The following is a 72089-nucleotide window of genomic DNA, read 5'->3' on the forward strand; positions in this document are numbered from 1 at the left end:
ATGAGTGTTTAAGCATTGTGGGGTTGAGGGATGCTTTCTGAGGTGGGTAATCTGGGGTCCAAAAAGAAGGGGGTATGCAGTAATGAGGGGAGTAAGAATGGGGGTGGATAAAAGCGAAACTTGAGGAACAGGAGAAAGAGGAAGAAAGTAAAAGGAAGAAGGAGAGGGCGGAGGGGGGGACCAGGTTGACAGCTGTCCACTGTCCACCAGCTGGAGTGATGCGGGGGGGGGAAGGGGTAATTGACAGAAGTGATAATTGTAATTGTGATTGTAATTGTAATTGTAATAATGGAGGAGGGGAGGATTTTTTTTTTCCATTATGATCCTGTCAGAAAAGGGCTCCAGACTTTCGTAAACAGGGCCGCCTGATCCTGCAGGTGGTAGATTACTCGTTCATGGGTAGCAGTTTGGATAATAGCGGTCATCCACCCTACCAGAGTTGGAGCAGTGCTAGATCTTCAGTGCCGGAGTATGCAGATTGTGGCTGTGGCGATTGCCGTATGTAGCAGTCGTTTCTGTGATTGTGACGGGGGGAATATGGGAGCAAGTCATGAAGGATGAGTGACGGCAGGATCGGGTGTGGTATCTGAAGGGAGTCCGCCAAGGTATGGCACACAGCATCCAATAAGGGTTGTATCGTTGGGCAGTGGCACAGAATGTGTAGTAGGTCGCAATGGGGATCTGTGCATCGCCAGCATTTCGCTTGTGTTATCAGCCCCGCCCTGAAGAGTTTCATGGGGGTCCAGTTGCAATCCTGGAGGACTTTAAATAGGCAGAACTTCAGTCGGGCATCGCAGATGCCTTTATCGAGAGCCTCTAGTATGTCCGACCAGTCCTCCTTGGTATAGGTAGTCTTGAGCTGATCCTGCCACTTGAGTAGCAACCTTTCAAAAAGGGGTTGCGAGTAAAGGTGGTTTATTAGCACTCTGTATAAGCCGGTGTAAGGAAATGCCTCCTTGGCATGGTTGCCCCCTGACTTTTTGCCTTTGCTGATGCTATGTTTACAATTGAAAGTGTGCTGAGGCCTGCTAACCAGGCCCCAGCACCAGTGCTCTTTCCCTAACCTGTACTTTTGTATCCACAATTGGCAGACCCTGGCATCCAGATAAGTCCCTTGTAACTGGTACTTCTAGTACCAAGGGCCCTGATGCCAAGGAAGGTCTCTAAGGGCTGCAGCATGTCTTATGCCACCCTGGAGACCTCTCACTCAGCACAGACACTCTGCTTGCCAGCTTGTGTGTGCTAGTGAGGACAAAACGAGTAAGTCGACATGGCACTCCCCTCAGGGTGCCATGCCAGCCTCTCACTGCCTATGCAGTATAGGTAAGACACCCCTCTAGCAGGCCTTACAGCCCTAAGGCAGGGTGCACTATACCATAGGTGAGGGTACCAGTGCATGAGCATGGTACCCCTACAGTGTCTAAACAAAACCTTAGACATTGTAAGTGCAGGGTAGCCATAAGAGTATATGGTCTGGGAGTCTGTCAAACACGAACTCCACAGCACCATAATGGCTACACTGAAAACTGGGAAGTTTGGTATCAAACTTCTCAGCACAATAAATGCACACTGATGCCAGTGTACATTTTATTGCAAAATACACCCCAGAGGGCACCTTAGAGGTGCCCCCTGAAACTTAACCGACTGTCTGTGTAGGCTGACTAGTTCCAGCAGCCTGCCACACTAGAGACATGTTGCTGGCCCCATGGGGAGAGTGCCTTTGTCACTCTGAGGCCAGTAACAAAGCCTGCACTGGGTGGAGATGCTAACACCTCCCCCAGGCAGGAGCTGTGACACCTGGCGGTGAGCCTCAAAGGCTCACCCCTTTGTCACAGCCCAGCAGGGCACTCCAGCTTAGTGGAGTTGCCCGCCCCCTCCGGCCACGGCCCCCACTTTTGGCGGCAAGGCTGGAGGGAACAAAGAAAGCAACAAGGAGGAGTCACTGGCCAGTCAGGACAGCCCCTAAGGTGTCCTGAGCTGAGGTGACTCTAACTTTTAGAAATCCTCCATCTTGCAGATGGAGGATTCCCCCAATAGGGTTAGGATTGTGTCCCCCTCCCCTTGGGAGGAGGCACAAAGAGGGTGTTCCCACCCTCAGGGCTAGTAGCCATTGGCTACTAACCCCCCAGACCTAAACACGCCCTTAAATTTAGTATTTAAGGGCTACCCTGAACCCTAGAAAATTAGATTCCTGCAACAACAACAAGAAGGACTGCCTAGCTGAAAACCCCTGCAGAGGAAGACCAGAAGACAACAACTGCCTTGGCTCCAGAAACTCACCGGCCTGTCTCCTGCCTTCCAAAGAACTCTGCTCCAGCGACGCCTTCCAAAGGGACCAGCGACCTCTGAATCCTCTGAGGACTGCCCTGCTTCGACGACGACAAGAAACTCCAGAGGACAGCGGACCTGCTCCAAAAAGACTGCAACTTTGTTTCAAGAAGCAGCTTTAAAGAACCCTGCAACTCCCCGCAAGAAGCGTGAGACTTGCAACACTGCACCCGGCGACCCCGACTCGGCTGGTGGAGAACCAACACCTCAGGGAGGACCCCCAGACTACTCTGATACTGTGAGTACCAAAACCTGTCCCCCCTGAGCCCCCACAGCGCCGCCTGCAGAGGGAATCCCGAGGCTTCCCCTGACCGCGACTCTCTGAAACCTAAGTCCCGACGCCTGGAAAAGACCCTGCACCCGCAGCCCCCAGGACCTGAAAGACCGGACTTTCACTGCAGAAGTGACCCCCAGGAGTCCCTCTCCCTTGCCCAAGTGGAGGTTTCCCCGAGGAAGCCCCCCCTTGCCTGCCTGCAGCGCTGAAGAGATCCCGTGATCTCTCATAGACTAACATTGAAAACCCGACTCTTGTTTCTACACTGCACCCGGCCGCCCCCACGCTGCTGAGGGTGAAATTTCTGTGTGGGCTTGTGTCCCCCCCGGTGCCCTACAAAACCCCCCTGGTCTGCCCTCCGAAGACGCGGGTACTTACCTGCAAGCAGACCGGAACCGGGGCACCCCCTTCTCTCCATTCTAGCCTATGCGTTTTGGGCACCACTTTGAACTCTGCACCTGACCGGCCCTGAGCTGCTGGTGTGGTGACTTTGGGGTTGCTCTGAACCCCCAACGGTGGGCTACCTTGGACCAAGAACTGAACCCTGTAAGTGTCTTACTTACCTGGTAAAACTAACAAAAACTTACCTCCCCCAGGAACTGTGAAAATTGCACTGTGTCCACTTTTAAAACAGCTATTTGTGAATAACTTGAAAAGTATACATACAATTGAAATGATTCAAAGTTCCTAATGTACTTACCTGCAATACCTTTCCAACAAGATATTACATGTTAAATTTGAACCTGTGGTTCTTAAAATAAACTAAGAAAAGATATTTTTCTATAACAAAACCTATTGGCTGGATTTGTCTCTGAGTGTGTGTACCTCATTTATTGTCTATGTGTATGTACAACAAATGCTTAACACTACTCCTTGGATAAGCCTACTGCTCGACCACACTACCACAAAATAGAGCATTAGTATTATCTCTTTTTACCACTATTTTACCTCTAAGGGGAACCCTTGGACTCTGTGCATGCTATTCCTTACTTTGAAATAGCACATACAGAGCCAACTTCCTACATTGGTGGATCAGCGGTGGGGTACAAGACTTTGCATTTGCTGGACTACTCAGCCAATACCTGATCACACGACAAATTCCAAAATTGTCATTAGAAATTGATTTTTGCAATTTGAAAAGTTTTCTAAATTCTTAAAAGACCTGCTAGGGCCTTGTGTTAGATCCTGTTTAGCATTTCTTTTAGAGTTTAAAAGTTTGTAAAAGTTTGAATTAGAACCTAGAACTAGTGGTAGATTCTTAAAAAGTATTCCAACTTTTAGAAGCAAAATGTCTAGCACAGATGTGACTGTGGTGGAACTCGACACCACACCTTACCTCCATCTACAGATGAGAGAGCTAAGGTCACTCTGTAAACTAAAGAAAATAACAATGGGCCCCAAACCTACCAAAATACAGCTCCAGGAGCTTTTGGCAGAGTTTGAAAAGGCCAACCCCTCTGAGGGTGGCAACTCAGAGGAAGAGGATAGTGAATTGGAGGAAGATTCCCCCCTACCAGTCCTATCTAGGGAGGACAGGGCCTTTCAAGCCCTGACTCCAAAAACACTAGTCAGAGATGCTGGCTCCCTCACAGGAGGGACCAGCACCTCTGAAATCACTGAGGATAACTCCAGTGAAGAGGACATCCAGTTAGCCAGGATGGCCAAAAGATTGGCTTTGGAAAGACAGATCCTAGCCATAGAGAGGGAAAGACAAGAGATGGGCCTAGGACCCATCAATGGTGGCAGCAACATAAATAGGGTCAGAGATTCTCCTGACATGTTGAAAATCCCTAAAGGGATTGTAACTAAATATGAAGATGGTGATGACATCACCAAATGGTTCACAGCTTTTGAGAGGGCTTGTGTAACCAGAAAAGTGAACAGATCTCACTGGGGTGCTCTCCTTTGGGAAATGTTCACAGGAAAGTGTAGGGATAGACTCCTCACACTCTCTGGACAAGATGCAGAATCTTATGACCTCATGAAGGGTACCCTGATTGAGGGCTTTGGATTCTCCACTGAGGAGTATAGGATTAGATTCAGGGGGGCTCAAAAATCCTCGAGCCAGACCTGGGTTGACTTTGTAGACTACTCAGTAAAAACACTAGATGGTTGGATTCAAGGCAGTGGTGTAAGTAATTATGATGGGCTGTACAATTTATTTGTGAAAGAACACCTGTTAAGTAATTGTTTCAATGATAAACTGCATCAGCATCTGGTAGACCTAGGACCAATTTCTCCCCAAGAATTGGGAAAGAAGGCGGACCATTGGGTCAAGACTAGGGTGTCCAAAACTTCCACAGGGCTTGACCAAAAGAAAGGGGTCACAAAACCTCCCCAGGGGAAAGGTGGTGAGACAGCCAAAAATAAAAATAGTAAAGAGTCTTCTACAGGCCCCCAAAAACCTGCACAGGAGGGTGGGCCCAGAGCCTCTTCACAAAACAATCCTGGGTACAAGGGTAAAAACTTTGATCCCAAAAAGGCCTGGTGTCGAAACTGTAGTCAGTCTGGACACCAAACTGGAGACAAGGCCTGTCCCAAGAAAAGTCCCACTCCAAACTCCAATCCAGATAACACTGGAATGGCTAGTCTCCAAGTGGGATCAACAGTGTGCCCAGAGCAAATCAGGGTCCACACTGAAGCTACTCTAGTCTCTGAGGGTGGGGTGGATTTAGCCACACTAGCTGCCTGGCCTCCTAACATGCAAAAATACAGGCAGCAGCTCTTTATTAATGGGACAAGTGTAGAGGGCCTGAGGGATACAGGTGCCAGTGTCACCATGGTGACAGAGAAACTGGTTTCCCCTGGCCAATACCTGACTGGAAAAACTTATACAGTCACCAATGCTGACAATCAAACTAAAGCACATCCCATGGCAATGGTAACTTTAGAATGGGGAGGGGTCAATGGCCTGAAACAGGTGGTGGTCTCCTCAAACATCCCAGTAGACTGTCTGCTTGGAAATGACCTGGAGTCCTCAGCATGGGCTGAGGTAGAACTAAAAACCCATGCAGCCATGCTGGGTATCCCTGAACTGGTGTGTGTAAAAACAAGAGCACAGTGCAAGGCACAGGGTGAAAAAGTAGAGCTGGAGTCTGGAAAAATGGCCCAGCCTACCAAGAGAAAAGGAAAGTCAGTTGGGAAACCAACTGCAACACAGTCAGAAAAAGAGAACCTCTCTTCTCAGGAAGAAGTTCTGCCCTCTGAGGGAACTGAGCCTTTGGAGCTTGAACCTTATCAGGTTGAGCTCTTAGGCCCAGGGGGACCCTCAAGGGAAGAGCTGTGTAAGGGACAAGAAACCTGTCCCTCTCTTGAAGGCCTTAGGCAGCAAGCTGCTGAAGAGTCCAAGGGCAAGAAAAATGGAACACATAGGGTCTATTGGGAAGATGGACTCCTGTACACTGAGGCCAGAGACCCCAAACCTGGTGCCACTAGGAGAGTGGTAGTGCCTCAGTCGTTCAGAGAGTTTATTCTGACCTTAGCCCATGATATTCCCCTTGCTGGGCATTTGGGACAAACCAAGACGTGGGAGAGGTTAGTCAACCACTTCTACTGGCCCAATATGTCCCAGAAGGTTAAGGAGTTTTGCCTCTCCTGCCCCACCTGTCAATCCAGTGGTAAGACAGGTGGGCACCCAAAGGCCCCCCTCATTCCACTTCCAGTGGTGGGGGTCCCCTTTGAAAGAGTGGGTGTGGACATAGTTGGTCCACTGGAACCTCCCACAGCCTCAGGAAATATGTACATCCTAGTAGTAGTGGATCATGCTACTAGGTATCCTGAAGCTATTCACCTTAGGTCGACTACTGCCCCTGCAGTAGCCAAGGCCCTCATTGGTATCTTTACCAGAGTGGGTTTCCCTAAGGAGGTGGTGTCTGACAGAGGTACCAACTTCATGTCAGCATACCTAAAACACATGTGGAATGAGTGTGGAGTGACTTACAAATTCACTACACCATACCATCCACAAACTAATGGCTTAGTTGAGAGATTCAACAAGACATTAAAAGGCATGATCATGGGGCTCCCAGAAAAACTCAAAAGGAGATGGGATGTCCTCTTGCCATGTCTGCTTTTTGCTTACAGAGAGGTGCCACAGAAGGGAGTAGGATTCTCACCCTTTGAACTTCTGTTTGGCCACCCTGTAAGGGGACCACTTGCTCTTGTTAAAGAAGGCTGGGAGAGACCTCTTCATGAGCCTAAACAAGACATAGTGGACTATGTACTTGGCCTTCGCTCTAGAATGGCAGAGTACATGGAAAAGGCAACCAAAAACCTTGAGGCCAGCCAACAGCTCCAGAAGTTTTGGTATGACCAAAAGGCTGCAATGGTTGAGTTCCAACCAGGGCAGAAAGTCTGGGTTCTGGAGCCTGTGGCTCCCAGGGCACTCCAGGACAAATGGAGTGGCCCTTACCCAGTGCTAGAAAGGAAGAGTCAGGTCACCTACCTGGTGGACCTGGGCACAAGCAGGAGCCCCAAGAGGGTGATCCATGTGAACCGCCTTAAGCTCTTCCATGACAGGGCTGATGTAAATCTGTTGATGGTAACAGATGAGGATCAGGAGGCAGAGAGTGAACCTCTCCCTGATCTTCTGTCATCAGACCCAAAAGATGGCTCAGTAGATGGAGTGATCTACTCAGACACCCTCTCTGGCCAACAGCAAGCTGATTGTAGGAGAGTCCTACAACAGTTTCCTGAACTCTTCTCCTTAACCCCTGGTCAGACACACCTGTGTACCCATGATGTGGACACAGGAGACAGCATGCCTGTCAAGAACAAAATATTTAGACAGTCTGACCATGTTAAGGAAAGCATCAAGGTGGAAGTCCACAAGATGCTGGAATTGGGAGTAATTGAGCGCTCTGACAGCCCCTGGGCTAGCCCAGTGGTCTTAGTCCCCAAACCTCACACCAAAGATGGAAAGAAAGAGATGAGGTTTTGTGTGGACTACAGAGGGCTCAACTCTGTCACCAAGACAGATGCTCATCCAATTCCTAGAGCTGATGAGCTCATAGATAAATTAGGTGCTGCCAAATTCTTAAGTACCTTTGACTTGACAGCAGGGTACTGGCAAATAAAAATGGCACCTGGAGCAAAAGAGAAAACAGCATTCTCAACACCTGATGGGCATTATCAGTTTACTGTTATGCCCTTTGGTTTAAAGAATGCCCCTGCCACCTTCCAAAGGTTGGTGAATCAAGTCCTTGCTGGCTTGGAGTCCTTTAGCACAGCTTATCTTGATGATATTGCTGTCTTTAGCTCCACCTGGCAGGATCACCTGGTCCACCTGAAGAAGGTTTTGAAGGCTCTGCAATCTGCAGGCCTCTCTATCAAGGCATCCAAATGCCAGATAGGGCAGGGAACTGTGGTTTACTTGGGCCACCTTGTAGGTGGAGGCCAAGTTCAGCCACTCCAACCCAAGATCCAGACTATTCTGGACTGGGTAGCTCCAAAAACCCAGACTCAAGTCAGGGCATTCCTTGGCTTGACTGGGTATTACAGGAGGTTTGTGAAGGGATATGGATCCATTGTGACAGCCCTCACTGAACTCACCTCCAAGAAAATGCCCAAGAAAGTGAACTGGACTGTGGAATGCCAACAGGCCTTTGACACCCTGAAACAAGCAATGTGCTCAGCACCAGTTCTAAAAGCTCCAGATTATTCTAAGCAGTTCATTGTGCAGACAGATGCCTCTGAACATGGGATAGGGGCAGTTTTGTCCCAAACAAATGATGATGCCTTGACCAGCCTGTTGCTTTCATTAGCAGGAGGTTACTCCCCAGGGAGCAGCGTTGGAGTGCCATTGAGAGGGAGGCCTTTGCTGTGGTTTGGTCCCTGAAGAAGCTGAGACCATACCTCTTTGGGACTCACTTCCTAGTTCAAACTGACCACAGACCTCTCAAATGGCTGATGCAAATGAAAGGTGAAAATCCTAAACTGTTGAGGTGGTCCATCTCCCTACAGGGAATGGACTTTATAGTGGAACACAGACCTGGGACTGCCCATGCCAATGCAGATGGCCTTTCCAAGTTCTTACACTTAGAAAATGAAGACTCTCTTGGGAAAGGTTAGTCTCATCCTCTTTCGTTTGGGGGGGGTTGTGTAAGGAAATGCCTCCTTGGCATGGTTGCCCCCTGACTTTTTGCCTTTGCTGATGCTATGTTTACAATTGAAAGTGTGCTGAGGCCTGCTAACCAGGCCCCAGCACCAGTGTTCTTTCCCTAACCTGTACTTTTGTATCCACAATTGGCAGACCCTGGCATCCAGATAAGTCCCTTGTAACTGGTACTTCTAGTACCAAGGGCCCTGATGCCAAGGAAGGTCTCTAAGGGCTGCAGCATGTCTTATGCCACCCTGGAGACCTCTCACTCAGCACAGACACTCTGCTTGCCAGCTTGTGTGTGCTAGTGAGGACAAAACGAGTAAGTCGACATGGCACTCCCCTCAGGGTGCCATGCCAGCCTCTCACTGCCTATGCAGTATAGGTAAGACACCCCTCTAGCAGGCCTTACAGCCCTAAGGCAGGGTGCACTATACCATAGGTGAGGGTACCAGTGCATGAGCATGGTACCCCTACAGTGTCTAAACAAAACCTTAGACATTGTAAGTGCAGGGTAGCCATAAGAGTATATGGTCTGGGAGTCTGTCAAACACGAACTCCACAGCACCATAATGGCTACACTGAAAACTGGGAAGTTTGGTATCAAACTTCTCAGCACAATAAATGCACACTGATGCCAGTGTACATTTTATTGCAAAATACACCCCAGAGGGCACCTTAGAGGTGCCCCCTGAAACTTAGCCGACTGTCTGTGTAGGCTGACTAGTTCCAGCAGCCTGCCACACTAGAGACATGTTGCTGGCCCCATGGGGAGAGTGCCTTTGTCACTCTGAGGCCAGTAACAAAGCCTGCACTGGGTGGAGATGCTAACACCTCCCCCAGGCAGGAGCTGTGACACCTGGCGGTGAGCCTCAAAGGCTCACCCCTTTGTCACAGCCCAGCAGGGCACTCCAGCTTAGTGGAGTTGCCCGCCCCCTCCGGCCACGGCCCCCACTTTTGGCGGCAAGGCTGGAGGGAACAAAGAAAGCAACAAGGAGGAGTCACTGGCCAGTCAGGACAGCCCCTAAGGTGTCCTGAGCTGAGGTGACTCTAACTTTTAGAAATCCTCCATCTTGCAGATGGAGGATTCCCCCAATAGGGTTAGGATTGTGTCCCCCTCCCCTTGGGAGGAGGCACAAAGAGGGTGTACCCACCCTCAGGGCTAGTAGCCATTGGCTACTAACCCCCCAGACCTAAACACGCCCTTAAATTTTGTATTTAAGGGCTACCCTGAACCCTAGAAAATTAGATTCCTGCAACAACAAGAAGAAGGACTGCCTAGCTGAAAACCCCTGCAGAGGAAGACCAGAAGACAACAACTGCCTTGGCTCCAGAAACTCACCGGCCTGTCTCCTGCCTTCCAAAGTACTCTGCTCCAGCGACGCCTTCCAAAGGGACCAGCGACCTCTGAATCCTCTGAGGACTGCCCTGCTTCGACGACGACAAGAAACTCCCGAGGACAGCGGACCTGCTCCAAAAAGACTGCAACTTTGTTTCAAGAAGCAGCTTTAAAGAACCCTGCAACTCCCCGCAAGAAGCGTGAGACTTGCAACACTGCACCCGGCGACCCCGACTCGGCTGGTGGAGAACCAACACCTCAGGGAGGACCCCCGGACTACTCTACGACTGTGAGTACCAAAACCTGTCCCCCCTGAGCCCCCACAGCGCCGCCTGCAGAGGGAATCCCGAGGCTTCCCCTGACCGCGACTCTCTGAAACCTAAGTCCCGACGCCTGGAAAAGACCCTGCACCCGCAGCCCCCAGGACCTGAAGGACCGGACTTTCACTGCAGAAGTGACCCCCAGGAGTCCCTCTCCCTTGCCCAAGTGGAGGTTTCCCCGAGGAAGCCCCCCCTTGCCTGCCTGCAGCGCTGAAGAGATCCCGTGATCTCTCATAGGCTAACATTGAAAACCCGACGCTTGTTTCTACACTGCACCCGGCCGCCCCCGCGCTGCTGAGGGTGAAATTTCTGTGTGGGCTTGTGTCCCCCCCGGTGCCCTACAAAACCCCCCTGGTCTGCCCTCCGAAGACGCGGGTACTTACCTGCAAGCAGACCGGAACCGGGGCACCCCCTTCTCTCCATTCTAGCCTATGCGTTTTGGGCACCACTTTGAACTCTGCACCTGACCGGCCCTGAGCTGCTGGTGTGGTGACTTTGGGGTTGCTCTGAACCCCCAACGGTGGGCTACCTTGGACCAAGAACTGAACCCTGTAAGTGTCTTACTTACCTGGTAAAACTAACAAAAACTTACCTCCCCCAGGAACTGTGAAAATTGCACTGTGTCCACTTTTAAAACAGCTATTTGTGAATAACTTGAAAAGTATACATGCAATTGAAATGATTCAAAGTTCCTAATGTACTTACCTGCAATACCTTTCCAACAAGATATTACATGTTAAATTTGAACCTGTGGTTCTTAAAATAAACTAAGAAAAGATATTTTTCTATAACAAAACCTATTGGCTGGATTTGTCTCTGAGTGTGTGTACCTCATTTATTGTCTATGTGTATGTACAACAAATGCTTAACACTACTCCTTGGATAAGCCTACTGCTCGACCACACTACCACAAAATAGAGCATTAGTATTATCTCTTTTTACCACTATTTTACCTCTAAGGGGAACCCTTGGACTCTGTGCATGCTATTCCTTACTTTGAAATAGCACATACAGAGCCAACTTCCTACAGCCGGCCATTACACCTCTATGGCGGACCCATGTCTGTAGGTAGGCGACAATTGGCGAGGCCTTGACAATTGGCGAGGCCTTGACCACCCATGGGCGGGGTTCCCAGTACTTTATGCAGGCAATGCTTAAGCTGTAGGTATCGCCACTCATGGATGTCAAACTCTTCCCTTAAAGTGTCAAACGGTCGGGGTCGATCGCCATCTATGATTTGGGCTATGCTGCGGATACCTACATTGTTCCATTGGGGCCATCTTAGGGTATCTTCCCCTATTTTAATGCTTTTGTTTCCCTCTATAGGGGCTTGGGTGTGTAAGAAGGGATGTATTCCCAGTACATGGTGAGCCCTGCGCCATGCCGCGTTTGTTGCCATGAGGGCAGGATTGGGCAATTGAGGACAATCAGTGTATATCCCTCCTAGCCCTTCGCGCTGGTCCCGTAAGAGTTTCTCTGTGGCTACCCACTGTGGGGGATCCAGAGTTCTGGGAAGTATGTATGCTAGTTGCGATAGCTGTAGGGCTAGTGAGTATTGTTCCACTGAGGGGAGCCCTAAACCTCTGCAGGATCGTCGTGCCAGTATTGTTGCCTGCTTCAGTCTCGGGCGTGTAAAGCCCCAAACAAAAGTTCTTATTGAGGTGCCAATCATCCAGAGCGAAGAAAGAGGCACTTGCAGGGGGAGCATGCCCAGTATGTACGTGAAGCGCGGGAGGATAACCATCCTGACGGCCTGCATCCTGCCCCACATGGAAAGGCCCAATAGTGACCACTTAGCGAAGTCCTGTTTCATCCTGTTTCATCCGGGATATAAGAGGGTCTAGGTTATCTCTAACTATGTGCTCCAGGCCCCGGTTGACAAGTGTTCCCACATATTTGAGGCGTGTCAGGGTCCATTTGAATGGGAGGCCATGGATTGCAGCTCTCGTTGTTACGCGGGAGAGAAGTAGTGATTCGCTCTTGTCCCAGTTTACCCGGTATCCGGATAGGGATGCGAAGCCCTCTATGACTGAGAGCAGCTATGGTAGGGATCTTTCTAGCTCAGACAGGGTTAACAGGATGTCATCAGCATAAAGATAGATTTTGGAAGTGCCACCTGTTAAAGGGATACCTTGTATCTGTTGTGAGTTTTTGTATGGTAGCTGCCAGAGGTTCCATTGCTAACAGGAACACGAGTGGTGACAAGGGGCAACCCTGTCTCGTTCCTCTTCCAATGGGGAACGGGTCCGATAGGTAGCCCCTGCAGTTAACTTGCGCCGTAGGGTGGTCGTACAGTAAGCGGACTTTGGAGATAAATTGTTCTCCGAGGCCGAGGTGTTTCATGGTAGGGAACAGATAGGACCATTCAATGCGGTCGAATGCTTTCTCCACATCGAAGGACAGGGCCAGGGCTTTCTCTGGCAAGTTTAGTGATTTGTATAGAGTATGACAGAGAGTGCGCATATGGTTTCTGGAGGTGCGGCCCGGTACGAATCCTACCTGGGTGTTATGGATCAAGGACGGTATCACTTTACGCAAATGCACCGCCAGGATGCTGGCTAAGAGTTTGACGTCTCTGTTCAGGAGGGAGATAGGACAGTAGCTGCCGCAGAGTAAGGGGTCCCTGACCGGTTTGGGTAGGACGACAATCGTGGCCTTATTGGACAGAGCGCCCCTAGGAGCCCTCTTGGCATGCCTCTCTGAGTACCTCATGCACAGCAGTGACTGCCTCTTCCCCTGCCCATCTATAAAATTCAGCAGGAAAGCCATCCTCACCCAGTGATTTGCGGTAGGGGAAGTTTGTGATGACTTGTGTTATTTCTTCACTGCTTATGTCGCACTCTAGGAGAGCCCGGCCTGCCTCCGAAAGACGGGGTAGGTTGGGAGTGGCGAGAAAGGCCTCAATTTGGGCGTTGCTGGCCATTGTTTCAGGGGAATAAAGATGTTGGTAGAAGGCTGCAAATTTGTTTACGATATCTTGTGGGCGGGTTAGCACTGCTCCTGAGGGGGACATTCTGGGCGGAATGGCGGAGGCAGTTTCTCTCTGCCGGAGTTGAGCCGCTAGGTGGTGTCCCGCTTTCTCACCTTGTTCATAGTGGCGGCTGTGTAGTCTTTGCAGTGCGTATTCTGCTTGTGAGGTGTAGAGCTCATTGTGTGCCATTCCAGCCTGTTCAAGGGAGTGACGTATTGCGAGAGACGGCTGGGCAGTGTATTGTCTGGTGAGGCTCTGAATAGTGTCTTCGAGGGTTTGTTGGCGAGCCGCCCTGTTCCTATTAGTTAGTGCTGCGTCGCGCGTCATATTCCCTCTTAGATTTGCCTTCCCCCATAGAACCCGTTTGGAGGCCACAGTACCAGTGTTATCGGACATATATGTGGATACATGAGTCCTCAGTTGTTATTTCCCTTGGGGGAGTGGTATCTATCAACCGCGAAGCGCAATGGTTTGCGACCAGGGGAAGCATGGCCCATTTGGATCAGGAGTAGAATTGGGGAGTGATCTGAAAGTCCGCTATCCAGTATACTGGTGTCTTGGAGTTGGGGGATTACGGTGTGTGACACGAAGAAATAGTCCAAGTGAGATTGGGTGCCATGGACAGGTGATAAAAAGGTATATTCCGTGTCCCTTGGGTGTACCAGTCTCCAGTAATCGACTAAGCCTGCATCGGTGATTAAGTCTGTCAGCAGCGCCCTGTTGTGATTGTTACCCGTATCAATGGGGCCCGTCCTGTCTAGTATGGCATCCTGGGCGAGGTTCCAGTCTCTCCCAATGATGTAGCGAGTGGTCCCAATTTCGGTCAGGAGGCGGTTTAGCTCCAGGAAAAAGGATCGCTTAGTGCCGGTTGGTGCATAAACTGAGCCCACGCATAGAAAAGTGTCTCCTATCTTCAGTTTTGCGAATGCATATCTCCCCTCCGTATCGTTCCATGTTTTAATGATTGTAACCGGAAGAGATTTACATAGTAGTATCGCTACTCCACATTTGCGAGGAGTGCCTCCGCCACGCTCCTGAGCTGCTGGGCAGCAGCTAAAAGAAACACTTCCCACCCAGTCCCGCTGAAGCCTGCTGGTCTCTGTACTATCAAGAAGTGTCTCCTGAATCAGGGCTATGTCCGCTCTTTTAGATTGAAGATAGGACAACACCTTTTTTCGTTTGATGTAATTCGTCGTGCTGTGCACGTTCCAGGAGAGGATTCGTAATGGGTGTGTTACGCGAAGGGCAGTTGCTGGAATGCTGGATATCAGGGTAAGGTCTCAGCAATTCCGGAAATAGTAGAGGGGACTACCTCTATCATTGGAGTAGGGACAATATCTGTGACAACGTGATGGTTTGGGAGGGGTATAGCTGGTGGACGTCAGGTGGTCCTTCAGAAGAGAGAGAGAAGGGAGGTAGATAAGGTTGAAAGAGAGAAGGGAGAAGGGGGGAGGGTAGAAAAGAAGATGGGGAGGAAGGAAGTAGTTAGCGTTGGGATGTAGGATAAAGAGGGGGGGAGATATATGTAATCAAGAAGAGAGAGGGAGAGAAGAGGGAGGGGAGAAGAGGAGTAAAAGAGTTAGGGGAAGAGAGCTAAGAGCTAAGCTGGGGAAAGCTAGGGGAACAGTGTCCCCTGGGGACAGATCTGTAGACAGTGGGTCCGATTCGTTTAGGAGCTTTCAGCGCCTCCCACCGGGTCCCGGCCTGGGAGGCGAGGGGGGAGAGGGGCCGGCCGCCGTCGTCATTTGTCAAAAGGTCTCTCTGACTCCAGAGGGAGGAGGAATGTTACGAGCATGTCGCAGGGAAAACTTAAGAGAAAGTAGTGGTAAAGGGATTTATTATCCTGAATGAGGGAAGGGGGGGGGATGTTGGAGCGGTGGGGAGGGCTTAGCTCATAGAGTATCTGTGGCTTACTGGCTGGGTAACATCCTATTGTTATGATGATAGAAGGAAGGCGCGTGTTCATGTGTGAGGGGAGGTCATTCTGTTGACAAGCGAGGGCAGCATTGTTTATGTTCTCCCAATGGTGAGGCAAAGGATCGCTTTGTTTGGTTGTCGTTGTCATATGGGATCCTGTATCTTAGGAACAGTTTGGTAGGGAAAGGGGGGAGAGAAGGGGTAGACATAGGTAGAGGAGGAGGGGGGTAGTGGTTGGGGAGGGAGGGGAGGGCAGGGGACGGAGAGGAAGAGGGGGAGGAGGGGCGGGGTGCAGGACAGTTTTGGGCCAAGAGGAGGCTTTAGAGTGTACATAAATATATATGCTTACATACTACCAGTCATAGATAATATCTCTGTGACATAATATCATACCATACTATTATACTATTGCATGTAGGGCTTTGAATCATAAGGCATATCCTTGGCCTTAAAGTAAATAGTGAGAGTTAACAGGTTCTAGTCTAAATACAGGCAGTGTAAACTCAGTAATAGGCTAGAAATAACTTGTGTTGCATTGTTGCATCATAGTACTTTGCATTAAAGGGGTAGTAACTTGTTAACTAAACATTGGCAACATCAACATAGGGCATGACCCTGTCCTATGTGTAAACAGTGGGTGTCAGCAAGGTCTAGTCTGAGTGCAGATATGTATGCTCAATATTGAGCTAGAGATAGATTACATTACGTTATTGCATTATATAACATTGCATTGTAGGAGTATGAACATGTTAGCTGCTTATTGACAATATCATCGTCAACAGTAAAGAAAATGCAACTGCAAAGTCCGGGCAAGTACTCATCCGTCTGTCGTGTTGACGACGATCGTGCTCCGAGGCTCTTGTCATTATCTCGTATGGGCACTGTATCAGATCACAGGGGGGTATAGATACTGGTTTTAGGGGTAAGCGGGATTTGTCCCTCTCTGATAGCTGGGTGTGGAGTGCCACGGCGTGTAGGACCTGACCCCTGTTGTCGTGTGAACTAGCTAGTCTCTCCAGGTCCCTGCCTCTAGGGCAGTTGTCAGGGTCATATCGTTCCATGCCTCCCCTCTCCGGTTCTGGGGGAGGGATGCCACTGTCGTCTCCCGAGGTGTCTTGTGGTCGGGTCGAGGTGGCGGAATCCATAGGTTGATGCTGGAAGGAGTCCAAAAAGAGTCTCAGTACTTCAGGGTTATAGAAGTCCTTGGATACCCCGTTCTTGGTGACCCACATTCTCGCAAGATCGAAGAGGCCGTATTTCATCTCCAGCTGGCAAAGTCGGGGTCTTAAAGCCAGAAAGGCCTTCCTACGTTCGTTGGTGTCTTTGGAGTAATCGGACATTATATGGATTTCATATTTGTCTATCCGGAAGGGTCCGTGGTTTCGTGCTGCTTGGAGGTGTTGACGGGTCTAGGTATGGCGTAGTAGGCATGCAGTGATCGGGAGAGGTCTTGAGGCCCCATCGGGGCGTTTCGGGCCTACTCTATGTGCTCGCTGGAATTCCAGCGGCGGGTCGAAGGTCAGCGAGGTCAGCTTAGGGAAGATAGAGCCAAGGAAGGCCAGTACATCTGATCCCTCTTCATTTTCCGGGATTAAGAAAAGGCGGATATTATCTCTTTGGCTTATATCTTCCAAGTCCGTTATTTTGCTCCGGAGATAAAGAAGGTCCTGATCTCTGTCCTGAATCGTGGCCACATGAGTTTCTAGGGTCCCCATGCAATGTTCCAATCCTGCCACCCTAGATTGGAAGCCTGCAATGTCTGATCACATGGATTTAGTCTCCAGGGTCAGGGAGGATATGGAAGCATCCATCCCCTCTATCTGACGGCTGACGGCAGTGATCTCCTCTAGTATCAAGGATATGTGAGGTCCCACTGTTGTAGAAGTAGAGCGTTTATGTTGAAGCGCCTCGGAAAATAGCAGTTATTGCGCTGGTTTGCCAGTGGACTTGTGACCTGTTTGCCACTGGGCATCGCAGTGCCACCCAGTAGGAAGAGCCCTTTGAAGTCCAGGATCCTTTTTTTCCCTCCTCGGGGTCTGGTGAGGGTGGTAGTGTGTGGGTCAGTCGGCACTCAACTCTCCCCCTTTTTTTTTCCCCTTGCTTGTGCGGCGTTTGTGACCACTGTAGCGTATAATGGTTGTCTAGTGTCACCGGGTAGGAGATTTACGATGAGGGCGTAGAGATGGTTAAGTGAGCGTGGGGCCGGCAATAGTATGCAAGCCGGGTGTTGAGATGGTGTTATCGGGTGATTATTATGTGCCTTTGAAGGTCATGAGGTGTTAGTGGGGCAGGACCCACTGCTTACTTGTGCTGTTAAACCTAGCGCGCCGCTGTGGGGCTGCCTGCCTTTTGGGGTGCTGAAGGTTGGTAGAGAGGGGGCGGGTGGTTTCGTCCCAGTGTCGCCCCTCTAAATGCTGCCTCCGGGCTGTCATGGCCAGAGGTGTATTCACCTGGGGGTCTCTTTCCAAACTTGGGGCCCTGTTGATTCTGGGGCCCTTGCAGCTGCTATGGTAGTTGGGTAACCGAAAATGGGCAGGCGGCGCTGGTCTGTGCCTGTGTCCCGTCACCCCTTGTTCACTTGTTTCTCTTGGGAGGGCGGGGTGCCTGTTCCTCCCAGGTCGCTGGCTTCTGCACTCAGGGGAAGGAGAGGGGGGTGGGGAGGCAGGACGTCCAGGTGGATAGCTCAGCGCCACTTTCCGATGGTGGGGCGCGTGAGCCATCGTCTCTGTACCTGACGGGCCGATAGAGCAGATCTGCTCCGGTCTCAGGAGACGCGACTCCGCCCTCCGGAAAGGCCTCACTGCTGAGGCACGTAGCGGTCTTCCGGGCTTATTTGAATGAGTCTCCTCTACGGGGATCGATGTGTTGAGAAGGCCTCCGGAGCTGGTTATAATTATTTTTGGGCGGCCGCTGAGCCCCCACCGCCTCCCCGAGACCGCAGCGGCGCAGAGCACCCAATTTAGGAGCCCATCTTTCGGCGTGGCCCGACCACGCCCCGCTCCTAGCCAATCCTCATGGTGCTTTGAGGAGCATCAGGATTGGCAGGAGGGCAGGCTGGGAGTCTGTGCCTGCAGCAACGTTGGAAAAGAGAGTGGCGCGGCACGGGTTGGCAGATCAGGTACGATTTTTAATATAATTTAATGTACCCCCCACTCCCACCTTCTCCCCTTCCCCCGTGCCTCACCCACCCCACCCCTTTTTAATGCTGTGAGCCACGAATGATTGCAATTGACATTCCTGGGGGAGCCTTTGAAGCAATGTGAAGTCGCCTATTCTGTTATGATATACCAACACTTTTACAATATGGACAAGCAAAAAATTTCCAGTTTAATATGTACACGTGACTCTGGGACAAAACAAATTAGGTGGCAGGGTGTGGGACAAGCAGTAGGAGGATGAGGCACTGTCTCACTGGCAAACATTTTGTTCCTTAGAAAGACATAGGATGGCAAAAATATTTGCTTACTTATACCGTATCTCAGACGTACAAAACATTTGTTCATGTCCCACACAACAGTGTGCATAAAAAAATACAAACTTCCAATGACCTTCTACTGGCTCAGGCCCTCATTGCGAGCTTGCAGTTCGGTGCGTGGCAGCAGGTGGCCGGAATCCCTTATTCTAGCTGATATTTACACACTGTTATGAGTTTTATCCTAAGAATTGCGAAAAAAACATAAAGACCTCTAAATACACAACGCTTTTTGTTAGCGTATCACCGTCTTCCTAGAGAATGGAATGGCACATGTTACTTGACGATAGTTTTGCCAAAGATTTATCAGCTTGAAAACCGGAATAAGATACCTAATCTCACTTAATTACATCATGTTAGACAAAAGCAAGAATCATATTCTGGCATATTTGGAGCAGTGATTCCTTCAGTGGGAGTTATTCTGAATTCTTTGAAAATTCAAACGTTGTCTACTAATGTGGACAACATGCTGACAAATCTTTCAGGAACCATGATCCTAATGGACACAGAAATGGCTACGGTAAGATCTATGACTCTTCAGACCTGCCTTGTGTTAGACAACCTTTTAGCAAAGGAGGGCAGAGTAAAATGCTGAACTTGCAATTTTGTTGCTCATATCTACCTAACAATAGTAAAGAAATTAGAAGCCTTATTAACAACTTCACTAATGATAGCGCTGATTTGAAAGAGCTGAAGGAACCAGGAGTTTGGGAAAATGTTGGCAAAGGTTTTGCTTTTGTGGCAAATTGGCTTGGCAACCTAGGGAAAGGGATAATATTGAAAATAATAAAGATAATATTGATTATTGTGTTTTTTATAATTGGAGCATGGGGAATATTTAAATTGTTTCATGTGATTAAAATGAGGAAATTGAAAAATGATCAGAAGAGAGAAGAAATTATGATGGTAAGATTATTAAGGGAAAATTTGAAAAGGGATAGGAGGAATAAAACTTATAGGGAGAGCTAATTTTAGGTGAACAACAATTTGGAAGATATAAAGTGTGATGACATAGTTAGTCATCAGAGGAGGGACTGTGAATGCTGAATTTATTGCAAATAATTTTCATTTATTTTGGTATAAGGATTTGCATAGAATTCGACTAATATAGAAAATAATGTACGATATGAAATGTGCCCACTTGAGTGGACACCATTAATCACAAAGTGTCTTTATTAAATGAATAGTAATATTAATTGAAGTGCCTATGTTTAGATTACTGCGGTAGTATGTTATGGTAATGATTTTATTAATTATAGGCCTTAAGTTGGCAAGTTTTCAGCCTAGTCAGCACAGCCTCATGATAAGCTGCACTGTTTAATAAAATCATGGGAACACATGTCCAGCAAAATTAATACATGTATTGTTCACACCATGTTGACCATACATTAGCAGATGTCTTTAACTTTCTCATGAGAACTGCTTGCTAGAATGTCTTGTAGTAGAAATTGTTATATTGTATAGTTTGATGCATGAGACAGCAATGTTCCCAGGACCTAACAATGGATGCACTGACTGGAGTACGGATGGATGCAAAAATGTTACCTGACAAGCCTGACGACAGGAACAGGAGAAGAGGAGCCAATCATCGACATCTGAAAGATGGTTTAGTTATAGCTTAGATTTTTAGATTTGGGGTTGAATCCTTATTGAACTAATGGTAAACATACAATTTCCTGATCAATAACAATGTGGGAAGTTCTTTAGATGATTTAAACTTAGCCCAACTGCACAGAGGGCGAGCGCGCCTTTCCTACTTTAATTTCCTCCATAGAGGCTCATTAGATTTTTTTGGAGTACTGAACAGCTCCTGATGATTTATTTCTATCTTTAACTTTATTGCTCAAACTTTAATGCTGAATGATGATCCCTTAAATATTGTTTCTTAAATGGTTTGTATAGCTTAGAGTCCCTGTTTCTGAACCATTCCCTTTCACTATCTGTTGCTGATGCTGACCGAACTGATGTCTAACTGATGAAGATATCCGCAGCTTGCTGATCCATAAGAGGAGAGGTATTACAAACGCTATTGTTCATGTTATAAGTTTGTTCTTTGTTTCTAGGTACCAACTGCTCTTTTGACAGAGCCAACTTAGCTTTGACTAAATTGTTTTGCAGGAAGCCCAAACATGCTATTCTATTATGAAGGTTAGTTGAGGAGACCCAGAAATGCTAATAAAAGGTATTACAAAGAGTTGATGTTGCTCATTTGCTGAACTTAAATGTATGTTATTTCTATTGCACTGTTATTCTTGCTATTAATTTGTACTGACTCTTGAATGCTTAGTAGTCAGTGCGTTAGCTAAATTGAGATTCTTTAGTCGTTTTGGTCAACTGGTGTTGTTTATGTATGTTTACCAGATGGTTTTGAGACTAATTTACATGATATTAGCATTGTTAATATAGGGAAATAAACTTTCTAACTTTTACATAAAGGTGTGGTTATTCATGACCAAATGGGTCATGGTGTGTGAAGATTTCTGACTCCAAAGGTATTTGATGTTGTTTACTGATTATGATGATGTATTTGCATTGAAAGCTGATGTATTTGCATTGAAATCTGAGACTAATGGTGGAATCACTCTAAGCGTAGTCAAAAGGTCCATAGAACCTCTAATGTATCTCCTTATAAATTAACAATAAAAGTCCAAATAAGGACAGAGGTGCTCACAATACCAAGAGATACATGAATCAGGAAAATGCCACTTCCATAAGTAATGAGACCTACCTGTAACAATCTGCTACCTATGCCGTTCAGCAACTTCACTGTGGATCTGGACCACAAAGCTGATGTGATTGTTTTACCTCAGTAGAAAGTGAACTAATAACTTAAATCACTGATAAAAAAGCATCTGATTCTATGATTTCACCTACCAATAATCCTGAAACTTCCTTTATTCTAATGGGGAGTATTGATTTGCCCATCTCTTCAGGGGATCTCAATACTTGCATCATTTAACAAATGTCATGTACTTGCTATGACTGTCTTTAGGTAGCATTTTTATTGTGGTACAATACCATGGTAACCAATGTCTTGAATGACATACTAATGTTGATGATTCTATGCTCTTATAAACGTGATGCCATGGAAACAGTGGCGGCCCCTCTGCTATGGCGGGGGAGCATCATCCTCCCCGCCAGCATTGAGCACTGCAAATCCTTTAACAATGAAAGGATAATAAACTAGGTGTATTATCCTTTCATTGTTAAAGGGGCAGGGCATTGGGGATGATGAGCTCTGAGGGGAGTGGACTGTGCATTCCCCTCTGAGCGAATGTATGTTTGGCCGGCTGTCTCGGGCCAGAGAAACACACATGCTCAGTGTGCTCTATCCAGCCCGACACTGTGTTGCCTGGCTGGATAGAGCAGGCACAGGCTCCCAGTCTGCCTGGGAGCATCCTGGCTGGGTGCTCCCTGCCAATCCTGATGCTGCTGGGATCCTGTGCCTGCAGCCTGAGGAGATGGAGGAGCAGTGGCGTGGGAGCGGAGGTAAGTTTAAAATAAGAATAAATGTATTTTATTTTATTAATCTTGCCCCCTCACCCCACACACGGTCCAACCCCTCTAGCCCCCGTGAGCCGTGACTGCATGTAAATTATAGGTGATCTGTAATGTGTGACAAAGCATTACATAGCATAACAAAACATAATGTAACATGATGAAAGAGAGACCGAAACATGAAATGTGAAGAACAATAAACAGCACTGCACCAGCATCGACCATTCGTTCTCCCAAAGCACATTCATAGTACGTGCATGGAATATCCAACCCATAACTGAGTTCCTGCTTGTAAGACTGACACTTTTACCCTTCTTTTGAACGAGTTGCAGCAGCCGCTGATGTTACAACTATTTCACCAAGTCCCATCACGTGTCCTCCTTGAAAAACCTTTCAAAGCAACATCTGATTTAATACATTTTCCTCTATCATGGATTAGTTTTTAGCCTGTTGAATCGTCTGTGGTTTTTTATGTTTATATTTCTGGAACTTTTTTGTGACTGTTTTGCCATGCAGCCATGGCACATTTGAATTGATGTTGAAGTAAAACGAGATATCCATGTATGCATTTACAGAAATTCCCATCCCATGCTCTATGCATTATCCTACATGTTTTCATTAAAGCAATCTGCTTTGGATAGCAAGTCATCCCTACCAAAATTCCCTTTTAAATACATCTTGCTAACTATCTTGGCAAGATCTTTACCCCTGCCAATCACATAATATAGTATTGTCCTACCTGACGTTATTAGTTTACACAATTACATAGCTGCTGTATATGGCACATGTGCTGAGGTAAGTAGATGTCACTAAATACCGAGATAAATTTGAGTAATGAATGCACTCTGCACTACATCTACCAAGATGTATTTAGGGAGAACGGTTGCAGGCATGCCAATAAATCTGCTGATGTTTGATATGCACTTCTGCAGTCAGCAGTTGAGCACTGCTGTGTATTTCACTGTAGGAACTGAATCAGCTAGTTATGCACACCCACAGGCACTGCTTTCTTCTGAAGTGTACCAAAAGTATCAAAACACATAGGCAAGTGGATAGCAAGCACTGATTGTGCTTGAACCTATCAGTGAATACTGTGAATAATATGAGTAAACTGACTACATCTACCATGATGCATTTGGAGATGACTTTTGCAGGTTCGTCAATCAGTTTTGACCCATCTGTGAAACATGGTATGTGTTCCTTTTCACTTCAAGACTTGGGAGAGGTCGATGGCCATTAGTTTGCACCAGAGTCTTGTTTGAGATGTGACCTCACGAATCAAAGCAGCAATTCTGCAACCCAGCCCCTCACCTCCTCCCCACAGAGACTTCTTCCTTCTGACCAGCAATAACAGAATGAAAAATAATAGCAAACTTCATGGAAGGCTTTTCAATCCGTGTTCGACCCATTTGCTTAAATTTGGTTAGATTAGTTTTTGCCAAAATTCCTTCCATCGCCTGCCACTCCATCAGTCTTCCAGAGAAGTACTGATTCCCATTCTAACAATATCTAATTAAGACTCTAAAGCGCCAACTAATCAACACTTAAGCCCTCATTACAACCCTGGAGGTAAATCCTGCTTACCGCCATGCTGACGGCTGTCAAGATACCATTGCCGCAGCGGAAATCCGCTACAGGTATTACTACCCACATCTCGTAATCTGGCACAAAACAGACACCCACACAAGTCTGCTACACCAAAGGTCAGTAATAAAGTGGCGACACCAAAACCTACACCATCGCGCCAACAGAACTAAGCCCACACTATCACGACCCACGAATCAACACGGCGGTCATTCAACCGCCATAATCCATTGGCGGTACACACTGCCACGCTCACAACACACACACTCACATAACACAACCACATTGGACAATTCAAAATACACACACCTGACACACATACACACACCACACCCACACACCCAATCCAATATAAAACACACACCCACGTTACCCACAACCCCTTACAACTACCTGTTTGAAAGAAGCCCAGAGAGAGAGAATAGCAAACACAACACCAGCATCCACAGGCACACAACACCATCACTCATACAACATCCACGCACCTCAAACAATACACCCCAACACATCCCCCCACACATCACAACAGACAGCACCTCACACATCACCCACAACACATCATAGCACCTTAAAGACACCCACGTTTTCTGAGGAGGAGCTCAGGGTCATGGTGGAGGAAATCATCCGGGTAGAGCTGCAGCTATTCGGATCACAGGTGCAGCAGGCATCCATTGCAAGGAAGATGGAGCTATGGCAAATAATTGTCAACAGGGTCAATGCAGTGGGACAGCATCCAAGAACACAGGATGACATCAGGAAGAGGTGGAACGACCTACGGGGGAAGGTGCGTTCAGTGGCATACAGACACCAGGTAGCAGTGCAGAGGACTAGGGGTGGACCCTGACCTCCTCCCCCACAACTAACAACATGGGAGGAGCAAGTCTTGGCAATCATCCATCCTGAGGGCCTGGCAGGAGTAGCAGGAGGGCTGGACTCTGGTAAGTCATATCTTTACTACTATATCCCCCCACCCTACCTGCATGCCATCACAAACTCCTACCCCTAACTTCACACCCATCACTCCAACCCACATCCCAATCCCAATGCATGGACACCCATCACCAAAGCATGTCCAGTACAGATACTCACCGAGGCCCCAAAATTAACAATCACACAAGGCCAAAGACAATAAGCCAACCACAGAGGGTAACTCACACATTGGACAAGAGGGCACACACAGATACAATAACTATACATTTACACCCCCGTCACTGGACAGGAGGTGCCAGCCATATCCAGTCCCCCCACAGAAGAGGCCCACAGTGATGACAGCAGCTCTGCACACATGGATCAAGATGACCAGCCCGGCTCATCAGGGACCTCGGGACAGTCGGTTCCCCTGCCACTGTCACAAACAACCACAGAACCTCCTCCCTCAGGAAACACCCCCACAGCACCCACCCAGTGGGCCCAGGACACGTCAATCAGCAGTGTGTCCACCACTACAGGGACCCCAGGCAAACCCACTAACCCAAGACAATCAGGGACCTGGGGTCAGTGGCAGTGGGCACACAGTTCAGGGGACAGAGGCACAGGATAACAGGGAAGCTGGGAGGACTGCTGTGCGACAGGGGAAGGACAGGCCCAGGGAACTCACTCTCCAAGAGGCACTCTCAAACATCATGGGAGCATACCATCATTCCCAGGAGACCATGGACACAGTACTGGCCAAGTTTCAGGAGACCCAGCGACTGCAGGAGGAACACTACCTGGGGATCAGGGAGGACTTGAAGTCCAGTAACAACATCCTGGTCACCATTGCAGGGGTGCTGGCAGACATGGCCAACACCAAGAGGGACACAGTGGCACACCAACGGGCCCCTGACACTAGCCTGAACGATGAACAGCCCTCCACCTCCGCCGGCGCTAGTGGAAGGAAGGTCCCACCACAGGACTAACAGGCCACCAGCACCCCACCCCCTGCAGAAGGAGAACCACCCTGCAAATGTCCCTGAGATCCAGGCACAGGACAGAGAACATTGCCAAGACCCCTGCCAGGAAATAGGACTCTCCTGATAGTCACCCTGTCCACCTTCAACTGCCATTACTCCACTTCTTATGCCCCCTTGGACAATGCACCTGTGATGCCAATAGACTGGACTCCACCATGGACATTCCTCCACCATCACCCCAGCCCATTGCACAGCCGCCTCCACTTATTAGCACAGAAATAAACACCCTTGAATCACAAATCAATCTGGAGTCAGTCTGTACTTTCACAAATGTGTTATTGCAAACTTTCAGAAAAATAGCAATGCCAATGTTCATTTTCACATACCAATGTTAGACAGTTGTTGGGCAGCAGTAAACATAGCAGAAGCAGAAAGTGGTACACAGATCTGTAAATGGAAAGCCAAAGTGAACTGTCAGGGTCCATACACAGAGGCAAAAAGGCAGAATCATGCAATGTCTTACAGTAGTCTGATATGAGAGGAGCAGTGCCAGTCTCTTACCTGTGTCTCACTGGAAGTATTGCATGATGATGTTGTTTCGGTTTTCAATATCTTCTTCTTCTGCCTCCTCTTCTTTACTGTCCACAGGCTCCACAACTGCCACAAGACCAGCATCAGGCCCATCCTCCTGCAGAAAAGGCACCTGGCATCGCAAAGCCAGGTTTTGCAACATACTGCATGTCACGATTATCTGGCACACCTTCTTCGGTGAGTAATATCGGGAGTCACCTGTCAGATAGAGGCACCGGAACCTGGCCTTCAGGAGGTCGAAAGTACGCTCAATTATCCTCCTAGTCCGCCCATGTGCCTCATTGTAGCGTTCCTCTGACCTTGTCCTGGGATTCCTCACTGGGGTCAGTAGCCAAGACAGGTTGGGGTAACCAGAGTCACCTGCAAATATCGAGGCACATCTTTGAGACATACACCAACCATTAGGGACTCTACCATAGCCAGACACCTATGTAATCTGTGTTGGGACCAGGGGCTCACAGTGCCTCTGGAGTTGCCCCATCACATAAGGGATGCTGCTATTCCTCAAAATGTAAGCGTCATGCACTGGGCCAGGATACTTGGCATTCACATGGGAGATGTACTGGTCTGCCAAACACACCATCTGCACATTCATAGAATGGTAGCTTTTGCGGTTTCTGCAGACCGGTTCATTTCTGCGGGGGGGGTACAAATGCCACATGTGGTACCATCAATGGCACCAATGATGTTGGGTAGAAGTCACACTTTCACTGTGGGCAATCCTCCATCTGGGGGAATACGATGTAGCTGCGCATGTACTTCAGCAGGGCAGACAACACTCTGGACAACACGTTAGAGAACATTGGCTATGGCCATTGTTGTTTGAAAGGACCCACTGGCCAGGAAATGGAGTACTGACAGGACCTGCACTAGGGAGGGGATTTCTGTGGGATGGCAGATAGCTGACATCAGGTCTGGCTCCAACTGGGCACAGAGTTCATGGATTGTGGCATGGTCAAGTCTGTAGGTGATGATGATGTGTCTGTCTTCCATTGTCGACAGGTCCACCAGGGGTCTGTATACCGGAGAATGATACCATCTCATCATCTGCCCCAGCAGACGTGGCCTATGGAGGAGAAGGATGAGCAGAGGGTCATACACCACATAGGTTTCATAAGGGTGTTTAGAACAAATGTGATGTAATCTGTGTTTATCGCTGTATGTCCTTATTCCTGCACAAAACCGCTGTGACGCAGTTAGTTGGCCTGCCATGAGGCCACCTGAAATGGCGGCCGCCTGACCTGTAAGGAGGGACAAGGGGAAATGAGGTAACTGCGCTGGCGTTGTACACCGTCGCGGTAGGCGGACGAAGACCACTGCGCAATTCAGCATTGGATATCATTGGGTCCTATGGGTTCCAGGAGCCAATGACGATCAACGCCAGCGGTGACGGTATGCACCACCGTGGACGTGACCAACATTTTCTAGCTGTTCACTCACTTGATACCAGACCTTCAACAGGAGAGGACCTACACTGCAAGTGCTGCTGTGACCTGAGTCTGGAAGCGACAATGGCTACAGTGTCTGGAAAAAGGGCCCCTGTCTTCACTGCGGAGGAGTTGGACAAACTGCTGGATGGGGTCCTCCCCCAGTACATGCAACTCTACGGTCCACCAGCCAAACAGGTGAGTACACTGTGAGCATGATGGATGGGACATGAATGTATGGAGTGGCATCGATGGAAGATACAGGTGGGGGGTGGGCATAGGCGAGCACGTGAGGATGGTCAGTGTATGTGTTTTTGGTCAGGGTGGGTGGCTGTGGCCAATGAGTAAGAATAACCAGATGGGGAGTCAAATACATTCCTACTTTACATTTCCTCTAGGTCACTGCCCACCATAAGAAGGGTATTTGGTGGGCCATCGCCATGGAAGTGCAGACCCTGGGGGTCTACCATAGACGGAGCACCCACTGCCACAAAAGATGGGAGGACCTGCGGCGCTGGACCAAGAAGACGATGGAGGCCCAGCTGGGGCTGGCCTCCCAACGTGGAAGGGGTGACCGTCACACCATGACCCCCCCCTGATGTACCGGATTCTGGTGGTGGCATATCTGGAGTTGGATGGGCACTTGAGGGCATCACAGCAGCCACAAGGGGGTGAGTACAGTCTCATGCAGCTGACTCTGCGTGTTTTATGAGGTTTCTGGGTGTGGGAAGAGGGCTGTGGGTTCCCCTAGGGCAGGGCAAGCGTGCCAGGGTAAATCCATTGTTAGGCAGGCTCAGTGCCAGTCCAACCCCAAAAGTGGTAGTGGCCCTCTACAGCTAGTCAGGCTCCTGTGGGTTCCAGGTGTGCATCAAATGTGTATAGGCACAGTCCACCATGGGCATGTGATTTTCCCCTGAACTGTTAGTGCATGGCCTAGTGCATAGGGCTGCTCCCTGTGTGTTGTGTCCGACAACGGTGGTGTTGTTGCAGGCATTGACCATGTCTCTCTTCTGTCTTTCCCCCCCTTTTTCTTTTGTCACCCCGTCCTTGTGTGCATTAGCATCATCTGGCGGAGGAGCAGTTGCACCGGGGCAGGAGGGAGTTACAACCCACATGGTCCTGGAGGATGAATGTATGGAGTCTGAAGGCACCAGTGGGATGGAGGGCGAGGGGAGCTCCATGACGGGGACAGGAGGAGACACCAGCGACTGATGGGAGCTCCCTTGTCGTGGCGGGCACCTCTGTGCCCACCCCAACAACAGGTACAGCCGTCACCCCCCTGTATCAGCACCACCCACCCAGCAGCCCCTCATTGAGTTTCCTGTGCCCGCTCACCCAGTAGGGTGGGCATCTCCTTCGCCCCAGGCACCTCAGGCCCTGCCCCAGTCAGCCCTGCTGCCCTCAGTGAGGAGGCTATTGACCTCCTGAGATCCCTCACTGTTGGGCAATCAACTATTTTGAATGCCATCCAGGGTGTTGAGAGGCATTTGCAGCAAACAAATGCATACCTGGAGGGCATTCATTCTGGCGTGGCAGCCCAACAGAGAGCATTTCAGTCTCTGGCCTCAGCACTGATGGCAGCCATTGTCCCTGTGTCCAGCCTCCCCCCTCCAACTTCCACTACCCAGACCCAATCCCCTGTACCTCAGCCTATCCCAAGCACAGCATCAGACCAGCATGCACACTCATCAACACACAAGAGTGGACATGGTAAACATAAGCACCACACATCCGACAGGCACTCACACAAGCACCATCCCCATGCAGACACACCAACATCCACTGCCTCCACTGTGTCCCCCCATGTCCTCCTCCTCCCTCCCAGTCTCGTCTCCACTCACACCTGCATGCACTACATCCTCAGCCACTTCCTCCATCACCAGCACACCCATCACCACACACTGCTCACATGCAATCACCACCCCACTACCATTCACACGTCCTTTGTGTCCTCTCCCAGTGTGTCTATGAGCCCTCCTCCCAAACTACACAAACACCGGCACACACCCACTCAACAGCCATCCACCTCACAACAGCCTCCAGCCATGCACCCTCACCCAAATTGAGTAGACGTACACCTCCTCCACTACCAAACCCCCTCCATCTTCCCATCCCAGTGTGTCTAAAAAACGTTTCCTCGTTAATTTTGACGTCTTCCCTACACCTCGTCCCCCGTCCTTTCCTTAGGGCCAGGATGTCCAGATCCCAGCCCAGCCACGAAATCCTCCAGCACTGTGGTCCCTGCAAGTCCTGTAACATCGCGGGCCGCACCCATCAGGGCTGCCAGTGCGCCACGTAATGAGGCCAAGGATCACCCTATTCCGCCACCTGTCAAGGTGAAGAAGGGGACAACATGCTGTAAGGACAAGCCGCACCAAGCAAGCAGCAGGGCCTCCTCCAAGACAAAAGAGGACAGTGCCAAGGTCCCAGCAGTGACTTCCAAGGTAGGAAAGGGACACAAGGCTAAAGGGAAGTCAGCTCAGGGCACGGAGCCTCAGGGTGAGGGACTGGTGACACCCCTTCTGCAGGTCAGAAAAGCACCCTGTACTACGGTAGACACCGCCGCAACCACCGCCACCTGCACCGCCACCTGCACGCCCACCTACATGTCTGCTGCCTCTGCTCCAGTCCCCAGCATCATCCCCAGTGGGCAGCCGTCCGAGGCTGCAGGAGATGTCCTGGTGTCTCCCTCCACAGGTGCTGACTGTCTGCCGCTGACACCACCACAACCACCGCCACCCGCCCGGCGACATACTAAGACTGTGCCACCACAGCCAAAATGGACATCATCCCCAGTGGGTAGTCATCCGAGGCTGCAGGAGACATCGGGACCCTGCACAGTGTACATGAGGCACCTCAACCAGCACTGGCAGTACCAGCAGTTGACAGGCTGAGTCGCCGCAGGGTGGAGTGTGTCTCTGCCTCCATGGAGTATCATGCTACCTGTTCCCAGGAAATCTCGAGGCTCTGACACCCAGGTGTGGGAATGGGAACTGCCACACACCATGTGAAGCAATCTGGGCACAAAGCCCCCTCCAGAACCAGTGGAGAACAGCATCCACTACCCCAGTCCTTGGCAGGATGAACCGCTCTGGGCACTAAGCCCTCTCCAGAACCAGTGGAGAACAGCATCCACTACCCCAGTCCTTGGCAGGATGAATCACTCTGGGCACTGAGCCCCCTCCAGAACCAAAGGAGAACAGCATCCACTACCACAGTCCTTCGCAGGATGAAGCACTCTGGGTACTAAGCCCCCTCCAGAACCAGTGGAGAAAAGGATCCACTAGAGAGACTGTGGCTTAGCACTCTCCATTATTATTGCAGAATGAGAAATATTCTAGGATGACTTGTAATTCAAAGAGCAAAAATAAGTATTTTATTGCTATTGGTTTTTGATTGATTGATGTTAATGAGATAGAACAATAGGTTAAGTAGCAAGTAAATGCAATTTGTTCTGTGAATTGTTATTGGAAAAAGTGAGTTCTAAGTGTGGCATTTGTTACTATTGGCTAAATTCATCCACAGAGCAAGAGGACTGTCAATTGTAATGTTTGGAACGTCTGTGAAGCACACTGTGCGGGATGAACCACTGAACTGAAGTCTACCTTGTAATCAGAACTTATTCCATTGCCTAGGAAAAAGGTGGACATTAAAGTACAGTAGTGTTGAGAGAGAGCTTACTATTGGTTGAAGGTGAAACCTTCTCTGCAGTCTACTATGTGGTTTCCATTGCTATATAATTTAAATTGCTCACTATGGGGGTGATTCTAACCCTGGCGGTCGGTGTTAAACCGGCGGCCAACCCGCCAACAGGCTGGCGGTAAAAAATATGGAATTCTGACCCTGGCGGGAACCGCCAACACAGACAGCCACTTTAACACTCCGCCCGCCACGGCGGTACAAACAAACAGCGCGGCGGTCACCGCCAACAGCCAGGTGGCAGACAATGTACCGCCCACACTATCACAACTCACCAATCCGCCACCTTTTCCGGGGCGGGAGCACCGCCGATAAAATCACGGCGGAAACAGACTACGGACGGGAAAACGCTCACCACTACGCACTCCAGGAGGAAGGAGGACAGCATGGAACCCGAATTAAACATCCTACCTGCTCTCGTCTACCTTCTCATCTACCACGAGTACGAAGTCCGGCGCAGACGACAACGGTGAGTACTGCACCTACGACACACGGGAGGGGGGAAGACGAAAGTTTACGGGCACACACATATGCGACCCCCCCCCCCAACTATGTACACACCAATGCAGAGCAACAAGTCACAGTGACACCACCCAAACACCCCTGAAAAATGCTAGGACATAATCAAATTTGGAATAAATATTTATGTACCAAAAAGCTCCTGAAAATTATCGTACAACCATGAAAGATATTCACAAGAAAACAAATGACATACACATCAGTGTATAACTGAAGTAACAAGTCCTGCACATCCTACGAATTCATCATGTCCGTGGGCCAAAGTTTTGAGAAACAAGGGCAAAGCCCACACAGGAGACCTGAGTCCTTTGGAGAGAACACTGAAGGGGCATCAGATGTAAAAACTACAGGCACCTCAGGGGGAAGGGAAGGGGGGGGCACCACAGCCACATGAGTCCACGACGCCAGATCCACGAGGAGCCACCATGCCCACTGTACCATCCTGGGGAGTGCAAAGCCACAGTCTCTCAATGTCTCTACAGTGGGTGGGCTGCCCACTGTACCATCCTGGGGAGTGCAAAGCCACAGTCTCTCAATGTCTCTACAGTGGGTGGGCTGCCCACTGTACCATCCTGGGGAGTGCAAAGCCACAGTCTCTCAATGTCACTACAGTGGGTGGGCTGCCCACTGTACCATCCTGGGGAGTGCAAAGCCACAGTCTCTCAATGTCTCTACAGTGGGTGGGCTGCCCACTGTACCATCCTGGGGAGTGCAAAGCCACAGTCTCTCAATGTCTCTACAGTGGGTGGGCTGCCCACTGTACCATCCTGGGGAGTGCAAAGCCACAGTCTCTCAATGTCTCTACAGTGGGTGGGCTGCCCACTGTACCATCCTGGGGAGTGCAAAGCCACAGTCCATCAGGTGGATGACAGTCTCCACTGGTCAAGGAGGAGGCATGGTGGGCACAGTGAACCATAAACAGTGATTGAGACGGCGGTGCCCAGCGGAGCGGTGCTTGAGATGAAGGGCCCAGCGGAGCGGTGCTTGAGACGGCGGGGCTAAGCGGAGCGGTGCTTGAGAAGAAGGGCCCAGCGGAGCGGTGCTTGACAGGAAGGGCCCAGCGGAGCGGTGCTTGAGATGAAGGGCCCAGCGGAGCGGTGCTTGAGAAGAAGGGCCCAGCGGAGCGGTGCCTGAGACGGCGGGGCCCAGCGGAGCGGTGCTTGAGATGAAGGGCCCAGCGGAGCGGTGCTTGAGATGAAGGGCCCAGCGGAGCGGTGCTTGAGACGGCGGGGCCCAGCGGAGCGGTGCTTGAGACGGCGGGGCCCAGCGGAGCGGTGCTTGAGACGGCGGGGCCCTCTTCAGCGGTGCCTATCCTCACGGCGGGGCCCTGTTCAGCGGTGCTCTTCTCCACGGCGGACCCTGTTCAGCGGTGCTCTTCTGCACCGCGGGCCCTGTTCAGCGGTGCTCTTCTGCACCGCGGGCCCTGTTCAGCGGTGCTCCTCTCCACGGCGGGCCCTGTTCAGCAGTGCTCTTCTGCACCGCGGGCCCTGTTCAGCGGTGCTCTTCTGCACGGCGGGCCCTGTTCAGCGGTGCCCTTGGACCGTGACGTTTCTGGACCCTTCGGGGACGGACTCCTGGCCTCCTTAGTGTCCTCCTTCCCAGCTGGGATGTGACATGTGGGGTCCACCTTCTCCGCGCTCCTGCTGCCCTTCCGCTCCTTTGATGGGGCTCTCGGGCCCTTGCCTCCCCTAGATGGTGTGGGTGGTGAAGTGGCCGCACATTGCTCCTTGGGGGCAGCCCTGTCGGTCCTCGCACGGCAGCCCTTGTTTTTGCGGGTCCTCTTGCCGGGGGGGGGGCTGGACGTGTCCTTGCTGCTGATCGATGTGTCACTGCTGGCAAAGGGTGGGCTCCAGAACCCATGCACAACAGTGACACCCGAAGCTGGGCTGGTGGTGGCTGCGGTGCTCTTGGGACTCTTTGAAGATGGAGGGGGGAGCTCATCGGAGGGAAAGAGGTCAAGATTAGCCATGAAAAGTTTTTTAGGGCCAAGGTAAAGGGTAGGAGAAGTGGAGATGGAAGTGGAGGAAGAGGAGGTGGTTGTAGGAGAGTCAGGTGTGCTGTCATTGGGTGAAGGTGCTGGTGCTGTAGGCTGTCGTGAGGTGGATGGCTGTTGGGTGGGTGGCTGCCTGCGTTTGTGTGTCTTGGAAGAGGGGGTGACAGACACAGTGGGAGAGGACACAGGGGACGTGTAAATGGCAGTGGGGGTGGTGACTGCACGAGTGTGGACTGTACTGGAGGGTGAGGTGGTGATGGAAGCACTGGCTGATGTTGGGGTGCATGCAGGTGTGAGTGTAGATGTCACAGGGAGGGAGGAGGGAGACGAGGAGGAGGGGGACACAGAGGTGGTTGTGACTGTTGGAATGTCTGCATCTGGGTGTTGCTTGGGTGAGTGTTTGTGGGATCTGTGGTGCTTGTGTTTGGATGAGCTGCTCTTGGGTGTTGAGGTGTGTGCAGGCTGGTCTGATGGTGTGGATGGGATAGGCTGAGGAACAGGAGACAGAGAAAGGCTGGAGGCAGTAAGAAGAGGGAGGCTGGAAACAGGGACAATGGCTGCCGTCAGTGCTGAGGCCAGAGCAGTGAACGCTCGTTGATGGGCAGCCTGACCCGAATGAATGCCCTCCAGGTACGCATTGCTCTGTTGCACCTCCCTTTGCACACCCTGGATGGCATTCAAAAGGGTCGTCTGCCCAACAATGAGCGTCCTTAGCAGGTCAATGAGCTCCGCACTGAGGGCAGCAGGGGCAACAGGGGCAGGGGCTGAGGTGCCTGGGGAGAAAGAGACGCCGCCTTCCTGGGCGAACGGGCACGGAGCGAAGACTGAGGGGCTGCTGGGAGGGCGGGGCTGGTGCGCTGGGTGGTGGCTGTACCTGTAGAGGCGGGGGGCACGGATGTTGCCGCCACCGCTAGGGAGCTCCCATTCGAGGACGTGTCGCTGTCGCTGCTCTCACCAGCGGTCCCCGTCGTGGTGCTCCCCTCGCCCTCCGGATCACTGGTGCCCTCGGTGTCTGTTCCTGGGCCCACCGGGGCGTTGTGTCCTGCAGCTCCCTCGTGCTCCGATGCCAAATCTCCTCCGCCTGATGATGCTAATGCACACATGCACAAGAAGATGAAGAGAAAGGGTGAGGGGAGAAAAAAGAAGACCAGGTTGAGTGCATGCAATGTCAACACCGTTGGCGGAGAGGACAGACACAGGAGCCTAATGCACTAAGCCGCGCATTCGGGGTACACTACTCAGTACTACTGACTAGGACAACAGGCCAAGAGACGTCAAACGCACACATGGGAGATGCTGGACCTTCAATGGCTGTACTTGTCACCCTACAGAGGTGGGGGCTGGGGGCACAGGGCCATGCCTAAGGGAGAGGACTACACTACAGAAAGCGCCCTGGCCTAATGTCACCCACAGCCCTCCTCCCCCACCCAGACGCCTCCACTGCGCAGAAAGATAGGAGAATGTGCTGATACTCACCCCCTTGTGTCTGCTGTGATGTCTTAAAGCGCCCATCCAATTCAGGGTAGGCCACCGCCAGGATCTGGGACATCAGGGGGGTCATGGTGCGACTGGCACCCCTCCTAGGTTGGGAGGCCATCCCCAGCAGTGTTTCTGCGGTCTTCCTTGTTCCGCGGCGGATGTCCTCCCACCTCTTGCGGCAGTGGGTGCCCCGTCTGTTGTGGACCCCCAAGGTCCGGACTTCCTTGGCGATGGCACGCCAAATCTCGATCTTCTGATGGGCGCTGACCTATTAGACATGTACAGGGTGGAAAGGAGGAAATCATCAATGACCTGCATGTTAGATGTGATTGCCCCCCCCCACCAACTTTGCCATATGGCACATGCTCTCATCTGTCGGGCGTTGCACTCCTCATTCGCCCCCCACCCCACCAACTTACATCCACCCCAATCCACACAGGCATAGCCCATTCCATGTGCACCCGGTGTACTCACTTGTTGGTCTGGAGGACCGTAGAGTAGCGTATACTGGGGGAGGACCCCATCCACGAGCTTCTCCAACTCTTCAGACGTGAAGGCAGGGGCCCTTTCCCCAGTCGCAGCAGCCATTGTATCTTCCAGACCGAGGTCACAGCAGCACTTGCAGTATAGGTCCTCTCCTGTGGATGATCAGGTCTCGAGTGATTAAGCAGATAGAAAATGGCGGTCACGCCCGCGGCGGTGCGTACCGCGGCGGTGCGTACCGCGACCGCCGGCGCACATCGTCATTGGCTCCTGAAACCTATAGGCTTCAATGTTAACCAATGCGGCTTTGCGCCGCGGTCTTCGACCGCCTACCGCCACGGTGTGCCCCGCAGGCGCATTGACCTCACATCCCATTGTCCCACTTCACAGGTCAGGCAGCCGCCATTTCAAGGGCCTACATGGCTTAATTTTGACTGCGACACACAGGCCTAGGCCTTGCATTGCCACACATACATGCCTTTCAACCCATTGCCATTCTTTAACTGTGCAAGCTGTCTGTACGTACCTGTGGTTTGCCTGACTCTGTGCTCCATGTTGTCCTTCCTAGGCACCGTCCGCTGGGACTTGCGATGAGAAGGAGGAATCCTCGCGTGTACCGACCGCTGGTGGACCTGTCGACAATGGAAGAACGCCATATAATACTTCGATACAGACTTGACCGTGCCACTATCCATGAACTGTGTGCCCAGCTGGAGCCAGCCCTGATGTCCCCCATCCGCCAACCCACAGGGATTCCCCCTCTGGTGCAGGTTTTGTCAGTCCTCCATTTTTTGGCAACTGGGTCATTCCAGACCACAGTGGCCATGTCATCTGGAATGTCTCAGCCTATGTTTTCAAAGATTTTGAGCAGAGTGTTGTCTGCCCTGATGAAACTCATGCGGAGCTACATCATTTTCCCAGAGGAGGGTGACTTGCCTACAGTGAAGGGTGATTTCTATGCCCTTGGACATATCCCCAACATCATTGGTGCCATTGATGGGACCCATGTGGCTTTGGTACCCCCAAAAGACGATGAGCAGGTGTACAGAAACAGAAAAAGTTATCATTCGATGAATGTCCAGGTGGTCTGTTTGGCTGACCAGTACATCTCCCATGTAAATGCCAAGTTCCCAGGGTCAGTGCATGACGCGTATGTGATGCGAAATAGCCGCATCCCCTATGTGATGGAGCAGCTACAGAGACAACGTGTGTGGCTAATAGGTGACTCTGGTTACCCCAACCTGCCTTGGCTACTGACCCCAGTGAGGAATCCCCCGACCAGGGCAGAGGAACGGTACAATGAGGCCCATGGGCGAACTAGGAGGATCATCGAAAGGACCTTTGGCCTCCTGAAGGCCAGGTTTAGGTGCCTGCATATGACTGGGGGATCCCTGATGTACTCACTAAAGAAGGTGTGCCACATCATCGTGGCCTGCTGTATGCTTCACAATCTGGCATTGCGACGTCAGGTTCCTTTCCTGCAGGAGGATGGTGCAGATGGTGGTGTTGAAGCAGCTGTGGAGCCTGCGGAGAGTGAAGAGGAGGAAGACTCAGAGGACGACACAGACAACAGGGACAGAGTAATAGAACAGTATTTCCAGTAGCACACAGGTAATAATCACCCATGCCATTTTATATTTCCTGAAAGCCTCCTGCATCTCAACTTTGTCGATTTCCCCCCAGACCTATAAACATGATGTTTGATTTTCCCTTCCCTTTTCTGTGCTGTATGAGCCACTGCGTGACCTCGGCTTGGTTGGCCCATGGACTAATGCTAAGTTACCTCGGTATGTGTAATTCACAATGTTAATAATACGTAATTGATATGTAATGTGTCATACATTTGTAAATAAGACAGGCTGAGTCCTGATTGATTTCAGTGCAATGTGTGATTTATTATTAGTGCATAGATATTGGTACATGATAGTGAAACAGTGATGGGTGGGGGTGGAGTAATGTCCATGGCGGAGTCCAGTTCTCAGTCTCACAGGTGCATTGTCCATATGCCTGTGGCAGGATGGAGCAGGGGCAGTTCAAGGTTTGACAGGGTGGCAATGTGGAACAGTGGGAGGACTTCAGGGGGTATGTGATGCTGGCGGGGGACTTGACATCCTACTCTGTCGTTTTTTTTGATCTCAGGCTCCTTTTGCGGGGCGGTTGTTGTTCAGCAGGAGGTGGGGTTCTGGTGGGCTGTCGTTGTGGTGGGGCCTCCTGTCCACTAGCGCCGGCGGAGGTGGTAGGCTGTTCCTGTTCCTGGCTAGTGACAGGGGCCCTGTGTGATGCCACATGGTCCCGAAACGTGTCCTCTATACGGTTCAGGGTCTGGACTATGCTCCCCATAGCGGTTGAGATGTTGCTGAGTTGGTCGCTGAACCCCATGTAGCGTTGCTCCTGCTGTGCCTGGATCTCCTGGAACCTGGCCAATACCGTCGCCATTGTCTCTTGTGAGTGGTGGTAGGCTGCCATGATGGTGGTGAGGGCCTCTTGGAGAGTGGGTTCCCTGGGCCTCTCCTCCCCCCCCTGTCGCACAGCAGCCCTCCGAGTTGCCCTGTTTCCCTGGGCCTCTGTCCCCTGGACGGTGTGCCCACTCCCACTGCCCCCAGGTCCCTGTTGTTGTTGGGTTGGTGGGTTACCCTGGGGGCCCTGTAGTGGTAGACACACCGCTGCTTGACCTGTCCTAGAGACAGAGGCATGGGCCCGCTGGGTGGGAGCTGTGCTGTTGTTCCCAGAGGGGGTTGGGTCTGCAGTGGCCTGTGTCTGGGTGAGGGGAACCGACTGCCCAGAGGTCCCCGATGGTCCGGGCTGGTCGTCAGGTTCCAGGTCGACAGAGCTGCTGTCATCACTAGGGGCCTGTTCCGGGGGTGGGATGGACATTTCTGGTCCCTCCTGACCGGTGTGTTGTCGTTCGGGTCCTGCATGGGGTAAGAGGGTATGGTTATTGTTTCTGTGTGTGCATTAGCTTGCGTTTTATGGGTGCCCTTGTCCCCCAGTGCTGGCATTCCCTTGGGGGAGGTGTTGTGAGGGTGTTTTGTGGGGGGGGGTGATGGGTATGTGCAGTGGTCATGCTTAGGTGATGGGTGTCCATAGTTTGGGGGTGGCATGCAGGGGTTGGTGTTGGGTGGGTTGTGCTGGGGAGACATTCTCAGGGAGGATGTGTGCTGGGGGGTTGGGGGTGAGGGTGGGGGTTAGCATGCTGGGGGGGGGTGAAGTGGTTGGCCTTGTACTTACCAGAGTCCATTCCTCCGTGTACTCCAGCGAGGCCATCAGGATGCAGGATGTTGAGTACCTCTTGCTCCCATGTTGTGAATTTGGGTGGAGTGGGTGGGGGTCCCCCGCCAGTCTTCTGCACTGCGATGTTGTGTCGCGAGACCATCGAGCGCACCTTCCCCCGTAGGTCGTTCCATCGTTTGCGGATGCCCTCTCGATTTCTGGGATGCTGTCCCACCGCGTTGACCCTGTCCACGATCCGCTGCCAGAGCTCCGCCTTCCTTGCTATGGTGGTGTGCTGGACCTGTGAGCCGAAGAGCTGGGGTTCCACTCTTATGTTCTTGGTCCGAAAAGCGTGGGTGCCTTTGTGGTGCCATGGGGTGGTGTGTATGAGGTGTGGGGTGGTGTATGTGATGATGTGTGTGTTGGTGTGTGGTGCTTTGTGCTTCTATGTGGTGTGTGTGATGTTGCGGTGTGCCTCTGTGTGTCTGGCTCTCTATTCTCTGATGTGTCTCTCTCTCTCCATTGTCTCTGGTTTTTGTTGGTAGGGGTTTGTGGGTGATGTGGGTGTGTGTTTTATATGGTATTGGATGTGTGGGAGTGGTGTGTGTATGTGTTTCAGGTGTGTGCCTTTCAAATTGTCCAATGTGGTAGGGGTTTGTAAAGGTGTGTGTATTTTGACCGCGACGGTGTGTACCGCCAATGGAATACCGCGGTTGAATGACCGCCACGTCGATTTGCGGGTCATAATGGGATGGGCGTATTTCTGTTGGCGTGGCGGTGGAGGTTTGGTCTTCTCCAGTTTACCGCTGGCCGCTGATGTGGCGGACTGCAGTGGAGGGCGGATTTTCGGAGGTTTTGCAGTTGTGGGTCAGAATGTCCGTGGCGGCTGACCGCGGCCGCGGCGGTATTGTGGCGGCCTTCTGACCGGCGGTAAGCGGCTTTTACCACCGAGGTCAGAATGACCCCCTAAATCTTTATAAGTAAAGTTTGAAAAGGTGAGGAATTGTGTGAAAAAGTTGTAAAGTTGATGAATATTAACAAAAGAGAAAGAAAGAGAACAGAGTGAGTCAGAAAGAGACATTTAAACTGTTGTCCAAGTGAATATGTTATTATGTTTTGCTATTTTGAGAAGACACCAAAAAGTACAATGTATTCTTAATGCTGTTGTACTGGTTTAATGTAGGCAGCAACAGCAAGGTCGGTTTAGAAAGATCTGTCTGTTTGAAACGTTCAGATGAAGTAATGATGCAGAGCAGAGTAGCACATTTTACAAAGTGAGCGTAGTTTTGATTAGGGTGTCAGGGAGTTCCAAAACTTTCCATCTGAATCAATGTTTACTGTTCTGTTTTACCTCCTGACAAATAAATTAAAGCGCAATGTGCGTGGAATCCCTCAGAAACTGAGTTAGGAAACTGTGAAAAATTAGACTTACCTAGGAGTGCCAAAAATTACATTTGCCTTTAGAAACACAGCCGAAAGCTCACTTCGCACTTTAGTCAGGCTCTGAATGTGACTGTGATCTTCAAGTGGGACCTCTGAAAGTATAAAAACAACACTTTAACCCTGAGAAAACCATATGCATAGTGTGTTAGTAATGCCTGGAAACATGCTAAATGAAATTTGAGAGTAGGCACAAAAATACAGAAAATTATTTAATGTCTAATCAGTTCTAGAGCTTTAACTTCCTGTGGATTCCTTGATGACTGCAGGTGCTAATGAAGAAAATCCAGTCTGAAACTGAAGTTACTTGGTCCACCTTCCAAACATTGGCGTTTGAAACCTCAGAATCAAATGGAGCACATCAGAACATGCTCGGGAAAGTGTGCGTTGTACAAAGTTGGCATGATTTGAGGTTGATTGTCAGGCAGTGCAAGGGTGTCTGTGTGGCAGAGAAACGGTTCCTAGATTTGGGAGTATGCTTCCATTTGATCAGTCCTCTTGTATATGATGCATTAGCATTCTGCAACCTCGGTTATTTCAGAGAGCCAGTCGGTACCAGTAGTCACCAGAGGTTTCCTCTAATGACATAAAATGCAGAGCTTGGCTGTAGCTAGACCTGTCGCTAATCATCGTTTCCCGTGTTTCGTGGGGATGTCACAGCCAGCCATGTCATGTAAGAGGGCCAACCAGGATGAGGGTAGCTGTCGGAACGGAAGGTATCAACCTTTGAAGCCTGTTAGCAAGGGCCTTCGGCAGAATCTTCATATCAACATTCAACAGAGAGATTGTCAGGACTGCCTGAGCATTGGACCTCAAGCGTGTGGTTCCTTTAAGGCTGAGTGCTGAACCACATGAAGCCGCTCGTCATCAGCCCTTCTTGTTTCATTGTTTATTCATCTCAATACCCTGTTCTTTGGCATCCTTTGGATCTGTGAATTTCTTTCGTCACGTCAGCTATTGTGGGCATCGGGTCATGTTCTCTTTTCACTCAAGGAACTCCTCAGCCACTTGTAAAGACACCATTGGAAACCACATGGTAAAGCCAGCAACTGTTCCTGGTGGGGTAACATGCTTTTTGCACAACATGCACAAAATAATTGCTTATCTGAGTATTTTGTGATTGAAATATTGATTTGAATTTGAACCTGAAAGACACAAATAAGTTGATGTTGAAGCACATGCATTTATTTCTTGGTTCACAACAGCTGCAGACATTTAGTTGGAATCAAGTTCATATATATGTTTTTTGCTTATTACTTTGACATCTAACTGTTGAAAAATTATATATATATATATATATATATATATATATATATATATATATATATATATATGGCCCAAGGAATGCCTTCACATACAGGATTTGGATGTATTTAAGTTACAGGTGATATCTGCAAGTTTTCTAGAGCCTTATTTCAGTGCAGCTAAGAAGCAACAAAGGTGTGTTAATAGTAACAACAGAGAAATTGTGCACAAAGTATTTAAGGACTCTAGATTCACAAGGGTCGTTGTTTTGTTATAGATTCAGTAAATAAACTCCTTGAGCGACTTACTACACTAGACACATGGAGGAGGGGATACAAGGGACTTAAAACTATATTTACCCACAACCTAGGTTCCTGGTCCCTTTTAATAGCATCCTTGTACTTGAATCTCATTTGTTGACCCCTAGGAGGAGAAAGTTGTGAGAAACGTCAGAAGACCATGGTAGTAATCCAGTGACATTACCAGACTCCTTTCGTCCCCTCTTCCTGGTGGGTCAATTTTGACTTTGACTTTGTTCGGTTATCTTGGCCTACAGGGATGTTGGGTATCTTCATTGTGGTCGGTATCACTCCCGTGAAAATATCGAGGTGAGAGCAGGATGGAATGGCGAGCCCGTGTTGAGTTTTCACTTGAGTGAAATGGAGACACATATTTCTTTGACTGATTTGCCACATATCATCAGCAATTTGCAAAAAGAAACACAAGCTTTAGTACAGAAAGTGGATGATTTACGGGGAGCAGCTACTGCAGGCCTCGGTAATCAGGATTAGGAGCAAAGAGGGGAACCTTCAGTTTACACTTTTACTCACTTTGCTGATGCTGGTCCAAGTGAACCTTTCCCTTAGCTTCTCCAAAACGATTTACTGAGATCCTTTGAATTAGGCCACTTTTAAAAATCATTGTCAACTACACTTTATATGTAAGCCAGATTGTTTTCCTAATGAACAATCAAAGGTAGCCTACTATTGTCATTCTTGGGGGTACAGCAGCAACTTGGTCTATTCCCCTAGTTGATCGAGATGGTCCATTATTGTATAATTATACAACGTTTACAGCAGAATCAAAATTATTTGCTCAACATACCTTTATTGAATCAGTAGATGCAGAGTTGCTGAATCTACAACAGGGAAGTAAGCACCTTATGACATATAAACCATGTTTAATCATCTGGTAGCTGGAGCACTCCGGACAGAAAATAAAAGGAGTTCCTTGTTTTATAGGGAACTGCAAGATGAATTGAAAGATCTTTTGCCCTAGGTAATTGACCCTCCATAAATTGTAGTGATCTAATAGATCTAGTGGTAAAATTAGACCATCATCTCGCTGAGCACCATTGAAATAGAGGATGGTCTGATACAAAAATTGTAGTTTACAAGGAGAAACAAGAATTTACAATGCAGCGGGTCTCGCGTTTGCTCATGTTAGAGCTGATCGCTTTGTAAACTCCCAACCCGACTTTTCACCTATCGGGCAAAAGTGCATTTATGTACATAACCCGAAAAAGTGAAATTAACTATGTAAAGCGCTCGACTTCTGCCAAGCGAGATCGCGCTCGTAAATTAGAGAAAAAGAAGTCCACGAGCCCGATGGAAAACAGCGAGCCTTGCATGTTTTCTGTACTTGGTCGCTGCACTCGAGGAGGCCTAGCCACCGGAAAAGGCATGACGTATGCGTGCCTTCGACTAATGAAAGCAAGCAGATTTTATTAGGCAAGCCCACGAACCAATAAAAAACACTGACGTGAAGTTGACAGGGATCCGAGCCCTTTTCTAAATAATTAACTATGTAAAGCGCTCGACTTCTGCCAAGCGAGATCGCGCTTGTAAATTAGAGAAAAAGAAGTCCACGAGCCCGATGGAAAACAGCAAGCCTCACATGTTTTCTGTACTTGGTTGCTGCGCTCGAGGAGAGCTACCCACCGGAAAAGGCATGACGTATGCGTGCCTTTGACTAATGAAAGCAAGCAGATTTTATTAGGCAAGCCCACGAACCAATAAAAAAACACTGACGTGAAGTTGACAGGGCTCCGAGCCCTTTTCTAAATACAAAAGCGTCTCGCTGCGATACGCATGCGCGAGCGCATGCAACGCAGGCTCGACCCTAAAAAGCTGACCTGAAAAGACAGCCAAGTCAGAACCTATGCAGATTGGGAATCTTAGGGGCCAGAGAAGTGAGGAGGAGCGACAAAGACGTCAGGTATTAAAGCTCTGTTTATACTGTGGCAGTAAGTGACACTTTCTGCATGACTGTCCTCTGAAACCCATGAAAAGAGTAGATTCAGGAACCTGGGAAACCCAGGATCCAGAGAGGCAAGCTTTTGGGTTTTCACTATTACCTAGTCTCAAAGATTCTAGCTCATATATCTTTGATACATCAGTTTTGTCCTTTTTCTGTGACTGCTTAGTTGACTTGGGATAGGGTTCAGTTTATTTTCAGCTTTTGGATTACTCAGGGGCTACTGGAAATTTTATGGATAAATCATTAGCTACTCAGTATGCCATTTCAATTGTGCCTACAAAACAGATTGACTAAGTAGAAACTTTTGACGGTAGCACTGTGAAGTTGGGGCCCATTACTTATTTTACTCCCAAGGTGTTGCTAAATATTCAGGAAAAGCATAGAGAGAAAATAACTTTGATCTGATTCAAGCACCCCAGTTCTAATCCATATTGGGAATTCCTTGTCTGGAGACCCACATTCCAGATATAGATGGGGTAAGGCGTTTCATTACTTTTTGTTCGGCATTTTGAAAGGCACACTGTTTAGTCCTACCCTGATTGTGAAGATAAGAAATCTGTAGTCGCACTAAATGAGGGTTCTACTCCTCAGATTCCACCTTGTTATTAGGACCTTTCAGAGGAATTCAATAAGCAGAAGGCCGTCCCCATTCCTCCACACTGGCCACATGATTGCCAAAATGACCTCCTAACTGGGGCTTGTATTCCTTGTTGCAGAATGTGTGTTTTGACTGAGGAAGAAAGCATCCATATTTTAGAAAATCTTGATGACCTGTCTCCTCCCCTCTGTTTTTTGTAATGAAATGTGTATGGGATGATGTAAGGTACAGACCTGTATTGACTATACAGCCCTTAATGATGTAACTGTCAAGAATCGTTAGCCTTTACCACTCATTTCCAGCTTACCTGACCAGGTAAACAATGCTATAGTATTTACCAAGTTAGATTTGCAGGGTACTTATCATTTGGTGCGAGTCAGGGAGGGAGATTGTTAAACCTGGCATCCTTGGTGTGGTCTCCCCCGTATTTTTTACCTCTGATTCCCATGTTTTGACTGTGTGCTGGACTCTGTTTTTGCTGTTTTTGGCACTCCGGGCACTTTACCATTGCTGTTGAGTGCTAAAGTGCAAGTGCTCCTGTGTAGATTGTATGTGTAATTGGCTTGTCTCTGATTGGCATATTTGATTTACTAGTAAGTCCCTAGTAAAGTGCACTAGGGATGCTCAGGGCCTGTTAATCAAATGCTACTGGTGGGCCTGCAGTACTAGTTATGCCATCCACATGAGTAGCCCTGTAAACATGGCTCAGACCTGCCACTGCAGTATCTGTGTGCAGTTTTAAGCTGCCAATTCGACCTAGCAAGTGTACCCACGTGCCAGGCCTAAACCTTCCCTTTTTCTACATGTAAGGCACCCCTAGGGTAGGCCCTAAGTAGCCCCATGGGCAAGGTGCAGTGCATATTAAAGGTGGACATGTACTGGTGTGTTTTACATGTCCTAACAGTGAAATACTGCTTAACTCAGCTTTCACTTTTGCAGGGCCTATCTCCCTCATACATTAACATGGGGGCTGCCCATAAATGATATTTAAGTGCAGATTCCCTTTGGTGGCAGATAGAAATATGGAGTTTGGTGTCTCTGGACTCACAATTTAACAATACATTTTATTGGTAAAGTAGGTTTTTAAATTGTCAGTTTGAAAATGCCACATTTAGAAAGTGGGCATTTTCTTGCTTACACCATTCTGGGACTCTGCTGTTTGTGGATTCCCTGTCTGGGTCAGACTGACAGTTGGGCTGGTGTGAATTCCCTCTAGACAGTGAGACAAATGGAGCTGGGGAGTAGCCTGCATATCCTGATGGGTCACCTGAGCTAGAGTGAAGGAAGGAGTGGGCTCTTACACCTGTATGGGCTGTGCCTGACCTCACACAATGTATTTTCCAACCCCCTGGTGTGAGCCTGGAGCCTGGCCTGGGCAAGGCAGGATCTTGTGAACAACAGAGACTTTCCTTTGAAGTTTATCAACTTCAAAGGCAGAAAGGGGTATAAGTATTGGACCCAAAACCCATGAAAAACAGATCTCTTCAAGGATTCAAGAGGAACCTCTGCCAAGGACTGTGCTTTGTTGGGCTATCCTGCAGTTGCTGCTTCTGCCTATGAAAAGGATACAAAGACTGGATTGTGTTGTGCATTCCTGCTTGAGAAGACTCCAAGGGCTTGAGTTGAGCTTGCCTCCTGTTCTTGAAGTCTCAGGGCCATCAAAGACTTCTCTCTTCCAGCAACTGGACTCTCTGGTGAGACCCCTGCCATGCCAAGTGGTGCCCCATCCAGTCCCTGGGACCTTGAAAGGTGAAGCTAGTGGAAATGGAGTGAAATCCACGCAAACACTGCCATGCGGGGAAATTTTCTGCGCACCTTCTGCAATGCGGCTGATAAACGACGCACCACTGGCTTTGCGGCTAAAATCGATGCTCCACCTTCATCGCAGCTTGGAGATCAACGCATCGCGGCTCAAGAAACGACATGCAACACCCCTTTATGGAGGCTGATATTGATGCAAACCCTACACAGCATGGTTTTCTGACACTGTGTTACCGGATTTTGACGCAACTTCGCTGTACGTGAAAGATTGACGCAAAGCCTGCCCAGATCTGAGGTGCCCCATCCGGAAATTGATGCATCGCTCTCTTGCGAAGGAGAAAAATGGCACATCTCCGACCCGACCAGAAAAGGAAATGATGCACGGCCTCACTTTTGAGTAAGTAATCAACGCATCTCTGACTTTTCCGATGCACGCTAGCCAGTGCGGCTTTAAATTGTGGCGCAAACCAGGTTCTTTTGTGTAACAACAGCATTCTCACTGTTTTCTAAGGATTAAGGGCCAGATGTATCAATCTTTACAATAGTGATTACCTAATTGTGATTTTTAGTGAATTGCAATTAAGTAATTGCTATTGGAATGTATGAAACTCCAGGAGTATCATACTGTGATTCGCAAGGGCTCGCACATGGGCCTACCTCATCAATATTCATAAGGTAGCTCGCAATTTGTGAGCCATTGTGAATGGCTACAATCACAGGGATGGTGGCCTGCTGGGGACAGCAGACCACCATGTCTGTGATTGCTTTTCAATAAGGCAATTCTTTTTTAAAAATGCAGCCCGTTTTCCTTAAAAGAAAATGTGATGTGTTTAAAAATGAAAAATGAAAAGTTTCCTTTACATTTTTTAAGAGTAGGCATTGGTTCCGTTTTTGCATGCATTCACAAGGGGAAGGGGTCCTATTGGGACCCCTTCCCCTTTGCGAATGGGTTTACTCCTACTTGAAGTAGGTGGTAACTGCGATTGTTTTGCGACCGCATTCACGGTCATAAAACAATCATACATACCTCTATCGATTTGGTATTGGGAACGCCCCTTCCTAATACCGATTCGGTATGTAGTCGCAAATCCAATTTGCAATTCGGTAACGAGTTACTGAATCGCAAAGTGGACCTGTTACATACCAAAACACATTCTTGCGATTGCAAACAGCCCGTTTGATACATCTGGCCCCTAGAGTCTTATTGTTTATTAAATTCATAACTTGACTTGTGTATATTGGATTTTTGTTGTTTTGGTCTTGTTTTATTTAGATCAATATTTCCTAATTTTCTAAACTGGTGTGGTGTACATGTTGTAGTGTTTTCACTGTATTACTGTGTGTGTTGGTACAAATACTTTACACATTGCTTCCGGGGTTAAGCCTTTCTGCTCATGCCAAGCTACTAAGGCGGTGAGTTGGGGTTACCCAGGTGTGTTTCTCCTTTACCCTGACTAGAGTGAGAGTCCCTGCTTGGACAGAGTGCAAACGGACTGCCAACCAGAGACCCCATTTCTAACAGAGATGAATGGAAGACTGCATTTTGCACTAAGCTTGGCTTATTCAGGTATCTTGTAATGCCCTTTGGGTTATTCAGTACATCTGTAGCCTTTCAGTTTTTCATTAATGAGTTATTGAGGGAGGTTTTAGACATTTGTGCTATGGACGCTATTGATGATATCCTGATATATTCTCCTTCTGTATCAGCAAGTGAGACACATGGAACAGCAATTTTACAGTAACTGTGGGATAAACATTTGTTTGTGAAATTACAAAAATGTTAATTTAAGGTTTCTAAAGTTTCCTTTTTGGGATATGTTTTGTCTGTGCAGGTAGTCAGTGTGGATCCACAAAAGGTTTTAGCTATTCTGCAGAGGAAATCTCTAAAATCAGTGAAGGAAGTACATTTTTTTTTAGGGTTCACTCTTTTTTGCAGGTGTTTTGTAGATCACTTTTCTACCCTGGTAGCACCTATAATGCAGTTATAGAAGAGGGGGTTGTTTTTTCACTGGTATGAAGCTGCAGAGCAGACTTTTCAGCAGCTAAAAAATGCCTTTATCAGTGCACCTATCCTGCAACATCCCAACACCTCACAACCATTTATAGTGGAGGCAGATGCTTCTCACATAGCAATAGGTGGGGTTCTTTCACAGAGAATCAAAGTGACAGGAATGCTTCAGCCCATAGTCTATTTTTCACACAAATTTAGCCCTGCTGAAGAAAATTACTCTGTAGGGGATAACAAACTGTTAGCTATCAAAAAGGCTTTTGAGGAACAGACACATTACTTGATGGGTATTTCACATACTGTCACTGTGGTTACCAATCATGGAAATCTAAGAATTCTTAAGTCAGCTAAGGCCTTATCTATAAAACAATTGAGGTGGACACAACATTTTACAGAATAAAACTATGTTATTCAATTCCAGGCTGGTTGTCAGCATAGTAAGGCTGATGCATCATCACCTCTTGGGTATGAAGTTCAAGAACAGGGAGGTAAACACCCACCTATAATACCCATCAAGCATATTCTAGGAGCAGTGGTCTCTGAGGAAACCTTTTTAACAGAGGTAGCCACAGCACAAAATATAACAGAAGCAGAAGATATTATACATACACCAATGACAGTAGGAAAATCAACATTACATTCAAAGGGGTTTGTTTGTTCCTTCTCTAGCCTTACAACAATAAGCTTCGAATTGGTGCTAATTACAAACTTTAGCTCATCACCCAAGTGAAAAGAGGACACTAGAGCTCATTCAGCAATACTACTGGGGCCTACACTTGTGCCAGATACCAAACAGTTCATCCAAAGATGCAGCATTTGTGCACAAATCAAATAAATGGATCAGACACACCTAGGACTACTGACCTCAGGCCTACTGGCCTACACCAGCAGTTCCTTAGCACACCCTTTCTATGGATTTTATTGAAGATCTTCCTAAAACTGAGCGGGGTCACACAGTACTACTAGTCACTGTATACTTGTTATCTAAGATCGCTCACCTTCTTCCCTTATGAAACCTGCCTACTTCTAGGGAACTTGCAGATATCTTTTTACAGTCAATTGTACGTTTGCATAGTCTTCCATCAGTAATGGTGTCTGATCAGGGAACGAAGTTCATTTCACAGTTTTGGAAAGCACTGTGTGGAGTGTTGCAAATTGATATGCATTTGTCAATTGGTAATCTTCCTCAAAAAGATGGCCAAACAGAAGTGGTATATATTTCTAAGGTGTCAGGCATTGAACACCACTGCAAATTGGGACAAATTTGTTTGGGTGGCAAAATTTGCCTATATTAACAAGCACAGCATAGGTCCACCAAACTTTCTCCTTTTCAATGCAACTATGGTTTTCAACCTCAATTTCTGTGTACTGCCCCTCAAGAAGTACCAGCAGTTCAAAACTATCTAGAAAAAATAAAGACTTACAACAAATAGCCCAAAGTAATCTAGAACAAGCAAAAATGGTGTATGAAATGAATGCTGATCGACATCGCAAACCAAGTCCAGAATGTCAGGCTAGGGATTAGGTATGGCTATCCGCAGAACATATTGACTTGAAGGGTATATAGGTCTTTTTACTATACTTGAGAAAATCAATGAAGTCACTATGAAACTAGAATTGCCTTCCAAGATGCAAATACACCCTGTGTTCCATGTGCCTTTATTGAAATCAGTAACTCTGGGAGCAGTCCTTCAGTCTAAACCACCAGCCATTACTGTGGACAATGAACAAACTGTACTATTAAATTCACAGGAAAGGATATGGTCTGGAAGATTGCACTTGAGAACTGGCAGACCATGTACATGCCTCGTCTATTGCACATGTTACATGGCATAATGTCAGAGTGAAATGTGAGGGAAAAAAGAGAGTGGTTCAATAGCAAATAGTGGAGTCTAGAGGTAGTGTTGTGGATAATCGAAGCATCTGTGTAGTCCCTATCAGAGGGGTGGTCAACATGCCAAAAACCCACCAGGCCATGGTCAGACAACAGGTCTGCAGCATTGTATCAGTCAGGGGGGGCAGTCCTGTTGAGGATAGTCTCAGGTGTCACATTCCAGTCCCCCCACTATTAGTCTCACCTTGCCAAATTCCGTAAGGAGTCTATTTAAACTAAAGCAGGCTGTCTTACTCCTCACAAGTGCATGTACAGAGTCCAAGGTAAAAGTGTTGGTACCCAGTATAAATTTTACAAAGATGTACCTGCCCTCAAGGTCCTTATAGGTTTTCCATAGAGTATATGGGAGTGATTTATGTATCAAGACAGCAATTCCACATTTGTTTTGTGGTTGTGAAATGTTCTGGCAATCAAGGAACCTAGGATATAAAGGTATAGTGCAACTACTCCACACTACCCATCTAACCCAGCCCCTATGCAACATGTACACTTCACCAGTGGGTAAATGCAATTCTTGCAGGAATGTCACATCTGTTTTATGGTGGCGGAGTTAATTAAAAATCTTTTTACATTTAACAAAACTGGATAGACCATTAAAATTCACGGACACGAGGCAGAGGGCCAGTCAGGGGCCGGCAGAGGAGACTATGGTGTGTATAAAGTAGGTTGCCGAAATATATATTATAGAAATGAGGGTAGGTGCACTTGCCATAGTGTGGGTTCTCAAAGGATTGCCTACCCCAAGATAGCATTACCAAAGACCCTTAACCAGATATAAAGAATGTAACATCAGGGGAGTGACTAATATAATGAGATATGTGAGTATTCAGTCAATGTGCACAGAAGGCAACAACAAGTAACAACAACAAGTAACAAACTGTCATCTGCTGAATTATCTTTGAGTCTTGTCACTGGGGAATCTCACTGGCCAGCTGAATGCCACAAAGTGTAAGTATGAGGTAGGTCACCTGGGTACTCATGAGAATAGTAGGACAGGGGAAAGGGGCCAGGCAGTAGATGCACCTGTCACTGGCTCGGGGTTTGCCAGTGTGAGGATGACGTAGTCCACAGCCTAGAAGTACCAATCACTTCGCTCAACCAGAGAGAAGTGGTCCCTCTCCCAAAACCTGCAACCATACATAACAAATAACAATAATGGCAACATTGCACAAGGAAAGAGTCCTTATACTTTATTATAATTTTTGGGTTAGACAGGAGGCTGCTGTTTAAATCAGGACAGGACTACGGAGTCTGATATTATGTTAAATCTTAAGATTCTAACCTGGAATGTAAATGGTTTCAGAGTAAGTGGCAGGAGAAAGAGAATTCTTGAATTTTTAACACTATCTGACAACCATATTTTCCTCCTGCAGGAGACATATTTAAGACATAAGGAGTGGATGGATGTTCTTAAGACACAGAAATGGATTTCCGAGTTTGCCGGTACTCAACAATCTTGTAATATGAAGGGGTAGCAATGATTGTGAAAAATGGGATTCAAGGTCATTTGACAGATGAGAGTGCTGATCCTAGGAGGAGATTGGTAATGGCGAATACTAAGCTAGATGGGGTTGTATATACTTTGGTCTCTTATTACAGACCCAATGTGGATGACCCTGGTCCACTTATGGATTCATATGAGCAATTGTCAGACAGAACCATGAACCAGATAATAATTGGAGGGGACTTCAATGTTTTGCTCAATCCTACTCTAGACAGATCTACCGCTAGACCAACTGTTAACACAATTAAAATGAGGAACTCGGGGCGTGGCCAAGATGGCGGCGTGAGCGGACGCGTTGGTCCGAGCTCTGCCGCCTAGGCCTGAAATTTGCTGCCTGGATGCGGGACCGGCCGGCCGGAGGTGCCCTGAAGTGAAGCCTGGGACCCCGGGGACATTGGGGGCTCTCTGCGACCTCGTGGAATCAGAGGTCACTGCGCCCGAGGAGTGCGGACCCGGGAGTGCCGAGCCGGTGCCAGGGGCTGGGGAGCGCAGGGGGCTGCGGGCTCTTCTGTGCCACGAGCCCGGGCCCGATAGGCTGTTGGCTGGGTGAGGGGGTGCGGCGACGCCCCTGGAGGGAGCTGCGCCCCAACGGCAAGGTGAGACCGGAGTTGGAGGCCCAGTGGGGGCCTGGAGTCGGGCCAGAGTGACGACCGGGCTGGCGATTTTGGGCCCCGTCCGGGGACCCCAAAGAAGAGAGAGGGAGCGGATCGGTGAGTCCACCTGCCATTTGGACCTGGAGCTGACCTCCCTGAGCGCCGAAGAGGACCAGGGATGCAGCCCAGTGGAGTGGACAGCGCGTGAGGGCCATACTTGGAGCGGAGGTGAGCGGGGCCACGAGGGGGCCCCAGGTCTATCTCTAGCTGGAGGATTGATGCCCTGGAGGGATTGAGGCCTAGAAAAAGTGGCCTGTGGTGACTCTGGGAAGTGGACAGTCGGAGATCTGCTTACTTGTAGTGAGTGGGCGGAAGGGATGGCGACCTCTAAGCCGAAGCGGGACCGGACGGTTCGAGATATGCTGACCAGTGGGCGCCAGGTACCAGTAGGGGCTCTGGAGGAGCCGCCGACCACGAGGACCCCAGAGATAGTGAGGGAAGCGACAGAGGACGAGACAGCTCCAGTCACTAAGGGCTTTCTTACCTCCCTGTTCTAATCACTTAGGAGTGACCTCCACGCACTCCGCAAAGACATATCCCATGAGGTGAAGGAGCTGAGAGTCCAGCTTTCATCCCTGGGTGAGCGGCTGACGCAGGTCGAGGATGGTGAAATTACCCGCGGCGAGGAGGTGGCGGACCTGCAGCAGGAGGTTCTGCGTCTGCGAGAGCAGCAGGATCTCCTACAGATGACGGTGGAGGACCTGGAGAACCGGTCGCGCAGACACAACATCTGCATCAGAGACCTGCCGCGCGGGACTGAGAAGGAGGACATTGGAGCCTTCGTGGTGGCGCTGTTTCGCTCGGTCTTAGAACTTGAAGAGACCCGAGAGATCACCCTCGATAGAGTCCACCGGGTGAGCCGACCTGGAGGAGCTGGGGATCGCCCGCCAGATATCCTAGCATAATTTTGGGCTGAAAGAAAGTATACTGCAAAAGGCGCGCAATCTCCCACAGGTCCTTTTTAGAGGACATCAGCTTCAATTATACCAGGAACTTTCGGTTCGGACTTTGCAAAGACGGCGTGAGTTTAAACCCATCACAGAGCACCTGCGCGAGCGGGTGGTGTCCTACTCGTGGGGCCATCCGTTCTGCCTTGTTTTTCGCTGGGAGGATCAGCTTTGGCAGGTGAAGTCAATATCGGAGGCTAACCGGATCCTGGGCTTGGAGGATGACGCCCCTGCTTCGGGTGTGAGGTTGGGTTCAACCGACGGCAACCGTCCAGGCTGGCGGAGGAAAGAAAGGAGAAAGAAACAGCAATGCCCGACCGCGTTGGAGCAGATCTCGGAGCGTCAGTCGTCACTGAGCAGTGTGGCAGCCGGGACAAGTGCCTAAATGAAGAGCGATGGGGCCACGGTCATGTGGCTGAGTGAAGGGGTCTGGGCGGCGGAGATGGCAGACTTGGTGGTGGAACATGTGTGGTTCTACAGCCCAGCTGAGACTTTTACCTCTTAGGAAGTGGGAGAGAGGACTTTGTTGGTATAGGCACCTGTTGTGCATTTTGGTTATTTGTTTGTATGCTTCCCTGCGAGCGTGGTCATGCATGGTTTCGGAGGTTTGGCCATATGAGCTGGAGCGGCAGGGGTCCGGTTCTGGATCTTGGCCCCTCCGTATAGCTTCTTCCCACCTGAACAACTGCTTTCCTGTGCTGTATGACAGTTAGGTGTCTTAGCTTAAATGTCCGTGGGCTGAATAATCAGACTAAGCGCTTAGCGATTCTGTCAGGTCTGGAGAAATCTAGGTGTCACATACGCTTACTGCAGGAGACACACTTGTTGCATAAGGACACATATCGCATGCGCTCAAGGTGGTTTCCCAGGCAGATTTGGACCTCAGCAACTACAAAGCATGCAGGCGTAGCGATATTGCTTTCCAGGACCTTCTCTGGGGAGATAGTGGGGAGGATACACGAAGTACAAGGCAGATTCCTGGCCATTAGAATAAAACTTGGGGCCTTCTCTTTTACTATCGACATTCCTGAGACAGGTGATCTCCCCAACTCTTAGTTCACCAGATAGTGCCATTTTAGTTGGGGGAGATTTTAACTTGGACAACGCTTTGGACAAACCGGGGCCTTATCGGAGGTGGGGCGTCAGTGGCTGGCTGATTGTGGGTTGGTGGATATCTGGAGTAGGTTGAACCCTACGCTCCGAGATTACTCCTTTTACTCGGCGGCAACCAAGACTTACGCTCGGCTTGATTTTTTCCTGGTCTCGCAGGAATTTGTCTCCTGGGTCCGGGAGGCCACGATTGAACCCAGAGCTCTGGCTGATCATGCCCCAATTACCGTGGATATCACGGTGGGGGTGGGGCCAGTGGGTACCCGAGTTGTCGCCTTAGAGATTCCCTGCTCCAGAGTGAGACAAAGGTAGAGTCACTTCGACGCGTGATCGCGGACTACCCTAGTTTTAATGATGATGGTAGCACTTCAACGGAGATAGTATGGGAGGCTATGAAGACAGTGGTGCGGGCGAGGTGATGGCGCTATCCGCGAGGGATAACAAGGCAAGGAGAGAGATAAGGTAGGAGCTGGAGCAGAGGGTGGCTATGCTGGAGCGCACCCACAAGACTACTGGTGTGCCTCAAATCTGGCGGGAGTTGGAGAGAGTGAGGCAACAGCTGAATAGGCTAGACTGGCGTTTGATAGGGTTCATTGGCCCTATCTCTTTAAAGTGTTGGAGTGATTCGGGCTGGGACCCGTCTTCCGGTCCTGGATCAGCTGCGTTTATCGGTCGCCCAGGGCGGCGTTTCGAGTTAATGGGGTACTCTCCCTGCCTTTCCTGGTCGGATGCGGGACCAGACAGGGATGCCCACTTTCTCCCCTCTTATTTGCGCTATATATGGAGCCCCTTTCGCAGAGATTGCGGGATAGTCCCTTGGTTTCCGGGGTGAGGTTTGGCGGAGACCACCATCTCATCACCCTCTATGCGGATGATGTGATCCTTACCCTGGCGGAGCCTTCAACCTCACTGACAGCGCTCATGGAGATAATAGTTGAGTTTGGTCGGGTTTCGGGATTCCGAGTTAATATGCAGAAGTCTCAGGTTCTTGGTTTGTTGGTGAGACCAGATCATGAGGCAGACTTGAGAGTAGGCTACCCCTTTCTCTGGTCGTCCTTTAGTCTTCCCTATTTAGGAGTTGAGCTAGCGACCTCGGCCGCTAAGACAGATGGCCGGAACTATGCGACGCTGGTTCGTGAAGTTCAGCGAGATCTTGAATCATGGGGAGGCATAAACTGTCTTGGCTGGGTAGGGTAGCGGCGGTGAAGATGACTATCTTGCCGTGCATTCTCTATGTATTTCAGGTGCTTCCGCTAAGCCCTCCCCCAAGAACGATAGCTACTCTTCAATCGGCGATTCTGAAGTTTATATGGGAGGGGCGACCGGCGCGGTTATCACAATGGATGCTGTACCGTACTAAGAGTGGGGGAGGTTTGGTGATCCCTTGCCTACAGTGATACTTTCAGGCGACACAGCTGCGTTTTGTTTTGGAGTGGAATCGCCCGCTCACTGAGAAACACTGGTGCTTCATGGACCCGGCTGTAGTGGGCTCGCAGATATGGAAGGAGCCATGGCTCCGACGCCGACATAGGGCAACCAGACTTTATTCCTCCCCAATTACGGGGGCCACACTGCGCACATGGGATGCTGTGGGTAGTCGATCCGGTTTGACGTCCTTCCCATCCCCGATGACTCCGTTAGGCGCAAATCCAGACTTTGAGCCCGGGCTGTGGCTGGAGTCCCTGAGACGCTGGCACGAGGGGGGCTCTAAAAGGGTGGGGTGTCTCTTTGATGAACAGGGGGTCTTGTCTTTTGAACAGATGAGGGAAGCGTATGGCTTGACAGAGACTGATAGATTGATGTATTATCAGATACGGCACTGGGCACTGCAGCCGGCAGACAGAGCGTTGATAGATAGACCTCTTACACCATTCGAGAAATGGCTCCTGTTAAAGAAAGATGATAAGGGAGTCATCTCAGAACTTTATCAGCTCTTACAGGGGGACCAGCCCCCGCCTAAGAATAGAGGACAGCGACGATGGGAGAGGGAGTTCTCGGACGAGGAGTGGGACAGTATTTTCTAAAGAATACATCACACAGCCTATAATGCAGTGGGGACGGAGGCGTCATACAAGGTGGCCTCCTACTGGTACAACACCCCGGCGCGTATACACACATTGGATCCTGCTAAATCTGACCTCTGTTGGAGGAGGTGCGGAGGCACGGGTACACTTGTGCATCTGCTTTGGTACTGTCCCAAACTTCATCGCTACTGGGAGGGCATTATAGACGAGATAGACACAGCGTTTCACACTAGGATCCCCAGATTTCCTTCATACATCTTGCTGGGGCTGCCTAATCCCCTTACCTTTCCCTTGAAGTCACTGAGAGTGAGACAGATGGCTCTAGCGCTCAATGCAGCCCTACAACTGATCTTAACCAAGTGGGGTACGGATAGGATCCCGACACGTATCGCGTGGCTCCAGAAACTCTGGTTTATTCTTGCAATGGAGAAACTCACATTGGCCTCGCAGCAGCGGACGGGGGAATGGAGTGAACTATGGAAGCCATTTCTGCAGATTCTGTCTGCAGAATTCACGGAGTTGACATGCCCAGCTTACTTGAGAGTCCTGAGGCTGACTTGAACCATGACTAGAGTGCTTGATTTAGAAACGTCAGAGGGCTGAGAGGCAATGGGAGGAAGGTTTGAATGATGGATAGACAGGAAGAGGATATGGTCGGGGTGGGGGCGCATTGTTAATATGTTTCATTCTACGTGTATGTTTGTTTGGTTCTTATTCACGAGACTTGCAGTCTGTAAGATTTTTAGATGCGCCCCGCACGCTAATTCTATTACCAAAGAGAGATTTGTTTTGAAGCGCCTTCGAGCAAATTTAGAGTTAGCCTAAAAGATTTTGGACAGTGGACTTGGAGCTTCTGATGGGGAGATATATACCATCTATAGCACTGTGATGTACTGTATTTGCATTTCATATTTGTATCTATATGTTTTTGTGCTTCTAAAATAATAAACAGATTTGATCCATAAAATGAGGAACTGTCTTCACAACATAATTAAGAATGTTGGCCTGGTCGTCCCCTGGCGAACCAGAACGGGACAGACCAAGGAGTTTACATTTTGGAACAAAAACTATGGCCATGCCTCTAGAATAGATTTTTTTCTGATAGATGTGAGAATTTGGAACAAATTAGCAGACATTTCCTACCAGCCAATTCACCTCTCGGATCACTCGGCAGTTCAGCTGGACATAACTCTTACCGGCCTACACTCATATCCCAGATGGACACTAGATAGATCCCTTTTGGGGGAAGATGAGATCATGCAATGATTGAAAAGGGATTCTAAGGACTTTTTTTAGATTAATTTAGGCTCTGCATCGATAGCCATAGTATGGGAAACATATAAGGATTTTATCCATGGGAAATTGATCAGTTATGCAGTTTATAAGACTAAAAGAACCAAAGCTATAATAGACACCCTGGAGGGTAACATCTGCAAATTGGAAGCTCAGACAGACATTGCTAAGGATGCAACGACGCAGGCTGACTTATCGCACTATGTTCTGGAAGATAAAAATTCACCTGAGACCATCCTGGAATCAATTGTGAGGAGCAAATGGAAAACTAGTAAACGTGCGCATTTTAAGTATGGAGAAGGATGTGGGAGGCTATTAGCTTGGAAAACCAGGTCTGATAATACTAGAAATATTATTAAAAGCATAGTGATGGATGGGTCGGTAGGGTGTCCTCAGAAGATCATGACATTGAAGGAGCATTTGTTAAAAACTTTTTTCGGAACTATATAAGGAAGACACTGTGGCTCCAGTCGAAGTGATCGAAAAAGTTTTTGGGGACACACACTCCCTTAGTTAGAATCAGATAAGAATCAGGCTCTTAATCAATGTTTCCAATGTGAATGGATGGAAAATGTTATTGCTGGTTTGAAAAAAGGGAAGGCTTCGGGCCCAGATGGGATCCCGGCTGAATTATACAACTTCTAAAAAATGAGCTTAATATTCATAGAGTCTACCTCGGTTCCGTTCTCATGGAATGAAGCCATTATAACTTTAATATTAAAACCGTAGAAAGATGCTAGGAAATGTGAATCATATAGGCCCATATCAATGCTTAATAGTGATTATAAAATCTTCACACAAGTACTGGCCAGGAGACTAGATACGGTGATTGGTGATCTTGTTCATAACAACCAGAAAGGTTTTATGAAAAATCGACACTTAAGTGATTTGGTTCATGATTTGATCCCTGTAATTGACATTTCCACAGCCACTAATATGACTCTCACCATTTTAACAATTGATTCTGCAAAAGCTTTCGATTGGGTGGGTTGCCGTTTTTTGCAGGTATTGATGGAACATAATAACTTAGGAGATAACTTTCTTAAGACAATTAAAACCATTTATAAAACACCTCTAGCTAGGCATCTGATTAATGGCTCTTTATCTCCACAGTTGAAAATTAAACGAGGAACATGACAGGGATGTCCCCTTTCCCTCCTTCTCTTCAACCTATATATTGAACCGTTGGCCAGGAGAATCAGATCAGATCATAGAATAATACCTTTTCAGTATCAAGGATGGGCTTTGAAGGAAGCCCTATATGCAGATGACCTATTGGTTTATACATAGGATCCTCAGCGCTCACTCCCGGTACTTTTTGAAACTATAGCAAGGTTTGGGGAAATCTCTGGTTACTTAGTCAATACTGATAAATCTGAAATGATGACTTGGAATGGACCACAAGATAGAAGATTAGAGAAAGATGAAATTTGCTATCTTGGGGTAAAAGTGGTCAAAAACTTTGCAGAGATGGCCCACATGAATTTTTTAAAACTTTTTAGGTAAACTAAAAGGCTGCTTATCCAATGGTCACAGCTCCAACTTTCTAATTTAGATAGAACAAATTAAATAAAAATGGTGATACTCCCAAAATGTGCATTCATTTTTAACATTCTCCCCCTAATTTTTTTAAGCTGACTGGTTACGAAAATTGCAGGGGGGGGGAAGTAGTTAGTATTATCTGGTCATTTAAAAATCCAAGAATAGCCAGGAAAAAATTAAGGAAAAAGAAGCTAGATGGAGGAATCGCGCTGCTAGATTTTCAGCTTTACTACTGGGCATTCCAATTGAAAAATATTAGACCACTATTTTCTAAAGAATACATTTCCCCCTGGCTACGGGCATTAACAGGCAGCTTTCGGGAGCAGGCTATATATTTTCTTTTTAAATTTGGCCATCCCAAATACTACAAAAAAGTAAGATTAAAAGTTCTTAACTCTGCTTGAAGGATATGGTTCGCACTGAGAACAAGGTTAGGAATTCCTTATTATAGCGAGGTGGCTCCAATTTGGGATTCCCTCGGCACACTGATATGTCTAAAAGGTGCCTTAGCTAACCCAGTGATAGAGGGAGGACTTGTACGATGGGGACAAATAGTTATTAGTGGCTCCGTGATCTCATGGGAGTTCTTATCTGATGTGGCAAATGCTAAATTGTCCTGATTTAAATATATACAAATTAAATCTTGGGTACAAGGAAAGCCGGAGGCTGCGCTTGTTACGGATTGGAAAAGTGAAATTATAGGCACCCAGAGGTTAAAGAAAGAAGTTTCAAGATGGTATTGGGTATTAGTACAGACCGAGGATGCCTTTCTCCCACCACCCGTAGAGGTGTGGAAATCTGATCTTCCGACATTTGACCTTTGTCATTTTTAGCAAACATCTTTGAAGACACTTTGGTCCGTGGTGAAACCCACCTCTTTGAGGAGGAATCACTTGTTCACCTTGTATAGGGCTTATTGGACTCCCAGAAGTTCAGCTAAAATAGGCTTTCAAAAGAGGAGCAATTGCCCGAAGTGCAGTCTAGAGGATGCAGATGACATACATTTTTGGTGGCGGTGTCTAGGAATAAACATTTTTGGGGAAATGTGGGCAAGATCATTCTATTCATTATAAACGGTCGAGCAGAAATTAGTTTACCAATGATTATATTTGGACTATATTAGGGCTCTAGGGGAAACACACATGATAAATTAACGAAATCTTTGCCACTTTTTTTCTATCTAATATTGATAGCACAGCAGGAAATATGTACCAAGTGGATAGCCAGTTCTCCCCCCACTCATATTGACTGGTTATTGTCGGTGAAGAAAGTTTCTGACCTCCATTATAGTAAAGGCCAGCCCAAACGTCAGAGAATGTGGGAACCTTTTTTGACCTTTCTCCAGAGTAGAATGGTATGGGATTATTTCTCTCCAGCTGATTGTGTCAAGGTCTAATGATTAATTTAGACGCAACAAAGATGAGGAGAGGAAGTGGATCAGTTCTTGTTCCTTTCCCCCCTGTACCTCCTCACTTTATGTTGATGGAGGCAGCGTCTCAGGTACCTGCTCTCAGTGCTTGGACCTGACAAGGGCTGAGACATGGTAAGACCTCTCCTGTCTTTTGTCGTTAATGAGGACTTAAATTTTTTTTTAAAAAAATTGCACAAGGAAAACAGTACCCCAAACAGGGGAATGGCAATACGAAACTTCAGTAAAGAATATATCACCATGGATAGAAACATGATGAGCTTGTCCAGCAAGCAGAACAGGCAATGTCCAGGGCACATCATTCAATAGCCCAAAACAGGGTCAAGATTCAAACTTCTAAAAGATTGTCTGTCTTTCAGGGGGGATCTGGAGTTATCCTGTCCCCTGGCATGGATCAGAACATGGATCACCAAGTTCAAGCCCTCCCTGTTTGAATACCGGTGTGGAGTGCGGCCAAACTTGTCATGATGAAGAGCGGGTTTCGGGCCATCAGCCTGTGAGGAGCCATCACTTTCCTCAACTTAAAGCGAAGACGGATCAGGAGTAGAAGATAAGTCCATTGAGTCCTCCACAGTGTCCCGGTAGGACGCTAGCTGTTCTGGGCCTTTGAATTCTATGGTACAGCCTCGTACAGTTACAATCATCAAGGCTGGGTCCAAGAGGTCAAATTTGTGAGAAGTCTGCCATGATTATGTTAATCATGGCTCCTTCATGTTGAAACAGTCCTCTATTTTTGACTGGCCACATACAGGTTATTTGTGACATGTGGGACGTATAAGTGGCTGTCACATGGGTTCTCATTATCCTAATGAGGCTGCTGGATTTTGGTGGCAGCATCACTGAATTGTGGGGAACTGAGTCCAATCCCACACCATGTGACAACTGTTGGCCTAATCCATTTCCGGCCAACTAGCAGCACCTTACCTCCACCCAAGAGCAGGGGTCATTTGTGGCAAATGGGCGCATGACAAGAATGACTTCTCAGGGAAATTGTGGTGTATCAAAATCTCATCCCTTTCTCTCAGTTACATTAGTCTCACACATGCAAGGACAAACAGAGGCAGAGAATGGTTAAATAGGATTTATTGAAACAACTATGTATTAGATAAAATGGCATGAACTGCAATAATTATGATGATGGAACACACTAGAAACAAAATGGCGATAAGAAAAGTGAAACACAAGAAAAGTCCCACCATACTGTCACTATGCGTAATATATGTGGTTCCTACCTAAGCTATGTTAGAGCACAGCATGATAAGCCTAAATCTGCTCTTCAGGATTCCCCCCTGGGAAGACATCATCCCCCATACTTGAGCAAGGAAGCCTGTTGTCTAGAGAGATACCATCTCCATGTAGGCCAGGGCACCGCTAGTCTCAGCAAGCAGATGAAGCATTGTCAATCAGCATGCTGTCTTGGTCATCTGGCTGGAATCTCCCTCTAACGTGCATGGGACAGAGAAGTGTTTTTATAATAGAACAGCTAATGTTCTGAGAAAATGTCCCCACGCAAGGATGTGTATGTTTCTTTGAATGTTGGAGACGCAGTGTACCACTTTGCTGATGACCATATCTTGCTGCAGCCTTCAGGAAACACAAAGTGAAAAGAATGTGTTGCTAAGAAATGCAACGCTTTACTGGGTGAAAGAACAACTAGATAGAGAACATAAAACAGCATCACAAATGTGGCCGATTCTGAAATAATAAAAGTGAAGCAGAATAAAATGTAACTGGGCTAAAGGGCACAAGTGGCAGGTCTAGTTGCTAAAGTTAAGTGCCTACTGACATTACTAAAATTACTATACAAGAAAGCAAGGTATAATCGATCTGGAAACATTGGAGGAGCTTATTGAGCAGGCTCACAGTCTGTGTGCCAGTTAGAACTCAAAGAGCTCTCTAAAAGTCAGGTGGGTTAGAGTAGATAGAAAGGAGCCAATACATTCCAGCATATTGTCACCCTGCAGGCCATCAGGACCCCATATAAATGAATAATGTCCCTCTGGGCTCAGCTCTTTGTATCCAAGACTTTCCATAGAAGCTGCTGACTGTCAACCCCCCAGTCCTGCTGTTGCTGTATAGTCTATCCAGTTTTCCACCTTCTTAACTGTGGAGTCAAGTCACAAGTACATTTGTGAAAGGTCAGTTTCCAGGGAATCAATATTGTGTGACATGGATATTATGGTGGTGTAAAAGATGGGTGACTTGACACTCAAAACAATGACCTTCTTAAGGAATGTCGCTAGCGTTTTTTCAGTCATGGTATCAGTATTAGCACGTGTGTGCATGGTTTTGACCGATAGGGCTTCTGCAAAGAACAGCTGTCTGTTTGACTTGTTCCGGACATGGGGAGAGAGAGTGAGGTATAGTCAATGCTTTTAAGGACACCACTACATTAAGCCACCCACATCCTCACAAGTAATAACCCAGTTTCAGCAAAAGCACACTACTCATTCACAACAAACAAATTCAATCAACATTTCAATACCTTAACAATCAGTACTAAACCCCTCAAACCACACCCTTCTGCTCCTGCTGCTACAGATTGGCACCTCCACTCTTACATAAAACACTTCTCTGTCCTATACCACTATAAAACCCACACAGTACCAACATAACACCAACCCACATTACACATCCTACTATTTCATACAAAACAGCTCTAACCTCTACTTACTCCTAACAGACCCCATTCCTTCACCACTTTCCCTATATTTAACCCTTCCTCATATAATCCAGCAACAACACCCTCTACCTCATTTTACCAAAAATACACAACCAGCCCTTAAACCCACTCCAAAACACGCCTCCTGTCTATCCCCTCTAACACACCACATATACTCTACTCCAAGGCATATCACCACCCCCTTTTTAATTCAACTTCCACTCACCACCAGTACTTTACACCCCAAATCCTTCACACAAAACCACTACATCAATATCTCATCTTACTACTCCACACAAACAAAACATAGCACATACAGCACATCAAACTCTCTCACACACAATTTCATACTACTTTCATTGGCACAAAGAAACAAACACCCACTCCCACCCTCATGACCACACAAATAGTACAAATTGTTAAACCGACTTTACAGCCAAATATTCTACCTTTACCAACACCTACCAGAAACACCTCAACACAAAAACACTTATTCACCCACCTCTCATCTGTTGAACAATCTAGTGCCTTAAAACATGGCCACATGGTCCACCCCAACCCAACCCACTTAGAAACATACTTGAATGAAATAAACACACTGCTCTACTCAACTCTCCATATCTATTACAAAATAAGAATACTCTACAAAAACTGCACATCCCACTAGTTCACCCATAACCGCCATCTCCACCATCTTCACAAAAAGACCCAACAAAATGCCTTGTAGGCCTGCTGGGTGAGTTAGTACCAACACTAATAGTACACCAGCTACAAGTTCAAAGAATACCACTCACTCTTCTAGAAAACAAAGTCACATCAGTACCAAAACACAATCTCTAGACCTCCTACTAATAGATGCTCAATCACTTTCTAAAAACAAGTACCACATCTACGACTTACTCACTAACACGCAACCTGAATTACTGTTCATAACTAAATCATGGTTGGGAGATGACATGGCTCTAGTATTCCATTAAGCTGTTCCTCTCTGCTACCAACCTGTCACACAAACTTGCATAAGCAAATGAGGATACAGATTAGCTATTATACGAAAATAAATGATAAATCTCACCACAGGTGATGGTGTTTCTATACTAGGTTGTGAGGCCCTCATCACCAGGTGCAGACCTATGCCAATTTCCTACTGTAACCTTCTTCTTTTTTAGTGGCCACCACCTAGCAATGCACCATTCTCCAAAACGTTTCTAGACACAATTTCAAACCTTATGACACTGCACTCTAAGCTATGTATCCTTGGTGACCTAAACATATGGTTTGACAAGTCCAATATGCCCCATCTAAAATCTGTCATCACTGTTCTAGACACACTCATCCTACATCAGATCATCGACAAACCTAAACACATCATTAGACACATCGAAGCTATGATTTTTTGCAAATCCGTAACTAGTTACCTTTTAAACGATTAATCTGGTCAGTGGTATAGGACAGAATAGTGGTTTATGTGAGTTTTAGAAATGGGGTTTCTAGTTGGCAGTGGTTTGCACCCTGTCCAAGTAAGGACCCTCACTCTAGTCAGGGTAAGGAAGCCATACAACTAAGATAACCCCTGCTCACCTCCTTGGTAGCTTGGCATGAGCAGTCAGGCTTATCTCAGAGGCAATGTGTAAAGTATTTGCGCACACACACACACACACACACATACACACAGTAACACAGTGAAAACACCAAAAAAGTAGTCCACACCGGTTTAGAAAAATAATATTTATCTGAGTAAAACAAGACCAAAATGGGAAAAATCCAACATAAACAAGCAAAGGTACACATTTGTAAAGATTAAATCTCCGTAAAGTGCTTAGAAACACAATAGCTCCAACTAGAGTTGTTCCCAACAGTCCAACGCCACTTGCGAGGAGTGCAGGCCGCTCATGGAGTTGCAAAGTACCTATGAAAACGATGAGGAAACAAAGATGTTGCACGGCTTCAGGGAGGTGAGGCGGGGCTGGAGCTGGTACGGCATTGGTTCCTTACTGCTACTGGGGAGGTGAGGCATTGGTTCCCTTCTGCGAGGCAGGGAAGGTGAGGAATTTGTTCCTTACGGTTGCAAGGAAGGTGATACAGAGTTGGTGGAGAGGCGTCGGCAATGATGCAACGGGGTCGATGAATCCAGCAGTTCAAGAGGTGAGGCGTCAATTTCGCAGTGTCATGATAGCACCACAGGCCCACAGCTGCTGCGGCGGAGTTGGAGATGGGTGTCACTGACGTCGGTGTCACTGGACTCACGCTATGGCGGGACTTTGGAGGCACTGCAGCAGTCACGGTCATTGCACTCAGTAGGAGCCACAGCTCCAGTGCAGGTAGTGGCGTGAAGTCAGACAGTGGCACAGATTCCGAACATGCTTTGAGTCATTGTTATTGGTTCCTGCTTGGTTACACCAGAACTCACTCCCAAGGACCCAGGAACTGATTTTGGCACTACTTGTCGAGTCAGGACTTTCAGCAAGAAAGCCCAGGTGTTGGCAGATGAAGTCTTTGATGTCCCTCAGATGTCTAACAGAAGGCAAGCGCAGACTAAGCCTTAAGAGAACCTTTGACAGCAAGATGTATAAAGTAAAGTCCAGTCCCTTCACTCCCAGAACAGAAGCAGCAAGCAGTAAGCAGCAGGCTAGCATATTAAATCAACAGGCAGAGTGGCAGTTCCTCCTACAGCATCTAGCTCTTTTTCTTGGCAGAATGTCCTCAGTCCAGAAGTGGTCTAAAGTTGTGGACTCAGAGGACCAAAACTTATACTAATTTCTCCCTTTGAAGTAGTCAAACTTCAAAGAAAAGTCTTGGTAGTGCACAAGACCCTGCCTTTCTTGCCCTGGCCCCAGACACACTACAGGGGGTTAGATACCGCTTTGTGTAAGATAAGTCAGAAGAGGGTGGCTGTGTAGTACAGTCGCACATCCAAATTATTTCAGTAAAGTAACATAGATCCACTGACATGTACCAATAAATAATGGTACTGAAACGGGTGCCACCACTAGTAAGCAAACAGCCACAGAGAATGCAAAAGTGTCAATTGAAACATCAAAAAACACCTCATAACTAAAATTATCAAACTAGGGCACACCAACAGAAATCTCCTTGATCCAAACAATTGGCAGAATTTATGAGAAGTCAGTTCTTTATTGTTCCTTCAAGTAGTTCATGAAGAAGAATAACATCATAAGTTCCAAGATGCAACAGCCAACACGTGTTTCGTCAACATGACCTTTTCAAGGCCCAAATGTAAAGAATCCAATAAGCAGTGTCCTACGATAGTACATCATGCACATGGCTACACAATGCCTGTTCATTGAATGATGTTGAAACTTTGTCAGGAATGTCCTCCTCAAAGCGACTGCCTTTCGCAGCATTCCTGATGCTGTCGGGCTTATCATGGTCTTTTGGATTATTCATGCTTCGTGGAGGACGTTTCTGACAAAGTTTCCGCACCTCAGCTCCCTTTGTTTCAATGTCTAGAGTGAATTAACAAACAGCCCAACTGTCATCCTGATCCCATATGTGTATTTCATAGCCAAGCAGAGGCACAAAAGTGTTAAGCAAGAAAATGCCCACTTTCTAAAAGTGGCATTCTCAGACTTACAATTAAAAAAACAACTTTATCAAAAGATGTATTGTTAAATTGTGAGTTCAGACACCCCAAACTCCATATCTCTATCTCTTCCCTCCCAAGGGGACATTACATTTAAAAGCTATTTCAAGGCAATCCCAATGTTAACATAGGGAAAGATAGGACTTGCAATAGAGAAAAATTAATGTAGCAGTATTTCACTATCATGACATGTAAAACACAGCAGTACATGTCCTACCTTTTAAGTACACTGCACCATGACCATGGACTGCCTTAGGTCTACCTTAGGGGTGACTTACATGTAGTGTTAAAACGGCACAAACAGACACTGCAGTGGCAGGCTTGAGATCTTTACAGGGCTGCTCATGTGGGTGGCACAATCAGTGCTGCAGGCCCATTACTATCATTTGATTTACAAGCCCATGGCATATAAAGTTCACTTTACTAGGGACCTACTAGTAAATCAAATATGCCAGTCATGGGCAAACCAATTACTAATGTAATTAAGACAGAGAACACTTATACTTTAGCACTGGTCAGCAGTGGTAAAGTGCCAAGAGTCCTAAACCCTGCAAGAATGAAATTCAGTACAGGATAGAAAACAGGCGTTCAGAAGCCAAAAAGTCAGGGGAAACCACTCCAAGAGCTGATAGGTCTAACAGTAAGATTGAAGGTGCCAGTGTGTGGCATTATAGAAGGATGTATAGATTTGGTTTGAGGGGCTGAATAGTGATTTTTCAGGCAATGAAATATGGATAGAATGTGTTTGTTGTGGATGAGTAATGTGCTTTTGCTGAGACTGGGTTATTATGTGTTAAGATGTGATAGCTTTCCAATAGAAAGTAATATAACTCACTATACCGAAGGTCACCCTACATGAAACCACATTTAAACAGTGGAACAAACACAACATTGAGTACTTAGAAACACAACAAACTTCCATCACAAACCTAGACACAATAAATTCAGTTAATAAACTCTAGGAAGCTTTTGATCTCCTAATACCATTAAAAACAAAAACAAAAACCAGGACAAAAGAAAAGAAACACCTTGTATGAATGCAGAACTAAAAAAGATAAAACAACAAATTGCAAAGCACCTGGTTCAAAACAGATATTAACTTACACAAACCTAACAGAATATACACCTTAACTATCCAAAATGCTAAAAAGGGTACTATTCAAACAGAATTCAAAATGCTAAGTGTGCAAATACAGATTTTTATTAATATTTCACTGAAATTCATAAGCCTAAATGCACAGAAGGAAGTCTTCCCATTTCTCAAGAATTTACTGACAAACTGTCAAATCATTACACAACCAAAGCAGACATGTTGGATCCCTAATTAAAATAAAGGAAAACTACCAGGATCAACTCATTACCAACAATCCCCTACAAGGGTAGGTTAACCCATCCTCTGCATTCCTTCAAACAACTATCAGCAACTGAAGTGATGGATATTGTCAGAACAAGCAGGCCAACTGCTGTCCCTCCGACCCCTGCCCACCACTAAATCTTCAAGAACATTTTTTTAACTACCTTTGCTGCCACATCAGTCAGAATAATTATCAATAATTCTTTAAGAACAGGAGTCTTTCCAGAAGACCTAAAAAAGGCATACACACAGCCATTATTAAAGGGAAAAAACCTGGACCCGCGTGACCCAAACAACTACAGGCATATTACAAATGAATCATTCCTGGGCAAACTGATAGAAAGATCACCATTCACCCAGATGTCACAATGTATTGAAGATAACCCCATAGTTTTGACTTTCAACCAGGATTCCATCCAGGAAGAGGTACAGAATCTGCCCTTATCACCATCTAAGATGACCTTAAAACACAGTTGACCAGAAAGGGTCATGGCATTACTTCTCTTGGTCCTTTCAGCAACCTTTGACAGAATTCATCATGACACTTTAATCCAAAGATGCCACAAGCCTGGCATAGAGGGGATTACTCGCAACTGGATCACACAACTTCATCCATACGCCCCCTTTCTCAAGCAAACCGTACTTCACAAAAGCAGGGTCCCTCAAAGCAGTCATCTCAGAGGTACCTTTCAGCATCTACATGAAGTCACTACTGGCAATGATCAATGAATTGCAGCTCACATGCTATACCTACGCAGATGACACACAAATACTTCTTAAACTGCAAAGCCCCAAAGACATTGGAAACTCAAACATCTTCAGTTGCCTCCAAGCTGTTGATCAGTTGATGACTTCAAACCATCTCAAACTAAATGCCTATAAAACTGAAATACGCACCTGTGGTAACTGGAAACGTTAAGGCCCACTCTAGGCCTGGTCTGACAATCTGGTACTACCTCTTAAAGGGTCCAAAGAAGTAAGAAACCTTGATGTTACCATAGACTTCAAACTATCAATGAATGCCCAAGTGGATAAGTTAGCTATATCAACGCTGCAATGCACAAGGTCCAAGCCACTATCTCTCTTGTACTGTCTAAACTTGATTACGCCAATGGCCTCTACCATGGATCACCTTTATCCACTATGAAAAGACTACAATCAGTTCAGAACTCTACTGTCAAACTACTCCTACACTTAAAGCCACCATTCCACATCTCCCCTGCCTTGAGAGTCCTATATTGTTTAATAGTTGCCAGAAAATCCACCTTCAAGCTGATTTGTATCACCCACAAAACAATACATGGAACAGGACCACATTTAATCGGGGGAAAAAGTCACCAAATACATACAACATAGAAACCTCCACTCCAGACTGGAGTTCCATCTTAAAACCCCAGCATACAAGAAAGAAACATGGGTAGTACATCTTTCTCTGTTCAAGTAGCCACACTATCAAATTCATTACACCCAATGTAGAATCCATGAATAACCATCCTATCTTCAGAAGACTACTCAAGTGTTGGCTATTTCCTATGTGACCACAATACTTAAAACACAGATGTACCGTGTTAGCTTGTGTTTGCAAACATGTATCATTTGATTATATGTATGTATTTAGATATGTGCATTTCTTTGATCAAATGTATATATTGCTTAGGCTTTAGGAACAATATAGATATTCTTATAGTTCTGCTAAACACATGTATATATTATTTATGGTTAATCTATCTATCTATGTATCAACCTATCTATCTATGTATCTATCTATCTATCTATCTATCTATCTATCTATCTATCTATCTATCTATCTATCTATCTATCTATCTATCTATCTATCTAGCTATCTAGCTATCTAGCTATTTATCTATCTATGCATACCTTTTTTATTTAGTTATGCATCTATATATGTATTACTTTACTACCACTGTAGATTAAAAAAATGACCAGCTCATGTTAATGCATTATTGTCTCAGCCTGTAACTTTCTCAATATATCCTCTACCTCCGCTCTCTGGCTCATCCCAAACCTCAATTTACTTCTATGATCTCCCAAATAACCGTTTCTGGACTCTTCCCTCCTCTATCCCTCCTTTATCCTGTTCAGTCCAACTAATAGTCTCTCATGTCCACTGCTCCAATTAACAACTTATATTACCCTATACTAATCCACCACTAATCCATCTTGGGTTTGGAGTAGCATGCTACTCATCAACACCCCTTCAGCACCTAACTACCAGGGGTAGTCAGCACTATATAAATACAATTACAATTACTATTACAAGAAAGCCTGGTGCTATAGGCAGGTATGGTGAGGCCACACTGGGTGAGGCCGGATTGCAAGTGTGTCAGCAATAGGCTAGTCCCTTCATGAGCCAATTCCCCCATCATGTAGGCCATTATATCACTGGTAGTAGGAGGAGGGCTCTAATGTCCAAAAGGCTTGTGAGGACAACAGAGCATCACAGGTGCAGACACTGTGTTGAGAGATCCAGGTGTCTAGGGGCAGATAGTCCCTGCCCCTGACTGGTATCCAAAGCGTAATGTGCCAGGCAAGGTCCCATTCCTAACAGAGCATTGCCATGGAAGGCATCAACCCCAGAAACAGTCAGGGCTAAATCAGAAGTGGACCTGTGTCTTCCCCGAGCCTTGTGAGTCCAAAGCATGAAAATTCTAAGGGCCTTCTGTGAGCAATCCATTGCTCCCGCAAGAGGATGAGAAAATACAAACTGGAAATGCCTCTGGCATGATGGCCCGTTCAAGGATAAACAGGTATTAAAAATACATCTGCAATGCCCCCCGCCTCCACAGGCAGGCATGAGGAACACGAGTGAGTTGTGCCTAGGATGTCCTCTATCTACCTGTGTCAGCAACCCTTGGGTGGCAGTACCGAGCAATAATCACTTTGCTGCCACGTCTGTGATAATATGCTCTGCAGGATGGCCTGTGCAGTCTCCTGCTCTTGGCGGCAGGTAAGGGGAAAGTAAGGAGGACGAGTTGCAGCACCAGCGACCCCAACAAGATGTATACCATGGAGCACCCCCAAGATCACTCCACCACTGGATTCTCAGCCAGGACCACAAGATGGTGAAAGCTTTTGCCACACTAAACTTAGCCTCTGTTGGCTGGAGGTGTGTGTGGGAATGTCATAAGGAAATCAAGAGAAATTGGGTTGCTGGTTGAATGGTGGGTGACCTCCGTTCAAGCAAAAGCCACAATCCCTGTCAGGGCAGAACCACAAAATTTACTAAATTAACATGTGCTTAACCCTAAGGTAGCTTGGCATGAAAAGCACTCAGGCTTAACTCATAGCCAATGTGTAAAGTATTTAAGCAGTACACAAACAGCAGTAAAGTAAAGATATGAAACAAGAAAATCCTACACCAAGTTAGAAAAAAAAATAGAGTACATTTTATTGAATTATTTGACACCATAAAGACAAAAATCCAATTAGTAGAATCGGACTTATGAATTTTTAAAGATTAAGGTAAAAAATAGCACCTAAAAGATTAAAGCACCAACTGTAAGCATCTAGTCACGAGTGACTGGGTCAAAGTTAAAAAGTATAGATGACTGTGATGAAATGCGAATCGGATACAAGAAGTGGATAAGGCCCAGTCAGAGCTTACTGTCGGACTTAGAGGAAATTTTGAAGAAAGGTGTTCTAAGAAGGTAA

This window comes from Pleurodeles waltl, chromosome 1_2 (genome assembly GCF_031143425.1).
Source record: "Pleurodeles waltl isolate 20211129_DDA chromosome 1_2, aPleWal1.hap1.20221129, whole genome shotgun sequence".
Taxonomy (NCBI): domain Eukaryota; kingdom Metazoa; phylum Chordata; class Amphibia; order Caudata; family Salamandridae; genus Pleurodeles; species Pleurodeles waltl.